Source organism: Pithys albifrons, chromosome 16 (assembly GCF_047495875.1).
Source record: "Pithys albifrons albifrons isolate INPA30051 chromosome 16, PitAlb_v1, whole genome shotgun sequence".
In the NCBI taxonomy this organism is placed as follows: domain Eukaryota; kingdom Metazoa; phylum Chordata; class Aves; order Passeriformes; family Thamnophilidae; genus Pithys; species Pithys albifrons.
Genome location: NC_092473.1, coordinates 13,934,550 through 14,004,344, shown reverse-complemented (window position 1 = coordinate 14,004,344; position 69,795 = coordinate 13,934,550). Strand labels below are relative to the sequence as shown.

General features: G+C 53.9%; 1 protein-coding gene across 3 annotated transcripts; it reads left to right on the top strand.

The window, feature by feature from the left end:
* Nucleotides 1-28,911: 28,911 nt before the first annotated feature.
* LOC139679300 (ATP-sensitive inward rectifier potassium channel 12) lies at nucleotides 28,912-59,189 on the top strand. 3 transcript variants are annotated; one of them, XM_071570908.1, is made up of 2 exons: nucleotides 28,912-29,737; nucleotides 57,164-59,189. In XM_071570908.1, exon 2 carries the CDS (start codon nucleotides 57,322-57,324, stop codon nucleotides 58,609-58,611), a length of 1,290 nt encoding a protein of 429 aa, XP_071427009.1. In that variant the 5' UTR covers nucleotides 28,912-29,737; nucleotides 57,164-57,321; the 3' UTR covers nucleotides 58,612-59,189. The 3 variants fall into 3 exon arrangements, with proteins under 3 accessions (XP_071427009.1, XP_071427011.1, XP_071427010.1); XM_071570910.1 differs by lacking the exon at nucleotides 28,912-29,737 and adding an exon at nucleotides 51,230-51,296; XM_071570909.1 differs by lacking the exon at nucleotides 28,912-29,737 and adding an exon at nucleotides 52,881-52,995.
* Nucleotides 59,190-69,795: the final 10,606 nt, after the last annotated feature.

Sequence of the window (69,795 nt, the reverse complement as noted above, 5' to 3'; positions counted from 1 at the left end):
GCCCATCCTGCAGATCTCAGCCCCCTTTCCTGGGGAATGGCATCCTGCTCTGGGTGTACGTGCCTGTCTCCTTGAAACCCTCTGCCTTCAATCCAATCAGATTTAATTGAATTGTGGTTTTGATCTCATCTGACAGTGGCAGAGATCTCGCTGATAATCACATTCCCATGGGGCTGGTGGGGAGGGAGGTGAGATGGGGTTTGTGTGCCTTTGCTGATGCCTCCTCAGCCTTATGAGGCACCAGAGAAGCCACAGAGCTGGGAGCTCCATCCAGCCTGGGCTCAGGCCACGTTTGGGGGTGGGTGAATTTACTGCGTGTCTCAGTGGGGACTGAACCAGACAGGTTGGGTTTGGTTTGGTTAAAAACAAGGCAATTTTCTTGGCAAAGCCCTAAAGTGGGGGCTGTTGGGAAACACCTCCAGCATCTCCCACTGCTGTCCCAGCACTGCTGGTACCAGCTTGGCCTCTCCTGACCTGGCTGGAGCCGTGCAGGGATGAGGGCTCAGCTCTCCACCACTTCTGCTATCGCTTCCAAACGTGTGCAGTGGTGGATGGCAGCAATTAGTTACAGGAATTAATGTGTCATTTACATGAATTCAACTGGAAGTGCAGCCCTGGGATGGGGGAATATTCCTCATAGAGCCCTGCTGCTCCCTGCTCCAGCAAGTGTTTAACAGGATGTTCATTGGTGTAATTTGGAGGTAACGAAGCAGGTGGGGAAGAGTGAGCCAGCAGCCTCCCCTCCATCCCCTGGTACTCAGCACTGGCCTGGGCACAGCAGAGAAGGCATCAGAGATCCTGGACAGGGCTCTGCTCTTTCACCTGAGGTGCTGAGAATTTTCTCCCAGGTTGGGGTGAAAACAATAATCCTTTGTCCCAACCTCAACCTCTTCACTGGGATGATGGAGGGACACTCGTGTCCCCCATTCCAGGTGTCAGTACAGTTTCCCTCAGGGCATGGTGGGGTGAGAAGATTGGGGTCCACAGTGCAATCCCAGTGTTGTGATGTCCTGTTGCCACTGCACGAGGCCATAAGCCTTGCACTGATTCTGCAGTTCCCAGGACTGAGGCTTGGTGAACCCACATTGTCTGAACTTTTCTTCACCTTCCACAGCCCGGTTTCACTTTGTTTAGATGTTGCAGCAGTTTTTCTCAGTGAGCAGGTGGCTGTGGGCAATTTATCTTATTGCTGTTTGTTTGATGCAGCCTGGGGTTCAATGCATCTCATCTCCTTGGATGCACTGACCAGACAGTCACAGAGTGGTGTGGGTTGAAAGGGACCTTAAAGATCATCCAGTTCCGCTCCCTGCCATGAGCAGGGACATCTTCCACAAGGCCAGGTTGCTCCAAGCCCCATCCAACCTGTCTTTGAACACTTCCAGGGATGGAGATGGAAGACACAGAATCACAGACAGAATCAGAGACTGTTCTGAGTTGGAAGGGACCCACAAGGATCATCGAGTCCAACTCTTAAGTCAATGGTCCACACAGGGGATTGAACTCGTGACCTTGGCATCATTGCAACAAAGTTTTAACCAACTGAGTCCTATGAACTGCCCGAGGAGGACAGAGGGATGTAGTTGTGGAGTGTAAATGAGAAAAGAGACTCATGCAAGGACCCTGCAGTGTCCTGACTTGGTGCAGAAGATAGCAACAAGCCAGGAGACCTGAGTATCTTGGCCAGAAGGATGAGAGGACACTGCCAAGTCAAGCAGCTGTCCAACAGAGCAACACTGACCCTGGAGGAGATAAGGGAGTCTGGAAAGGAGCAACGAGGCCAAGAAACTGAAGTGTAAGGTGACAGCTGGAAATAGAAAGGAACAAGTGATATTTGTGTCAGAGGTATCATGGGGAAGGCATGAAGGAATCCAGCCTTGAGATACCCAACTCCTTGTGCTCAAGCCTTTCCCATCAAAACTGACATAAACTCTCTTAATGGCTTGTCTGAGCTCACCACGAGAGCGGATGGAGCTGGGCATGGCAGCCGGGCACTTCCACTGGTCCACGGGTGGGGTTCACACCTCCACTGGTTTGGTTCAGATCACTAATGAGCTAATTAGTTGCTATGGAAATGTGATGTGGGAGAACTTTGGGGAGGAAAATTTATAGGTAATTTTTATTTGTTTGGGCCCTGTTCCTATAGCAACAAGGAGAACTTGTCACTGACTACCAGTTGGTTTCCATGGAGTTGGCTGCTAGTTCTGGGTTATTAATGCCTCCAAGCATGAAACGGTGCAACTTACCTTGTAGGACTTGTGGGTTGTCCTCCATCATCCACTTCACAGTTGCCCAAACTTGGGGCTTTGCTTCCTCAGTGGAATGAGCACATTCCCAGAAGTTGAGTCCAAGTGTTCATCAACAGATACAGAGCTAGAAGGATCGATTATTTTACCCCTCTCTTGAATTCCAGACATCGTGGAATGAATAATCCATCACTCCAGAGCTTGTTCTACTCACAGCATTGCCTGATTTTTAATTGGATTTTCTCTGGGTTCAGCTTCCAGATGCTTGGTGTTGTTCTGCCTTTCTCTGCTAAATTAAAAACTCTTTTAGCACCTGGCAGTTTTGTCGTAAAGGGACTTACTGTAATTAAGTCACTTTTCATCTCGCCGTGACTGGTTCTCCTGAACGAAGCCGTTTGTTTCCCTTCAGCCTCTCACCCTGACGTGTCACCCGTTTTTGGGCCCCTCCAAACAAAGGGATGCAATCTCTGCTTTCCAGAGCATTGGAGCTCTGTTGAGGGACCTCTCCAAACACCTTCAGAAGCTGAGCCTTGGAACCAGCCCAAACACTCCTGAACACTGAAGAGACTGGATTTGGGAGAGATGGATTTTGTGATAGGTTATAATTTCCCTCCCACCAGCAAACTCCTCAGCTTTCCATAGGTGATAATTACCCAGTAGGAGCTAAAATGTCTCTCCCCACTCCCCACTTATCAACCCCTTCTTCACTTTGAAGGCATCACCGTTTATTTCCAAAGTGTCCTGGCCAATTGCCTTGGCCAAGTGAGCTTGGGGTGCCTTGGCATCCTCTGTTGGTTTGGAAGATGGTGCAACACCTACCACCTCTGCCTGGGGAGAGCAACCTCACTCCAGCTTTGAAGGCAAATAAAGTGATCAGTGTGTGGATAAACCTTTAAAGATATTTGGCTGAGTGCACCACACAGTTGGAAGGGAGGCACAAAGCAAAGGGCAGCTCCTCAGAACCAGCCCTGCTTCAAATCCCTTGGCAAGCTCTGCTCCTGGCCCTGCAGCCCTGCATGCTGTGCCCACAGCTGCTCGGTCACCACCAGCAAGGGCAGCCTCAATGCCTCAAAAATGAGGGTGCAGAGGGGGGTAGAGGATAAGTCTGGGATGAAGGCTGGTGTGGGGATGGGAGGAAAGTCCTGAGCCACCCAGGTGGGATCTGGCTGGCAAAGCTGGACAAGCCAAACCTTCAGTCTGGAAGAAAGACTTCATCCAAGAGTTGCTGCATCCCATTAATGCCATTTGGTTTACAGATAAATTATGTAAGAAATTCCTCTGCAAACTCTGTTTGTTGTTCCATATGTTTCTTTCCAAAAGTGATACACATGGAAGGAGAGACTTGGGAAATTTTTTATTTAGGCAACTGGCAAGGTTGGCTTTAGCACAGAGACTGACTGTTGGATGGAGAGTGTCACCTAAAGGGAGCACAGGAACCCAGATCTGGGTTGGGAATCCAGACCAGAGAGCCAGGAGATGGGAGCAGCAGGTGCCCAGGAGGGGATGTGCTCGGGATGCACAGTGTGGCCCCTGCCTCGGGGCAGCTGCTGGGGTCTCCCTGCCCAGATCAGCATCTTGGCTATAGATAACAGTGATGTTCTTGGTGGTCATCTCCAAGCTGGCTGTGAGCTGTGACTCATGGGCTTCCTGTCCACAGCAACGCTATGGGCTGACTCATGGCTATGGGAGTGTTTCATCCTGACCCCACAGCCCTTTGATGTCACCAGACACCATCAGGTATTTGTGAACAAGAGATCTCCATTTCAGGGCTGTGAAAACTGGTGAACATCCTGCAAAGCCACGTGGCAAATGGTGGTTTGTCCAGACATTCATCTGCTTCTCCTCTTCCCCTTCCTTCACTTGTGGTTGGCATGAAATGCTTCCTGGCTTGGCTTGAGCTCTCCCAGGTAGGGCTTTGCTTCACTTGTGTTGTCACAGTCCCTTGCAAAATCAGCATTTTCCCTCTTATTGTCCCAGACTTTCTGAGCCTGGAGCAGCCATGGCTCTGCACCAGAACAGGTATGTGGCCTCATGGAGGTGTGGGAAGGCAGGTCATCCATCCAGAAACTGTTTGGAGCAGCATCTGAAGAGGTCTCTGAGCATGGAAAGTACCCAACACTTGGGTGGGGTGAGACCAACCTTTAGAAAACATCTGTGAGTCACAGAATCATGGAATGGTTTGGGTTGGAAGGACCTTAAAGATCACCTAGTTCCAACCCCCTCATCATGAGCAGGGAAGTCATGGCCCTGATGACAGTGGCGCTGTGCTGCTTTGCTCTGAACACCTGTCACCATCATGGCATGGGAGGGGAAAGGGCGACATGTGACATGCCACGAGGCAAGGCTGGTGCTACCTGAGAGCGCCATGCTGGATCCCTTGGGCATGTGATGGCTCTTGTCATGTCCCTGCAGGTCTCCTCTCCTCCAGCCCATGTCCATGCTCTGAGGGATGTGGTGTAGCCTCCTGGTAGGGGTGTGATGGGAAAGGGAGGCCACTGCAGCGTGGCTGGAGTGCTGTGGTGAGCACTGGAGATCCCGCCCAGCTCTGCGGTGAGCGTGGTGGGCGAGGACTCAGTGCTTGGTTTTATGACACATGAGCACATGCTTTTACTCTGAGTAACCTTCTCCTGCCCGAGCATGGAGCCTTCTGCTGTGCCCTGTGCCCTGGGCAGGTCAGTGGGAGAGCCTTGTGTTGTGTCCTGGAGTGTGGCAGCCGCATCTGGTACCATCCACGGGAGTTGGCAGGGGGAGGGTGGCCATGGAGTGGCTCCATGCTGGGATGGGCCTGGGTATCTCCTTGATATCCAGCAGCTCTGCCATGACAGCAACAGGCAGGTTTGTGTTGTTCTCCACAAAGGAGGTGAGACCTGTCTGGGTACAGTGTTGTCCCAGCCTCCTGCCTCAGGTTTCTGCTGTCCCCAGCCCTTTGCAATGCTTTCAGCCAGCCCTTTGGGAGGTTCTCTAGTGCTGAGATGTCCAGCTGAGCTTGTGGTGAAGCTTGGGGTCTTCCTCCACCACTTCCTCACCCCCTGATACTTACCCCAGGATTTGTCTGTGTCATAAGGGTCAAACAAGCTTTAGAACCGCAGAATGCTTTGATTGGAAAGGACCTTAAAGATCATCTTGTTCTAACCCCATGCCATGGGCAGGAACACCTTCTACTAGACCCGTTTGCTCAAAGCCCCATCCAACCTGGCCTTGAAGCCACATTTTCATGACCCACCCATTTTCCAGCCACATTGCTGGGTTTAAGCAGCCACAGCTTGGACTCAGAGTGTGCTGTGTCCCTGCAGAGCCCCGTCCTGGAGCAGCTCAGGAAGGAGGAGGCAGAAACATTTGTCCAAAAGCCTCGTGTGTGACCTCACAGCTTCAGTCTAAAACAAAACTGCAGCACATAAAGGTGTATTAGGATGTCAAATACTGGAGCTGCTTTGGAGCAAGTCTGGGTTGGGTTAGTCCTGGATGAGAAAGCCCTTTTACCCTTAGGATTGGCCATAGCACACCTGATATTGCACAAAGGACTTGCTGGCAGCCTCTTCCCCTCTCCAGCTGTGGCCAAGAGCGAGGTTGCCTGTGCCAAGGGGTGTATCTCCTGCAGCCTCCTGTCCACTCCCTGCCCACTGATGGCCTTGCCTCACTAGGAACATGTCTTTCCAGGTGAGCATGGGAAGGTGTTTCCTGTGGAGCCACTAACCAGTGGTTGAGCCAGCGTTGCTGGCTCGAATGCAGGTTCTCCTGCTTCCCCAGCCCTTTCCCTGCTCTTGATCCATCCACAGGGAAACATCTTCTCTGAGCTGCTGATGTTCCCTGGCTCCTCAGCTTTGCTTACAGAAGTGGAGACACCGTGGTCCCCTCTGAGCTCCCACGGCAGAAGAGGGTGGCAAGGGCTGGCTCCAAAGAGGTGAGGTCCTTCTCCATCAGTGCTTGGGAGGTAGGAGCAAGAGGAGAGCTCCAAGAGCCATCTCCAGGTTGTTGAGAGAGGAGATGGGTGAGTGTGAGTCCGTGTGGGTGAGTCGGGATGGGATGGCGAGTGCATGTGGCTGCTCCAGCCTTGCTTCACTTCCCACCAAGGTCCAGGAGGCTCCTTGGTTACCAGGATGGGGTATTTGGAGGCTCAAAGGAGTGATCTACAGCAGTTCATGTCTTCTGGAAGTGTCCTAGAGGCTCAGGAGATGAACCAGCCATCTCCCATAGGACCTGGCAGGGTTAGGAGGAGATCTGGGTGTCTTTTTCCAGGGCTGACCTCCTTGTCTGCCGCCCAATGGTGAAGGGAAGAGTGGATGTGGTGGCTTGGGGATTATCTTGGTGCTTGAAGGGACTCAGGGTGGTTTCCTGGTCTGTCTTGGGGTGCAGCAACATGCTCAAGTGCCCAAGTGGGGCTTTTCTTACCTGGCTGGGCAACAAGGTGAAAACAGGTGCTTTGTTTGGGGGAAGCTGTTTCTGCAAAGGCTTTTCCTTGCTCTGCCCTTCCGTGTCTCATCAACAGCTTTTCTGTGCCTGCTCCTGGGGACTGTTTGCAACACACTGGGCTGTCTTTGACAGGACTCTGGGCTTTTGACCATCACCAGGAAATTTTTACTCTGTGTATGGACAAGTCATGTTGTGTCTCCTGTAACCTGCAGGGCAGGTTGTCCCAGGGCTGGTGGCTCTCTGTGGATCCCAATCTCTGTGCCTGTGCCAGTGAGGTGCTCACAGTGTCAAGGGTTCAAGGGGTGCTGCCATGGGGATCTGACTGTGTTCCATCTCTAGGACACCATGCTCCATTCTGCTTTCTCCATCCTGTTTAAACTTTCGTCACCCAATCAGCTTCTGCAACAAAGCAAACATCCCCTGGTAATTAATCTGCACAGATGGGCTTTATTTGAGCAAGCTGGTGTGTACCAGCCACAGAGGATGGTGCAGGAGGGTGCTGGGCTGGGGGCACCTTGCCCTGCCTTACTCTGGGCTGGTCCCATGTCCAGGAGATTCCTGGGATCACCAGATCTTTTAACTGGTGTTTGGAGTTGAGGTGGTCCAAGGCATTTGGTTCTCCCAAGGGAGTTAAGTGAGAAAAGAGGTTTGGTGGTGGTGGAAATGGTGATGGAGGTGAGGAAGGAGGGAGGGAGGAGGTTCCCACTCCTCTCTGAGGTGCTTCTGACCTCGGGGGCTTTGTGATCAGAGCAGCTGGGTGTGAAAATGAAAAATGTTAAAAAGTTGTCAAAGTAAATGGGAATCTGCATTTCCCAAGAGAAAACCCTCCCTGTGGAAGCCCTCAAGTGCTTCGATTCAAAACTTGAATTGTTTTGTTTCGTTACCCCTGTAATTATCACCTTACTTTGTGCTGAACTGGCAAAGAGCTCCCGTTGCCCCAGAACCTCATTTTTTTGGTGGATCACTCTTAGCTGATGTTTTTTGCTGCAGTGGTGGCCACAGGGCTCACAGCCATCCCATTACACTGGGTCTGACTCATTGATTGCTCACTGCAAGCTGGACCCAGGAGCCCCCCCTGCCCCAGCCTCATCTGGGCAGTGCATTTTTGGGGACTAACTGGAAACACAGAGCTCTGTTCTGAGCCCTTTTGTGACTAAGCCCAGCCAGCCAGGAGGGAGAGAAACCCCTGCCCCCTCTCCATGTACTGGCTGTGGGTGACAGGTGCCACAGAGCTATCTGTGTAAACCATATCTAAGCCATATCTCTATAAACCAGAGCAGAGCAGTGCAGCACTTCCCAACCTCACAGACTTCCTCCTACCTGGCAGCCAGACCCAAACTCGAGCTGCCCTTCTCCCTGGCCTCCACTCTGCTGCGCTGCCAGGGCTGCTCTTGTTTTTAATAGAGCATTTCTAGATTACAGCAAGTGACAGGAGAGTGATTTGTGATGGGTCAGGTTTCCTGCCCTTTCTCTCATAGCCTTGGCTTATAAAAATATGCTCCCGCTGGGATTGCTTTGAGTCCATCTTTGCTGGCCTGTTCAAATCCCTCTTTATTATTTGTATTAGGAGGGCTTGGGAAAGCTTGCTGCCTCCTGGTACCAGGCCCAGCAAAGCCCCAGTCCTTGTTGTGGCCCCAGGAAGGCTGGTTTCCATTCCCAGGGAGATGAAGAGAGGTGCCCTGGGATATGCAGGCAGGAAAGGGTTCACGTCAACACCACCGGAGGTGAGAGCTCGGCCATCACAGCCCAGTTTCACAAAGACTCATCTCATATGTCCTGTGTGTGCTTTGCCTTTACTTTGAGGTCTTGATCTCACTGCCTTTATAAAAATCCCTGGCTCAAAAGGGAATCTGTTGGCTTTGGTGTGTGGGATGAGGCTGGTTTTGGTGGGGATTGATGTCTCAGTGGGCTGGGAGGCTCACACTCCATCTGTGGTGGGCATGGGGCCAGGGAGTCAGGAACTCACCTGGAACAAAGCCAGGGCTGACCTGCAGCACCAGGATCCCAGAGACATCAAATGAGCAATTAACTGAGGCTGATGAAAGCATCTGAGGGAAGAGTTTTCTGCAGAAAGCAGCAAAGATCGTGAATCTGCTGCTCCCACCACCCCGGCGTGCCGTGCTCTGCCTCCCTATGGCTTTTCCCTGCTTTGGGAGGTCTCAGAGGGCCTCACAACCTGGAGATTTTACTGAGGAATCAAGACTGGCTGTGCTTTCCTGGCAGGGAAACAGGAGGAGATGAAGCAGTTCACCCAAGTCTGTGCAGACCCTCAGCAGCAGATCCGAGTCCCAGCCTGGCTGCAAATCCTCCTGCTGATCTCTGCTGCACTGGAGAGCACCAGGGCATTTTTAGTGGTCCTATTCAGATTACTCAGTCATTTTCCTTTCCTTAGTTCCTCACCCCCTTGCTAGAATCGATTTCCTGTATTAGCTTAGGCTTTTTCTGTGGTGACAAAGCTACAAGAAGATCCTTTCCCTTTGCAGAACTTAAAGATCCAGCAGAGCATCCTTAGCACATGCGAGTGGATGTGACTCTATTTCCCAGTGCTAACAGTGCCAGTTCTTTTCTTTGAGAGCACTTGAAGCACTTACGCTCCAGCTTGTGAGAGCTATGGCACAAATCTCACTGTGAGCAGAACGTTCCCAGGACCTTCAGGAAGACAGAAGCACGGGAGAACAGGCAGAGGATGCCATCAGCCCCCCTGGGATGTGCAAGGGAAGGAGAAAGCACCTTGCAAGATGGGGGAGATGGGCTGAGCATCCATCCCAAACAGGTTGGATCTGTTGCTTGCTGGCTGCAGCCCTGCACCGAGCTGGAAGGAGCCCAGGCAGAGAAAATTGGCTGGCAGAGGATCCAGCGAGCAGCAAAGTGCTTGTTGCTCAGGCAGGAAATTGCTGTGTCTCCCAGAGCTGGGGACTCTGCTGAAGGTCCCCCTTGGCTGGGGATGATGTGGGCAGAGCTGTGGTACCAAGCCTGAGGGCTGCCTGACATGACCTGCAGAACCACAGCCCAAAAATATCACAGAAATGCAAGTTCTGGCTGTTGCCACCTACAAGGGGACAATGCTCCAGTGTCCCAGCATGGCACAACCCTGAGCTCATATCCTGGTGTCTCTGCCCAGGCTCCCAGCACAGGACATCATCCCTCTTGCTGGTGGCAGGACTCTGAGTGGCTGAGACACTTGTGCAACAGCAGGATCTGGCTTTGGGTCTGATTCTGACCTGGCAAAGCTCTACTAATGCAGCTCCTGGATTGGAGCCAGCAAAGCTGGGGTAGAATTTCACCTTTCTCCTCAGAGGGAGATGCTCAGACTCTTGGATATGCGCAGGAAACAGCTCTCGTCTGACATCGCTCTGACTCCCCAAGCCAAGAGGCAAAGTGGGCTGCTCTCCCTGCAGAAGCTGCAGGGTGGGATTGGCTTGTGGCACAAAACACAGTGCTCAGCCTCCCAGGAAACCTTCAGGAGGACAAACCTCTCATGTCACAGGTCTGACATGGGTGAATACATTGGGTTGTTTGTGGGGATTGAGGAAATGTATATAAGCCATGGAGGGTGGGCAGGCAGAGGAAAATGTTCAGGGTCTTGTTTGAGAGCTGAGAGCATCCTGCATCCCTCTGCTTTCCCTCTGAGCTGTTCCCAGCCCTGTGAACTTCTGCTGATCCAGCCAAAGACAAGCAGGGAAATTCGGTGGATTTTACAGAGAAATGGGGAAACTGAGGCATGGAGGTGTGCTGAAACTCATGCCAGGAGTTACTCTGCCTGGACTCCCTTGGCTTATGTGTCGCTCCATCTTATCCCCCATTCTCCAAACTAAGGAGGGCAGGGGCAGGGGACAGCCCCATCTTCATAAGGAAAATGGATAGCTTCATGTCCATAGCCTGGATATGCAGAAAAAACATTTGCAAGATGAAAAGGGGGGTAGGGGGGGGCTGGTTTCCAGGAGAGGCTCTTGGATGCTGAAGGGCACAGAACTGCCAAAAAATCCAATGGCTGTAGCAAATCAAGCAGGTTCAAAGATGCAGAGGTGGATGCTTTTCCAAAGGGTGGGAAGAGGATTTGATGTGGGGGGAAAATCTCTCTGGCAATTGTGCCATCCCTCTAGGAAACAGGGTGCCAGCCTGAAGGAAGTGGCCCCAAACCAGCCTCCACCTCCCTGATTAAGCAGGAGACAATAATAAAAGCACAGTGTCCCACCAAATATAATTAACAAGGGGGAAAAAAAGAGATTTTTCAAAGTTTGGGTTCTCAGCAGCGATGTTTTATTCATGGCCTGGCAGGGAAGTGCTGGCGGTGCCATTAATTACAGGAGCGCCGGGTGCTGTGCTTGCTCCGGCGAGCTCGGCTCGGCTTCATCATCCTGACACCCCGAGCAGGGAACTGGGGCAGCGTGGGGAGCCCTTGGGACCGCAGTGCCAGCTTGGGCTCACCGGCCAGCACGGGCCTCGCTTCTCCTCCCTGCAACCATCCGTGAGGCTGGAGGTCCTCGGCCATCCAGAGGGTCCTGCTGCCCCACGCCATACCCGGGGGATGAGCCCCACCTTGGGAAAGAGGCGGAGGTGGACGGAGGTGGGAGTGTGGATGGAGGTGTGTGTTTGGATGGAGGGTGGGTGTGTGGATGGAGGTGGGATTGTGGATGGAGATGGATGTTTAGATGGAGGGTGGGTGTGTGGATGGAGGTGGGAGTGTGGATGGAAGTGGGAGGGTGGATGGAAGTGGGAGGGTGGATGTGTGGATGGAGGTGGACGTGTGGATGGAGGTGGGTATGTGGATGGAGGGTGGGTGTGTGGATGGAGGGTGGGTGTGTGGATGGAGGTGGACATATGGATGGAGAGTGGATGTGGGGATGGAGGTGGATGTGGGGATGGATATGGGTGTGTGGATGGATATGGATGTGTGGATGGAGGTGGGAGTGCGGATGGAAGTGAACATATGGATGGAGAGTGGATGTGTGGCTGGAAGTGGACATTTGGATGGAGGTGGACATTTGGATGGAGTTGGGAGTGTGGATGGAAGTGGACATTTGGATGGAGGTGGACCTGTGCCAGGTGAGCAGCCTCAGCCAGGCACTGCCCTCCCACTGGCAGACGCCAAGATCTTGGCAGCACTGGTGAGGCAGCACAAGTTCACAGCTTGGTCAGAGGCCCGGATGAAAAGGGATGATACAAAAAACACATTCAAAGCACACCTAAAACACTGGTTGGAACCATCGCTGGGCTTTGTGCACCCCCAGGAGCAGCTCACTGACAGCTCACAGAACTGAGTATTTCCTGTTCTAGGAAATCTCCCCAGTAACTTTCCAGAGAGCAAATAAATAAAATATTTGGTGTTCAGAAAACTAAAGCAGGTGCAAGAACAACATGAGAGGGAAAAAGGATCTGGGGAGGGTGCCTGTGGGAGTTGGCTGCAGCTTCCAGAGATGGAAAGGAGGGGGACCAGCACAAATGGGGCCAGTCTGGGACAAACATGACCCTACAGCAGGATCCGGTGCTGGGGCAGCTCTGAGAAGGTGTCTTCAAAACACAAGGCACCACTTTATATCCCTGGAAATGTTCAAGGCCAAGTTGGATGGGGCTTGGGGCAACCTGGTCTAGTGGAACCCCCTGTCCATGTCAGGAGGTTGGAAGGAGATGAGCTTCAAGGTCCCTTTCAAACCAAACCATCGTGGGATTCAATGATAATATTGCCATGAAATAAATTTCTCAAAAAATCACTTTGAAATACAAAAGTGATGAAACAAGGCTGGAAACTGGGACAATGACTGGGGGGGTAGAGGAAGAGGGTGACCTGTGGCATCATTAGATCCGCTCCAGGGTTGTACCCAGGGGTGCTGGTGGCATCGCACAGAGAGCAGGGGCTTTTGTGTCTGCAGTGCCTGAAAAGGCAGGTGACAAAGCAAGAGAAGCTTTGAAAGGGCAGGAGCATCCTCAGAGGAGAGAATGCTGGATTAATGAGTGAAACAACCTCTGGCTGCCTGGCAAGGAGGGCCAGCCCTGGGGAGCGTCAGATGGTGGGTAGCCCGCGGTGCTGAGTGACGTCCTGGGGACACACCGGCCTCCCTGCTGTCACCTGGGATTCGGGGAGCTGGACTTGGTGACAGGGGACAGTCCTGCCCTGCTGTCCTGGAAGGCTGCTGCGACCCAGCGCTGCATTCACCCATCTCTTTTAATCAAGGTAATGCTCACTTGTGCCCGGGCCCAGGCGGTGTCACGGGGGAGGATTGATCGCCCGGCCATTCCTGGCACACCAAACCCCACTCTGGCGGCAGCCTCGGCTCAGATGGCCCCGCTCATCCTGCATGCAAACAGCACTTCATTTTTGGAGATGCAGTAAGGAAAGGGGCTGTCTGAGCACTCCTGCTCACATTCTTAGCCCCAAACCCCTCCTGGCTCTGCTGCCCCACAAGCAGGGTTCCACCAACCCCAAATCTCCGCTGCCCCAGGGAGGGATGGGCTCTGCTCTCAGTGAATCTCTAAGAGCTAAATAATGTGCCTAAAGAGTTTTATCTGGGAGCTCTCATCCTACACACAAGGGGGTTGTATCCCCCAAAGTGCAGCGGGACCCAAAGCCCCTGGGATTCTTAATCGAGGAACCAGCTTCAACTACCCAGGGGGGTGCAATTAGCTTAATTGGTGTGGGTATTGGAGGGAAGATGGTGTACTCTTCTCCAGCTGAGCCTAAAGAGAACAGAGGCATCCTCCTCACTGGCCTGGTGGTTATATATAGGAGGAAACAAGGAGGGTGAATTGGATGCTGGAGGAGGGCTGTGGGGTGTGGAATCAGGTGGGGGATGAGTTGTGCCTGTGCTGAGCCCCTCGGTGCCTCCCCCCATTCCCGCAGGGGGGTCTCGGTGCAGCATCGCCGGGGGAGGCGGCGTGGGACAGTCTGTCACCGCAGCAGGGCTGGGCTGGCTCCCAGGCACGGCAGCTCCATCTGCTCCTGCAGAAACCCTCCTGTTCCGCCTCCACAGCCAGCCAAAGGTAACTCGTAACCCTTGCTCGGAGCTGGCTCCATGCAAAGCCATGTGCTCTATAAAAAGCCACACTCCCTGGGAAGAGCCCCCCCTCTATTAGGATTTTTTTAGAGACACCTGATGATGAGCAAACCTCCCCTACAGTCTAGAGTGAATGCTCTTGGAAAGCAGATCTGGGAAGACAGGATCTGTAGGGAGAAAAGGGCTTATCCATGGGGGCAGAGGGGCAGGGACCTGCTCCTCGTGGACTGCACAGTGCAGGGTTAACCAGCAGCAGCACTTGCCTCATCCCTGAGCCCTTCATCTTGCTCTGAACGTGCCAGTCCCTGAAACTTTAATGCCTTTACACTGATGCTTTAATTATTAAGTGTGGAGGTAATGGAGAAGCCAAGCTGGGAGAGGTGACTGCCATGCAGGGGTGCAATCCAGCACCCCAGGCACGCAGGAGGCTGCAGTGTGGATCTGAGCATCCTGGGGCTGCTGTGCTGCTTGACACAGACATTACTTTGGCTCCAGTGTTAGTGCTCTTTGGAATTTCCCATGTCATATTCCTGCCCTGGAGGGAGCACAGAGGGTCTCGGTATCTCTTGTTCTCTGCCCGTGATGTGTTTGTCTTGTTAACTTTGCCAGAGGGTATTGATGTTCTCGAGGGGCTGAGGGAGGAGATGTCTGTGACCCCTCTGAATTAATGTCTGTAACTTGGTTGTCTGTAATCTGGGAGAGATCTGTGAGCTGTGAGGCTGCTCCAAGGCCGTTTCCCTAAGGGATGGACTGTGGGACTGAGGCAGAAGGGACTGAGCTCCTCTGCAGCAACGATTGGAGCCTGACGGTGCTGGGGAGGAGCCTCCCCCCAGCTACAAACTGGCACCGTGCTTGCCAAAAAATGTAAAGCTCTTTTGCTAACAGGGTAATTAATTAATTACAGCTCATTAGAGGAATTACAATCCCATTAGTACCTTTGGATCGTGGTGGGGGGGAGCTGATCTTCAGGGGATGCAAGCGAGGGCACTGCAGGCTGCTGAGAGCTGCTGATTGCACTGGGGAAACTGGGGTGCTTTGGGACTGATTTGTGGGGATGAGGGTCATGCTCTGACCTCTTGGGAAGCCCCAGATGATGGCTCACTTCTTCTGGGGAAGCACACATGGCAATTGCTCCTGTTTTCCCAAAACAGAAGTGCCAGCAATGGTGTGTCCCAGGCTGCTCCCAGGAGCTGGTGCTGGGTGTCAAACTCTGCTCCATCCTGCCATGCTCTGCCTACATCCCATTTTAGAGATGACTCATAAAACTGTGCCTTTGGTGGGGATGGATCAGGATAAGGGTCTGAGCCCACGTGGGACAGGTCATGGTGTCGTGGCATCACAGCTCTGCACTCTCTCTGGGAGCAAACCCTCCCTCCTGCCCTTCTTCTCCCCTCAAAATCCCATTAACTCTTCCTTTATTCTTTGCTTCATGTCGCTGTCACTCGCCGGCTGCTCGTTTCTTTGATCCCTTTAATTTATTATTTTTATTTCACAGACTCTTTTATTTATTTATTTATTTATTTAAAAGGACTCCTTTGTCAAGGCTGGGTGAGCAGGGACCTCACTGATTAAGTGCAGCAATGAGACGTGCTGCTCAACGCGTGCCAGCCTCGGGGTGTAGTGCTTGTCCTCTGAGAACTTGGGCTGTTTCCCTCCTCCTCCTCCTCCTCCTCCTCCCTGCTGGGACATGGAGGAGTGCTGGGGCCTGTCACAAGTCCAGATAAATTGCTCCAGACCTTAAGCCCTGCCTGGAACAAACACCAAGTTTCCTCAATTTCCGTTCCCCGAGCCTGATGCTCCGAATCTGGGCGTTTCTGTAATGCAGCAACACACCTCGTGAATAAAGATTAAGTTGATTAAAAAGGAAAACCCAGAGCAAGGCTGAATAAAAGTGATTTGCAGAGATTAGATGCTCTGGCACATCAGGAGTTCCCTAAAGGGCTGAGCTAACATGTTCAAACATAAGAGTTTTAAGCCCTCTTCCCTGTTTAGTAACTAATGGCTTTGGCTTGGGATGACTGACTCTCCCACTTGATAATTGTCCCTGTGGGACACAGTGACACTTCATGCACTGAAGGACCATCCTGGTTTAGAGACCAGCATTCCCTGTAACCTGTTCCCTGATTTCAGGGGGATGTGCTTTGGGCAGTAATTACACAAACACTGCCCTTCACAGTGGCCAGATGTGAGGGGAATGGTGCAAACAAGTCTTGTACCTCAGCAGGCACAGGCTCTTCCACCCCCCTGGATCCCAAAACTGGGGATAACTCTCCTGCATGACAGAGTCTAAGGAGGCAATAAAAATAAAATCAAAGTTCTCTTACTTGCAAAAGTGAGACTGAGAATGAAGCATCTCCATGTGATGCCCCAGCAGACAGGGTCATGTCCCAGGTATCTGGTGCAGCCAAGGAAAAGTACCCAACTCCTTTTGCCATGCTCCAAACTCTGTGGGCTGCCAGGATCACAACTTGAGCTTTCCATCTACTACTGGGAAAAACCCCCAGACTCTTTTTTTCCCCAGGGTATCTTCCCTGGATAGCCCTGGACCCAAAGCACCAGCCCTGCTTGTTGCACGCCTGAGGGAAGTGTTGGGAAAGTGCATATGCTGGGAAAGGGGCTCTGTATTATTTAATGAAGCAGCAGGGAAAGGAATGTGCATATGTAATCTAGAAAATCCTTTGTCTGGGATTTATAGGGGTAGATATCAGGGCAGAATCCAACTCACTCCATTTTAATGATGTCACCTCTGCCTTCATCAGAATTTACTATTGGTGCTCAGGTCTGCAGCAACGTTGCTGTTCTGGGCCAGGACTTTGTCTTGTTAAGTCCTGTTTGAAGAGTGAGACCATTCCTGCACCTGAGAGATTATAAAATAATTGACCTTTCATTTCTGGCCTGAAAATGAGATGTTTTTTACATTACAAACACCACCCCTCCTCCGTGTTTTCTTTCCTCTTAGAGATGTTGTCACTGAACTAAATCTGGTTGTGCCTAAGTGGGAAATCAGCCCCAAGGTGAGTCCTTGTGTGGGACCCCTGTGTGTCCTGACAGGTGGGGAAGCCCACCCTGAGGTGGACATGCCTGGAGAGGAGCACCCTCAGGAGCCAACTGCAGAGCAGGATGCCAGCAGCAGCTGGGGGTAGAAAATTGAGCTAATTTTAAGATTTCCGTGGTAGATTTCCAAACTGGATTATGCAATGTGATGACAGGGTCTAGACTCGATGATTCAGGGTCCTCTTCCCCTTCTCCTGTCCCTGTGTGACCCAGGAACTCTGACTCCTGCCGTAGTATTTTGTCGTGTGAGTCAAATTCCACGACGGGTAATTGCACTCGGTGTCTTCCAAACTCCTCGGGGAGCTTTGAGGCAGTTTCTGGAGCTGTCCCTGCCGAGGGAGTCTCGGGTGTCAGCGAGCTGCAGCCTGGAGGTGGCTGCATTGCAGGAGTGGGAGATGCTCGCAGGAGCTCCCGCCGGTGGGGCTGCTTCACTCTCTGCTTGCTCGTCAAGATGAAATGCCTGTTTAGCTCCGAGTTTCTCAACAGTGGTAGGAGAGGGGAGGTTTGGAGGGTGTAGTTGTGGCAGTTGTGCTCGGATGCTGGAGGATGCAGCCGCTGTCCTGGGAAGGTGGGAAAAGCTTTGAATCCAACTGGAAATGCGGCTGGTGGAGCAGCAACTCCCCCGTGCTCCACTCGCCTCTCCCTGCAGTCACAGCCATTCATCCCGAGCAATTGTATCCGAGCTGTGTTTCGGCAGGAATTACTGGCCCATCAATCCAGCTGCTGTTTCTTTCCCCCCGCGGCTTCAGAAGGCAGCGAGTCCGCAGCAACACAAACATTGAAATGCTGCGCCTGGGGGATTAGTGACTTGGCAATTAAAATGTTTGACCTACGTCTTGTGGAGCACCAGCAAGGTCAGATGGAGCTGTGCTTCTTCCCAAAACTTCTTCCCAAAGGAATTTTATTATTGTGGTGACTTCTATTTGAACAGACTGCTTGCTACTGAATACAAAGAGAAGGGCTCAGCACCGGGATCCATGGGGCTGGACCCCTCAGGAGGGATTTTGGGGGTGCTGGGAGCAGTTTCTGAGGGCAGGTTGGAAATCATCTCTACAGCACAAACACCCCTGAATATTTACAGGACTCTTGCCACAAACACGGCAGAGAACAAGCATCTCCTTTTGTTCCTGAGCCTGTACGTGCTGAGAATCCTCATCCGAACAAATGAGCGGGTTTTTCTTCCAGCAAATATCACAGATCTTTCTTTCTTTTTTCCTTTTTTTTTCCTTTTCCTTTTCACATGTTGTTCGTTCTGTTCTGCAAACAATGTCCTTTTCAAGGCAGGGCAGAAAACTCTGTCTGTCTTGAGGGCACGATGTGATGGCAGAGCTGCCGATGGCGCTTGGCAATGAGATTAAGCGGAAGTCGTTTATAAAGCTCCTCATCCCAAAGCAAGGGGAGGGGAGCGAAACCAAACCTCCCCCACTAACTGCTTGATTTGGATGGTCAGAACTCAGCTGGGGTTACAGGGACTGTAGTCAGAGGGTTCCTGGGCAACCCCAGCCTCAGATCTGGCACAAATCCTCCTTGAGTTTGAGTGGCAATGAGTGGCTGCAACAGGGCTGGAGGAGCACTGGCTTTGCTCCTTTGGACTGTGGGCTGTTGACTGTTCCCCCAAAATACACCTGTACACCTGGAGACCCCCAGCAGCCTGGGGAAGGTGTTTTGATGTATCATGGGCTGCATTTGTGCTGTAGCTGGGATCCCTTGTTGTGTCTGGGTCCAGCAGCTCTGCCTCTTGGCCTTACTCCTGGACAAGTGTCTCCCCTGAGCCTACCTGCTCCTGGCAGGGCTGCTGAGACACCAACCTACTGCCCATCCAAGGGAGTTTGGAGTTTCTACCTCCTGAAGCTGAGCAAGGGAGGCTCTTGGCATATTGAAATAAGTGTGGAGGTGGCTGCAGCCCTTGAGCTGTGATCACAAGGAAGGGCTGTGCAAAATCCTTGTGGCTGGGCTGGGGGTTGCTGCTGGCTCCAACATCAGGAAATCCCAGTGCTTCTTCCCCTACCTGTGCTCCAGGGTACTGTCTTGGAGCAGGAGAAGCCCAGGCCATTGTTGGTCCCAGCTGATGCTCAAACCAGAGCCCAAGAACCTCCCAGTAAAACCCTGACCTTGCTGGTTTACCTGTCCAACCCAAGAGCACGAATGTTTGCCAAGAGACTGAATAACAGGTTTCCCCAACAGCAACAACGTTGGATTTTGGCAGAACAACTGTTTGAAAGTGGAAACCAGCAGGTTTGCAGAAACCCCTGTGGTCTGTCATCCTGGATGGAAGTTGAGTCACTCACCCATCGTCTCCATTCTCAGGGCTCCCCATCCCTTCTGTTTTCAGGGGGGTGAGGCTCCTCAAAAGATGTGGGGCTGGGGTGAGAAGCTCCCAATTGCAGCTGTGGACTCACCTTAGTGAAGGTCATGGTTGGTGTCTGCAGTTATGCTGCCTGCCCTGCTCCTGCTTCCCTTGCCCCCCCAGGATCACTCCAGGTGGGGGTTGATAGCTTGTCTTTATTGAGTCGTGATGTCCTTGGAGTCCAGCAGCAAGAGCCTCTTGCAGAGCCATAAATGTCTCCAGGGCTACCAACCTGTGAGCCAGCAGGGAGTGGGAAATTGCTGAGTTTGGGTAAACTTGTCATTAGAGAGAAAATAGTTCTTCAGGTTTTTCTCTGAGTAATACACGACTTAAAATAAACCCTCAAAACAAACAAAAAACCCTCTTCAACAACATCCACCCCAGCAGGGCTCAGAAGAAAAAGAACATCTTTTTTTCATTCAACAAATTTTCCTGCAACCTCTCTCTGATTTTCTTTAGGAAATGAACTTCTGGCTAAACCTATTCAATCTCACAAAGCATTTCAATTTTGACAAGAGTGCATATTCTGGAGGAACGTGGTTTCATCAGAGTTTCTCCAGCCAACTCTAATCCCAAATGCCTCGCTGTGACTAAACCTCATTTCTATGTTAAGTACTTGAGCTTGCCTGTAAGGACCAGGTAAAAACTCAATCAGTCGAGTAGCCTCCCTGCAGCTGCCTTGTTAAACAGTGGGCTTTTAAAAGTTTTCTCCTTTTTATTTTAATGAAGAAGAAGTGGAAGATCCCCTGGGGAGAAGCACAGTTTGATCCCTGATAAACCAGCCCAAAAATTTACACTGGAAGCTCACTGACATCAAGGGACATGAAGGGGCTTGGGGGTCAGGGTTGTTGGGACTGGGCCCTGGGAAGGTTTTTGCTGCTTTGTCCTTTTTTATCCAGCATCCAGAAAGGAGGGAAAGAGAGGGGGGAAAAGGGAATTCTAGAGAGGTATCTTTGATGGGAAACTCAGTGCTGATATGGTCAGCAGTCCCCTCCTACTGGCTGCATCCTTAGGGAAGGACATCCATCCTTTCTGCTCTCTCATGGGCATACAGAGCTGGTGGGAGCCAAATTGCCAGCCCAGTGGGGCTGGATTTAAGGCTTGGGCTGCTGTAGCAGAGGGAGGAGTTTCCTGTCCTCCTGGGAACATGGATCCCACCCTCTCTGGGTACTACACCTCACCTATGCAATGCTCCTTGCTGTGCTGTCCCCGCATGAGGTGCATGTGCTACCCAAGCACAGCAGAGAGTCCCTTCTGAGAAAGACTGCAGGAATTTCTGCACAGCTCCAGTGGGAACCAGCCCTTCCCAGTCTTTGTAAGCCCTTGCACCGAAGCATCCTGGAGGAGCAGGTACCACCTGGTGGGCTCTGTCATGCAAGCCCCACATCCCCAGTGGGATTCCCTGGCTTGCCCCAGAGCGATGAGCACCCCAGAGAAAGGGGAAGAGCCTTTTCCCACCTTCTCGGGGCTCCCTGCCCGCGGCTGTGCCAGGAGCTCCGTGCCTGTGGCTGAGGCGTGGCTGTGCCCAGTGTGTGCCAGGAGCTCCGTGCCTGTGGCTGAGCCGCGGCTGTGCCAGGTGTGTGCCAGGAGCTCCGTGCCTGTGGCTGAGCCATGGCTGTGCCAGGTGTGTGCTGGGAGCTCTGTGCCTGTGGCTGAGCCACGGCTGTGCCAGGTGTGTGCTGGGAGCTCTGTGCCTGTGGCTGAGCTGCGGCTGTGCCAGGTGTGTGCCAGGAGCTCCGTGCCTGTGGCTGAGCCATGGCTGTGCCCGGTGTGTGCCGGGAGCTCCGTGCCTGTGGCTGAGCCGCGACTGTGCCTGGTGTGTGCCGGGAGCTCTGTGCCTGTGGCTGAGCCATGGCTGTGCCAGGTGTGTGCCAGGAGCTCTGTGCCTGTGGCTGAGCCGCAGCTGTGCCAGGTGTGTGCCAGGAGCTCCATGCCTGTGGCTGAGCCGCGGCTGTGCCCGGTGTGTGCCGGGAGCTCCGTGCCTGTGGCTGAGCCATGGCTGTGCCAGGTGTGTGCCAGGAGCTTCGTGCCTGTGGCTGAGCCGCGACTGTGCCAGGTGTGTGCCGGGAGCTCTGTGCCTGTGGCTGAGCCATGGCTGTGCCAGGTGTGTGCCAGGAGCTCTGTGCCTGTGGCTGAGCCGCAGCTGTGCCAGGTGTGTGCCAGGAGCTCCATGCCTGTGGCTGAGCCGCGGCTGTGCCCGGTGTGTGCCGGGAGCTGTGTGTGCCCAGCACCGGCACTGCAGAGCCTGGCACCCATCCCAAACTCACCCAGCGCCTGGGAATCACAGGGCACTGCACAAAATGGGGGACAGGAGCAACTGGGAGCATCACGGTGCTTCACCTCGGCTTTTGGAAATGTGAAGTTTTCAAGAATAATCAGAATACTCCAGAGATTTTTTTTTTTAATGCAGCTTTGGCTTTTCTGCTTTGGAAAATGTCTTTTAACTAATCTGTGATGAACAAATGAGTGTAACAACCTGGTGAGGAGCTGGTTCCTCTTGGATTGAAAAAAATGCTTTGATCCTCATGGAAAAAAAACTTTATAATTGTGTCTTTCAGTTAAAAACAATTTGTTCCCACCTGAATGTACAGGGGTTTTTTTTCAACAAGCCCAAGCACAGCTCAGCCCCTCATCTGCACAGCTCTGGGCATCACTGAACTTCTGTTTTTCAAGACCTCCCCTTTGAAACACCTGTCACAGGCAGCTGATCCCTTTTACCTTCCTAAAATCCAGCTGTTTCAGACTGCCCTCTTGGCTTCCCTGGCACAGCCCAGGTGTCTGGTGCAGATCTTGCCCATGCCTTTGAGTGGAGACTGAAAACTGGAATTTTTGTACTGGTTTTGACCATTTCTTCACTGTACAAAGTTTGAGCAGTTGCCTCTGGATCCTGCAGCTGCCCAGTGTCCCTTAGTGCTGTGTGCTTGGGGACAGGACTCGAGCAATCCTGAAGGTTTTACAAGTGTTGCTGTACCTGGATTTGAGGGCTGTGGCTGCCTGATGGACCTCTTTGCCCTTTCCCAAACCCTGAGAGCTGCCAGTGATGGGCAAATAGGCCCTGCCAAGAGCAGGAGAGTACAAATATTTGTGGCTATTTTCCTCTCTGCCAGCTGCAGTGACAGAGACCCAAATTCTCTGTCTGCCTCTATTTTCTGCCCAAGCCCTGGGCAGGGGGTGGCCTGGCAGGCTCAGCCTGGAGCTCCAGAGCTGATGGAGAAGCTGCTGGTGCTGATTCTGCAGGGATGAGTTTAACCTTGCTCTGTGCCCAGGACTGCCCTGGGTGGTGCAGCAGCACTGGGGCTGCTTTATTTAGCAGCGAGGGCTGGTGTGAAATGCCTCTTGTGAAAGACAGGGATGGGGTTTGGGTGGCTGCAGTGCTTAAGTGACATGTCAAAGAGGAGCAGGAGGCTGGGGCAGGTTGTGTCCTGTCTGCTCCCTGGGCCTCTTGCTGTCTGTGCCTCTGAGCAGCCTCCTGCTGATGTCTGAACCCGCCATGCTCGTGTGTCATCTGCTTTGGCAGAGAAGGGGATGCCCCATGGATGGGCAAGTCCCGCAAGGCTGGTGCTGGAAAGTAAAGTCAATAATGAGGCTTGAGACCACTCACTTGGGATTTTTCTTTGGCCAAAAACTGTGGGTAAATCCCCTGAAGATGTGAGCCTGGAGAGAGATCATTTAGGGGGGAATTAGTTTCTGCCAGCACAGCCCACAGGTTTTAGTTCACTGAGCAGCCTGGAAGGACTGCCAGGACTGACAGCTGAAGTGCTGAAGGTGCTCTCAGGTTCTCCATCCTATGTAGCCCCAGCCCAGCTGCTTTCACCCCCAGCTGTCTCCATCCATGGGTTCTCTCCAGCCTTTCACATTCAGTGGTCTCCAGGAGGCTGTTTGGGACAGAGGAAGGACCTCTTATGTCTCTGACAGTACTGAGAAATTTGGGGGCAAACCTGCCAGAGGGAAGACTGGGGTCTGAAATTTCCCCAGTGGTGGGACCTGAGGGCTGACAGAGTCTTCTGACTTGGTGTGGTGTCTCCACCACAGAAGGGACTGAAATTCCAGCCAGCTGTGGCTGGGCTGGAAGTGCTGGCTTTGCTGTGGAGGGCTGTTGGTTTTTCCAGGCTCTCCACAGGTTTGTACCCAGGTACCAAATCCTGGAGGACAAATAGTTTGGGGGCAGCAGTCACTTGTCATTTTGACCTTTTTTTCTGTCCTTTTTTTGGGTCCTTCTCCATATGCCAGGGTTCTTTCAGAGCCTCCTCTGGCAAAGCTGTGGAGAAGGGTCACCAAGGGGTTCTACAACCACGTAACAGGTCCATGCTGGAGAAAGCCCCTCCTGGCCCCCCAGGCCACCTCCTGTGCCTCTGTCCAGGAGGAGATCACTGTCTGACACGGCTGAACTGGATCCGACCCCAGGCCAGAGGTGCTTATGTAAGATATTTACTGTGTGCCCCAAGACCGCCTTGGGAAGAAGCCAACGTGCTGATTAGGTGACGTCTGCTCGGGAACGGGTGGATTTTGCCTCGGAGCATCTGCTGCCTGCTCTGGTGGTCTCGGAGCCGCTGCCCCGAGGCCGTTTATGTAAGAGGCCAGTTGGGCTCTTTGGCTGCAGCCAGACCTCTGTGTTGGGTGAGGTGCCTGTCTGACCTCTGAGCTGTCCAGCCTGCCTGGGCTCTGCTACGAGCAGCCACTGCTGCCTTTTCCTTCTCCCTTCCCAAAATTATCCACCCTTTGGATGAGGGAAAGGGGATCTGAGCATTGGTTGTGGAGTGTGGAGAGCTGAAAGGGGCTCTGTGGTTTCTCCTGGGTGTTGTGAGCATTGTGGGCAGCCCAAGGAACCTGCCCTTTGCTGTTTCTTTTGGAGCATCCCATGGTAAAAAGCCAAACCTGTGCTCATCCCAGCTGGCCTGGGCCATGGAGCTTATGCACAAAGTCTAGGAATTCCCATCTGGTGCCCCAAATCCTCCCCCCAAACACTGCAGGGCACGACAGCAGCAGACACGCTTCTTGCCTCCTGGTTTATCGTACATTTTCAGTGCAGGATCCCAGCAGAGTCTCTGGCCTGATCTCAAGGTGGTGGCATGATGAGGGGGCACAGTTTTCCCAATCTGGCTCTTGTTCTGCTCTTCAGCTGTGGATAAGGAGCAGGCTCCCACCCCTGGCCATGATGCAATGCACTGGCCAAGTTCTCCTCAGTGCTTGTCCTAGACATGGCTCGGACCTCTCTGCCTTCAGCGAGGAAGGGTCAGTGACTTTAACTCCTAAAAAAAGTATTGTAACCTCATGGAAAATCCTCTGGGATGGTGTAGGGGCATATTTTATGGAAGATATGGTTGTTTGGACCAGCACTGCTCGTGGTAGAGCAAGGCTCAGCCTCCCTGAGGTGAGATGTGTGCATGTGAAGGAGGAGAGAAGCGGAGGAAGAGTCAGAGGAAGATGCTGGGGAGTAACATTCCCTTGGGACCCTGCTGAAACAAGCTCTAATGGGTGAAATTAAGCTGAATAGAGTTGGAAAATTTCCTGAGATGTGTTAGAGTCTCCCAAGGGACACAGTGCTATCCCAGCAGCAGGGTCCCCAGGGCAAACATGGGGATGCAAAGGGTGGGAGCAAACTTGGCTGTGGGATCTGTGTCCCTGCCATGGGGCAGTGCCCGGGTTTGCAGAGAGGCTGAGCCCTTGGTGTGGCACCAGTGCTGGGATGCAATGGCTGGTGCTGCCAGTGTTCATGTTGTGGCTGGGGCAGGAATCCAGCTGGAAGCTGGATGGAGCAATCCTTTATTAGCAAAATCTGCAGAATTTCACTGGCTATAAGTGGCATTTCATTTTGTCAACTGGCAGAAATACAAATGTCTTTTTTTTCAAAGTGCTAACTATTCTGGGGGAGAAACAGCTCACCTGCTCCCTGGCTTTTCACGGAACTGATTATTGCTCCTGGATAATGGTTTCTCAGGCCCAAGCCTGCATTTGCTTTTCTTTCCTGGGTGAGCAGATGCAAAGGTGCTGAGCCCAAGGAGCCAGACCTGCTGGGATGGCGCTGCTCACACCCAGCCTATGGAGATCTGCTCTGCATCCCTGCACGTCAGTGGCCAATTCTTGCCCCCATCAGCACTTCCTGGTCACTGGGACCTCACTCGTGGTCTCATAAAAGCACCATGAGCACTGACCTCGGCCACCGTGCTCCTCCTGCCGGCAGTCCAGCTCCTCCCTTCCTCCCTCCTGGCCTGACTGAAGCGCAGCCACAAACCAGAGGTGCACAGGCATGTGCATTCTCCCTTTTCCAGTTAAATCTATGGCAGTGCCACAGCTCACTGCTCCTCATCTCCTGAGGTCAAGCTCCCTGAGCTATTCTGGTGGTGCTTCCTGCTTTCTGCTGGCACAGCCCTCAAGGTGCTCTGGGCATGGACGTTCGGTCTGAGCATCCGTCTCTCCATCATCCGATTGCTCCCGGACATCCTCAGCTGCTCTCCCAGGCTGAGATCCCTCCGTAATCCCTCATCCCTGTCACACAAGTATCTTTCCTCCTGCACTGGGCCAGCACCACTCTTTTATTCCTTGCCAGGCAGCCACACAACCCTCGTGAGCGCTCTGGGGGTGAGAGCGATGCCCACAAACCCATGCCATCCACCCATCCGCCCGCAGCATCCCCTGGCCCATTGTCTTCCCAAAACCCACCAGGACTTGGCCCTCTGCATCCCTGCACCGGCCAACACTGCGGCCTGGCAGAGCCGGCATCCCACGCCGATGGCAGTGCCAGCGCCCGGAGCAGATGGCGGCAGCCGCCCGGTGCCTTCCCCGCCCCGGTTCTGGGCCGGGAGCATGGTGGGCTTGGTGGGCAGGAGGGTGGTGACACGGGAGCCAGCTCGGCTGGAGTGGCAGGGCAAGGCGTGTTAATGGCAGAGCTCGTGGCTATTTTTAACCTGGATGGATGAGAGCTTATTTCCTGACTTGGCTGGCACGGCGCGGCGGCACGCATGGCTTCCGCTGCCCGTGTCCAGTGGGTGCTGGTTTGGGGCATCATGTGGCAATCCTGGGCCTGAAATGGTCTCTTCTAGGAGCAGAAGTAGGAAGGGAGTGGGCTGCCCCATGGGGATGACCAGCAACGCCATCCTGGGCTGGTGTGGTTTGAGCCTGAAGTGTCTCCCTGGCCTTTGGGGTGGATGCTGCACCATCAGCATTTGGACTTTCTTCTGAGTCCCAGTCATTACACTGTGACCTGCCATGGGGCTTCAAGCCTATTCCCCAAGCACTCCACCTTCCTCCTACTTCAGGACTCCTTGGGGCAAATGAGGGAGATTCCCATTGGAGCAAACCCCTGCCATGGGGGATTTGTGAACAACCTTGAGTCTTTTGGGGTTCAGAAAACCCAGGTTGCTTGAAATCCTACCCCCTCCAGCTGCTGAGTTTTAGGAGGGGCTGGAGGATGGTGGGCATGTCCCTGGGGCCGTGGGACAGGGTGTGGCACCAGGTCCAAGCAGTGCCATGGGGAGGACAGGTGACTTGGCACGTCTCCCCATCGCTGCTCCCCCCGCGGCTCCCCCTCGGCCTCTTTCTCCGGGAGCCCTGGCACTAATGCAGCGGGAGCGGGGGATTTATGGGCGGCAGTCCTCCAATCGGGCCATCCGTCTTGATTAAATTAGCCCTAATGGCTCTGTGCTGACTCGCTCCCAGCCCTGCGCAGCCGCGCCGAGGGCGTCGGAAAGGGGCTCGATGGAGACCCCGCCAGGGCGCACCCCTGGGCTCATCCCCTCGCCCTCCTTCCCTCCCTTCCACAGCTCCTAAGGGAGTGGCCACAACTGTCCTGGGGGAGGCTGGATCCTGCCTGGAGCTGTTCCCCAGCTGGGAGCCCACCAGGAACAGGGGAGTTCCCAGGGCTGCGTTCCTGCACCCACAGATGGGCACACTGGGGGCAAAGGGCTTCCCTCTGGCTCTCCCCAGCCCTGATGGGAAAATCATGGGAAACCTCTCTGCTCTCCAAGAGTAGAGGAAACCTGGGGCTTACCAGGGTGGAAATGCCAGGTTATTTGTTTGCATTTCCTGTAGCAAATTGAGGAGGGAGGGATAAGCCACCAGCATGGCCAGGTGATGGGCACACCATCCTCACCAGGTCTGGCTGCTCAGCTCCATCCTGCCCTCCCAGGTGCCCCCAGGGGCTGCAGCCCCCCAGGGTGCCCATGTCTCTTCCTGCACACAAGTCCCTAAATCTCCTACTTGCTGGAATTCACTGATGGCAGCCCCAGCAGAGCACCAAGTGGGGAAGCAGCCAATGAGAGAGGGCTGGGACTGGGGACCCTGAACCTGTTCCCCTCACCCCAAGAGGTGCCCCGGCCTGTGGACATTTGCCCAGCCCAGCTCTGCGGCCAATTTTTTGGCTACTGGGTACATTAATTGTACCTATTGCTAGAGGGAGCTTTGGACTTGCACTGCTAGCTGGGATTGGAGCAGGGAGGGATTTGGAAAGGTTTCCATGAGCATAGTGGGGTGGCAGGAGAGGAGCCCTCGGAGAGGAGAATGCCAGGGTACAAGGGGCTGCATGACAGGCAGGAGGGAGCTATGTTTTGGGGTCAGGTCACCCTTGTTCAAGACCATGGCCAGAGTGCCAGCTGCTGTCCCCTCTGATCTGCAAACCCCAGATCCCTGCTATTTGTCAGGGTTTGGACAGAACAAGGCCCTGCAGTGCCTTTCATCCCAGGATTTCAAATTGTTGGTTAAAATTCAGTGTTTGTGAGGTTGGTGGAATGGGGTGAGGTGGGACAAGCCAGTGTGGAGAGCGGAGTGGAGGCAGCAGTGTGAACACTGCCCTGAGATGCTCTGGAATTCGAGGTGTTTGAGAGCAGTGAGGGGACAATGTGTAATCACCATGCTGGAGAGGACGGGAGCTGGGGATGAGGAGTCACTGCTCCAGGATGCTGCCAGAGGGGAGAGGGAGGAATTACTGCTCCTAAACTTGTGATGGGAAACAAGGAAGAGTGAAGAGGAGGCTGGGAAGGGGTGGGAGGTGATGCAAAGGGGCAGGTGGGGAGGCAGCCTCTTCATGTGCTGGTTCTGGGAGCCTTTGTGGCTTTTCTGTGACCTGCTGGCTGCGTGACAGCCACGCCGAGCAGCGCCGAGCAGCGCTGTCGAGGTTGGAGGTCTCCTGGCGGTGATTTTTTTTTCTAACAAAGCCTGTGAATCCCCAAAAAAGGAACAGGCAGCAGCCCTGGGATCTCGCGGGTGACCGAGTGTGGAGGAAGTGTAGCAAAAATTACAGACGGTGGCTGGTTTGCATCTCCTTCTGGCTGGGAGCCAGCCGGGGTTGTGAGCCCACTGCAGCATCCTCTGCCTCCTGATCCCCTGCGCGGGGGGAAAAGGCTGCCCGAGCAAGGTTTCACTTTGACCCTCTCCAAAAAGGCCTCGCCATTGTAAGAACAGGCTGACCTGGAGACACCCAAAGCCTCCCAAACAGCTTAAAATAATGCTCATCACCAAGAAATAAACTTGGACTCTGGTCAATCTTTCGAAAAAATAAATAAAATAAAATTAATCCCTGCCTGCAATAAAAGAAGTGGCTTCAATTCCCAGACCTCCACACCCACAGCCCCTGCCCCTTAAACCAGCTGAAAGTGAAGCCTTCAGGGACCTGGTACCCGCCATCGATTTTTCGTGGAAGGTGCCCAGAAGGGACGGTGATGGACTGCGGGGCCACCACCCCCCGACCGCAGCCTCCGGAGCGGGGGAGCTGAGATGGATCCATCGGGGCAGGGTTGTTGCTTCGCTGTGGCTGTGGTTGTTGGAGCCAGGGCTGGGCTAGAAAAAGCAAGCGGAAGCCATCAAGGTGGAGGAGAGGAAACGAGGAAGAAGAAGAAGAAGAAGGGCCGAAGGGCTGGGGTGAAGCAGCCATTAGGAAAGTGCTGATGCAGAGGTTCCCTCGTGTCTACGGGCAGAGTTGGAGGAGTTGCTGTTCACGGACAAAGGCAGCAGGAGGGAGTGGAGCTTTGTAGAAGCCGGAGCCTGTCTCACTGGGTGTCTGTGTTTCATTCCCTGTCAAAAGCCTGGGAGCTGGGGGAAAAAAGCAGGGAAGCGGCGAGCTGCAGCGCTCGCTCAGGATCAGATAGCAAGAAAACCAATAGCGGCGAGAAAAAAAAAAAAAGAAAACCAACCCACATCAACCAACCAACCCACCCACCCTCCACGCTGAGGCTGGAACAGGCAGGTCCCTGCCAACTCCACAGCACGCAGCAAGCAGGGAAGAAGGGAAGAAGTCCACCCTCCCTGGGCAGGAGCGGAGTTGAGCCCGAAGGATATTTGATGACACTTTGGCAACGATGGGTCCCCCAGCATCTTCCACAGCCCATTTGAGGGTGAAGGCTCCGAAAGCACAGAGGGAGTTTGAAGCTAAATTCACCTGAGTCTGGATCTCTTGGTCTCTGGGATTTATCTATTTTTCTTTTTTATTCTCCAGGGAGAAACCAAACCAAGAAAAAAAAGCGTGGCTTTTTTTTAATCTCCCTCTTTCTTTTTTTTTTTTTTTAATTTTTTTTCCCTTTCTTTTGGAAGAAGATAACATTTTTTTTCCCTGTGGTTGGAATGGAGGGGTTGGATCTGTGCCTAAGAAGCAGCAGCCGAACGTCGGTCCTGGGAGGAACCCGAGTGGATGTGGGGTGCCCTGCCAGCTAACTGTCCAGGACCCGCAGCCCCACGCCCGGGGGGGCTGGATGCAGTGAGAGGTGAGTGCCGGCTCCGGTGCCCGCTGCCAGGGAGCCGAGGCGACGGCTCCGCCGCTCCTCCGGCTCCGTCTTAATCCCAAGTCAGAGGCAAAAACAGCAGTCTCATAGTGAGTCAATCACTTCCACCTATTGCAGCCCTAATGGAGAAATAAGACGGGGAAGTTTCGCAGCGGCAGCTTCGCGGGGAAAGTTCCCCCTCACCCCTGTCCCCGGAATGCCAGGTTGGGGGGGATGTTTTGCCAAGCTGGGTGCCGTCACCCTGCCGATGCCATGGGCCCCCTCCTTGCCCAGCCACCAGCGAAGGGTTTGCTGCTGCCTTTTGGGCAGCCTGTTCCTCACCAGGTTCCTGCTCCCCTCTTGCTTCCCCTGGGCCAGCTCGCTTCCTCACCCAAAAACTTTTGCACGCCGCTTGTTTTTGGAAATGCCCACGCGGGGTTGTGCCCCTCTGTGCCCACACATGTACACTCACGTGTGTGTGTGTGTGTGTGTGTGTGTGTGTGTGTGTGACACACACTCGCCTGACCCTCTTGTCCCCAACTCCCCGGGCCCCACCGGTGCGGGGACACGCTGGGGGTGAGCCCAAGGGCTGTGGGGCTCGGGGGGTGCTCCGAAGGCGAACTGCAAAGCGCAGGGAAAAAGCCAAGCGAGCCGAGCAGGGCAGCAGCAGCAGCAGCAGCATAATTGCATCACTGTAATAGTATCGGCGCTGAGCACGAGCCAGGCGAGTAAAATTGTCCAGAAAATGAGCTGTACTAAAGTGCCTCCAGTTTGCAGCACCTGCACGCCTTCGCTGGGTGCTCGAGGCCGCTCGTATTTTTAGAAGTCTCTCTTAATTATAGAGCAAAGAGTGTGAGAGGGAAAATGGTGTGTATTTAGAAGCATTCGTTCCCGGACGGTTTCGCAGTGAAAATGAGCACAAAATCACCAAATAGGGTTTTTTGTCTCCCCCACTGCACTTGTGATTTTGAACCACCTGTTTTGTTGTGGTGTCGGCAAACGAGGGCTGGATTTTTTCTTTCCTGTTCTTAGAAAGCGTGGCGATGACTTTGCCTGCAACAAAGATGGGAAACAATCCTGATGCCTTCTCTCTGCACCCCAAATCAAACCCAATTTCTGTGAGAACTCCCCACTCCCATCCCAGCAGTGACACTGGTAGGGACAAGGGATTCTCATGCCGGTGCAGGGTCTCCTGCAGGCACCAAAGAGCTGGGGATGTTTTATAGCTCACTGTGAAAAAAAATCCACAACAAACCCTGCAACAACTCGTTTTGCTTCTATAAATCTCCTTCCCTTCATCCCCTTCTCTGCAAAACTTTCTGGGGCCTTTTGTTTGGAACAGCAGGTGAAATTTCCTTTGTGTGAGCACAAAACAATGAAGCCACCAGAAAATAATGAAAACAAGATTAAAAAAGAAATTAAAAAATAAAAACCCCTCTCCTTGCCTGCTCTTTTCAGGCCTGGAATAACAGCGAGTGTTCCTGTCCATGTTGGATAGGCTTAATAAGGCTCCGTCTTTGCTGGGGAAGGCACCTTAAAGGCCACTTTATTTCTTGCCTCTGATCCAAAACACACTTTGAAATCCTGTGTTGCCTCTGCTGCTCTTTACCCAAAGGAGCTGCTTTACCTGTGAAGTCAAGGTGTTTTTTTTCTGAGCCCTGGAATGACCCCGGGGGATATGGCAAATCCCTCGGAACCAGCTGGGGTGGGATGTAGGTGTCCCCCCCTTTGCCATGGTGCTCTGTGGTGCTCCTTGATGTTCCCAGTGGGGTTCCCTCTGTCCCCGACACCGGGGTGGCTGCACCGGCAGAGCGGTGGAACCGTTCCCGCTGCAGATAAACTTCGGAGGAGCTGTCAGGGGAACTGCACGGGGATCCCAAACCCCGCATTTTCTCCCCATTTGTGTCAGGTTTCAGGGTGTGAGTGTGCCTGAGAGACAAGGGAACCTCACCCAACCTCTGTGCAAGGGGGAAAGAGGTCAGGTTGGCAGTTTTGGGGGTGCTGTCTGGAAGGAGTGGGAGCACTGTCAGGGATTGCCGGAGGGACAGATCTGTCCCCCTCTCCTGTCGCCGCTCGTGTGTGTGGCACACGGAGTGGCACCTTATGTAAGCAGCGATGGCAGCGCCGTGCCCTGGCTGTGCCATCCTGCTCTGCCCTGCGTGGCCTCTGCCACCTCCCTTATTCCCTTCTCTGGGGGTCCCCTGTGGGTGCAGGTGCTGTTGTACCACTGTGGGAAGGAGGATAATCCCCTTCCTTGTCCGGGAGTCACAGAGTAGTGAACGGCTCCAAGCTCAGGGGTTTCTCCAGGGTTCATGGTTGCCTCTTTCCTGGCACTGGCTCTGGGTTCCCCAGCCCTGGGAAGCTGGCACAAGACTCAGGCCACTTTTTAGGCTCTTATGCACCCCTTGGCTAAAGTCCATCCCAGTTTGGGTTCAACAGTGCAAAGGCGAGAGCTGCCTCTCATGGATGAGGAGGGAGAAATTGTCCTCCAAGCACTGGTTGGCAAAGGACCTGTGTCCCTGTCCCAGATCATGAGCCTGTCCCTCCATCCTCACTGGGTGTCCCAGTGCCCACTTGTCCACCTGCCCTGCACCTGGTGTGCCTGAAATGGAGGAAAGAATAGAAAAAAATGAGCATTAAGGGGCAGAGCACGGTGGTTGCCTCATTGCTCTGGCTCCACTCCAACTTCTGAGTATAGGGAGAAAGGTGGGAATGGGGTGGCAGGTGACTGGGGGTGACTGTGGGTCTGTCACCTCATTGGGTCATGCCCCTCTTTCATCATTCCTGGCTCGTTCCTATCTTGTTCCCTGGCTCTATGTCAGTCCTTCAGTCCCAGCTCGATCCTGGATCCCAGCTCGACCCCAGTTCCCAGCTCACTCCCTCATTCCCAGCTTGCAGCGAGGCAGGTCTGCCGGTGGGCGATGGATTCTTTGCAAAGCTCTTTCAGATTCCCCCGTTGGACTTTTGAAGCATCTGGTATCACTATCTCAGCGTCATTATGAATTAATTAGCATTAATTTCCTGTTCTGGTATCTCCCATTGCTGGGAGCCTTAGCCTGGGCTTTTTCTCCCCTTACACCCCTAAACAGAAACAGTCACATCCAGACTGCCTGGCAGAAAGCCAGAGAGAACCCACGTGGTTGGGGGGTTGGGGGCTCCCCATCCCTGTCCCCATCCTGCACTGTGTCAGGGGGTGCTGCCAGGATTTCAATGCTCTGTTAGCCAGGATAGGGTTGGTCCTGGGGGAGCCTTGGTGCTGCCAGCACTGCCTGCCCACTTGCCATGCCACTGGCATGGGACATGGATGTTTTGGGGATCGGAGATAACGGCTGTGCCATCCCTCACCTCCGTTTCCCTGTGGGCATGAAGGGCAGGTGATGCCCAGGCTGTCCCACAGGGGAAGGATATCCCCTCCAGCTCCGGGAAATCCTGATCCTGGCTCCCCAGCCTGTGCTAGCGGCACCAGAGGTGTTCTCCTCTGGGATGCTGTCCCAGGGATGCTATTGCCAAGGATGCTGTTCCTAGGAATGCTGATCCCAAGGAGGTTGATTGCAGGGATTCTGACCCCAGGAAGGCTGTCCTTAGGCATGCCGACCCTCTAGATATCTGACGATGGGAATACAGACATAGCAGGATGGGATGAGGCTGGGATCCTTTGCCCTGCCCACCTTCATCCTGCTCCATGAGTAACCCCCAGGGAGGCACAGCCCAGGAGTGGCCACCCGGCTCCCTCCCTGAGCTCACCTGCACGGGTGAGCCCTGGTGAGTGCAGAACGACTCAGAGGGATGTGAGTGCAGCACCTGCTGCCTCCCAGCCCCATCCCACCCCACCACCTGCTCCTCTCCCTGCCCCACAGCAACACAACCTTCCTGTCCCCCCACTGCTGCTCCCCTGCCACCACCATGTGCCCCATGGCAGGGCCACAGCAACCCCCAGGGCCAGTCCAAGCCCCCCGGAGCCCTCGGCACTGTGGGCTGAGTTGGTGGGGTCTCCCCCCACGCTCTGTGAGCCCCGAGGCTGAGGCGGGGTGGGGGTGGCAGCCCCGGGGGTGCGGGGGGATAACCCCGGTGTCCTACATCCCCGGAGCCCGGCTCGGGCTTACGTAACGGCCGTGCTGCAGTCTGCTCTGCTCAGCGCCAGTGCCACCGGCAGAGCTGCAGCGCCGAGCCCATCTCCCTGGATATTGGCTTTTTGGGGAGAGGGGGGAGGGAGGGGGACACCTGCGGAGCTACAGGAGCCTCAGCAAGCAGCCAGCACCTGGAGGGGGTGGTTGACAGGGCTGATTGGGCACATGGTGGGGGTGTCTGCCCCCAGCCCCATCTGTCAGTGACCTTGGGAGCCAAAGTTCCCCAGGGTGTCAGCACCGTGTGGAAGGAAGGGCTGGGGAGGGGGAGAGCAGTGAGGGACTTCCTGCCGTGGTCCTGGGAAAGGGGTCAGGTTAGAGACCCTGTTGCATCCTCTGCCAACCGTGCTCCTGTCTCTCTCTTGGAGAGATGGGGAAAGTGAGGCAGGAGGCTGTGGCATTCCATGGGGAACAGGTACCAGGGTCCCTCTGGATGGGGAAGGAATGGGAAATTACCAGCCCCTTGGATAATCCCTAGTTGGAGATGTCCTGGCCCAGCCTAGTCCCTTAACTCTGAGCCAGTGTACCAATCTGGGGCTGGTACACAGGCACAGGGACCTGCTGGGAGCAGAGGCCTGGCACTCAGGGCAGCATCCTGGCAGGGGAGCACAGCTCTGGAGTGTCCCACTCTGGCACGGCTCTGCTCCGGCACAGCTCTGCTCCGGCACGGCTCTGCTATGGCACAGCTCTGCTCCAGCATGGCTCTGCTCCGGCACAGCTCTGCTCCAGCACAGCTCTGGCTCCGGCACGGCTCTGCTCCGGCACAGCTCTGCTCCGGCATGGCTCTGCTCTGGTACAGATCTGCTCTGGCACAGCTCTGCTATGGCACAGCTCTGCTCTGGCACAGCTTTGTTCCGGCACGGCTCTGCTCTGGCACAGCTCTGCTATGGCATGGCTCTGCTCTGGCACAGCTCACTGAAGCAGGAGGAGGGTTTGTGTCCCAGTGGTCACTCAGTGTTGGGAGGACCTGGTGGGTCTCTGGCCCACCCTGAGGGTGCAGGGTCACCTGATGCCACCGGGAGCTGGGCTGTGCCTTCAGGGTACCTCAAGGCCAGTGCTGAGGTGGGGGCAATGCCACCACCCGTGGGTGCCACTGCCTGCAGGGATGTCTGGCAGGGCAGTATGGATGTCACTGCAGCCTGGTGGGAAAACCCAGTATGATCCCAGTGGAAAAAACATGGTGTCACCTATCAGTGAGAGCCAGGGCATCCTGCAGGGACCACATCACCAAGACCCCCTCTCGCTCTTCCCCCTTTGCCCCTCATTCCCAGACTCAGCTGGCATTTCTCACAGGACTTGGTGGGAAAGAGCCCAGGCACCCCCCCAGCATTCCACCGAGTCTGCTGCTCTCCTTGGACATCCTGTCCAGCCCCGCACCCTGAAGCCAGGGGGGAACCAAGGACACCAGTGAGCTCATCCCTCCTGCCCAGGCTGGGAAAATCATTGCATTGTGCTCACTGCAACAGGCTCAAAGGCCTTTGGTTCCCTTTTAGGACACGTCTGGAAAGGAGCCACTGAAACAAATGCCAGGAAAAATAACCCTTCGGTAGTGGCCACTTTCTTGGTGGGTTTGGAAGGATCTATATATGGATCTCTCACCTTGGGGAGCCCTTTGGGGCTGCTATGGATCGTGCTGCCCTTCATCTCCATCACAATCCCCCGGGGGTGGGACACCCAACTTGGTGGGATCTTGCTCCCCAGACAGGGTGGGATCTGGCACAAGGTTCTCAGCTGGGCTGAGAACACCCTCCAACTCGTTACACACACAGGCCAGCTAATCCCCATCTGACAGCGAGTCATCCTTCCCACCGTGCTGAAGGCTGGAATGACAACGTGGTTAAAGGGGCTGATGAATTAAGTGCATCTTATAAATACATCAGATATTAAAATTCCCAAATAATTACAGTGCAATGGATTATGTGTGGTGCTGAAAGGCAAGCAATTCAGCAGAGCAAAGGAATTACAGTGATAGAGGAGAGGCAGTGAAGCATAATTGCACCCAGCTCTGTTCTGATGGTGGGGTAGAGCTGGGGCTGCAGTGGGAGTGAGGCTGAGCAGCACCGGAGCTCTGCTGGCATCCAGAACTTGTCTGGGATGCTGCAGGGGTTGGGGAAAGTGAGTTGGACCTGCAGGGTTTGTGGAGGTGAGTGGAAGAGAGCTTTGCTCTGCTTCAGCCCTTGTTCTCCCCTGGAGGAAGGCACTCTGCTCCCAGGCTGGCTCTGGCCAGACGGATGTGCAGGCTTTGGCCATCACTCTCTCTGGCACCCGACTGCTCCCAGTGCTTCTGTGTGTGACCCCACAGTCAGTCCTTGAGCAGATCAAAGACAAGAGAATCTGATTTCCTTTTCTTTTTCCCTTTTTTCCTTTCACTTTTTCCCTTTCCTTTTTTCCCTTTCCCTTTCCATTTTCCTTTTCCTCTTTTCCTTTTCCTTTTCCTCTTCCTCTTCCTTTTCCTTTTCCTTTTCCTTTCCCTTTTCCTTTTCCTTTTCCTTTTCCTTTTCCTTTTTCTTTTCCTTTTCCTTTCCTTTGCCTTGCCTTGCCTTGCCTTTTTCCTTTCCCCCTTTCCTTCTTCTTTCTTCCCTCTTTCCTTTTCTCTTTCCCCTTTCTTTCCCACTTCCTTTCTTCCTCCCTCTCCTTTCCTATTTCTTTTCCTCTGTCTCTTCCCTCTCTCCTCTCTGTCTTTTCCTTTTCTTTTTTTTTTCTTCATTCTTTTCCTTATCTTTCTCCTTTTCCCCTTTCCCCTCGCTCTCAGGCTCCATGTTCCACAGGCAGTGTGGGAGGTCCCGGCAGAGGCTGCCAGGTCACCCTGTGCCCCAGGTGTCCTCACACAGGCCAGTCTGTCTCTCACACCCTCACTCCTCCGTGTTTCCTGGCACTGGTGGAACAGGGTGGGGTTTGTTGGTGCTTTCAGCCCCCCTGCCCTGGTGAGGAGGTGCCACCTGCCATGGCCCTCATAGTCAGCATCCCCAGCATGATTTGGCTGCAGAGCTGCCAGAGCAGAGGCTTTTCCCTAATGAGCTGGTGCCGGTTTGCTCACTAATGACATGGAGCGGTGCCATCTCCAGACAATTAAGTTGTGTTGTCCCAGGCTCTAATAAGGGCACGAAGAAAGCCAGGCATGGAATGCCGTGTGATGGCACGTGTGAGGGCATGGAGAGGGCTGTGTCCAGGCACCCACCAAAACCCTGTGAGGGCCACTGGCCTGTCCCACTGCCACCCATGGAGCTGCCTCCTCATCCTCCTCCTCGTCCTCCCCCTCCCCAAAAGGGCTGAGAGTCCCACAGGACACTGTCCCCATCGTGCCCCCCACACTTGGTGAGGACACAGGGCCATGTGACAGCCACCTTCGCTCATGCAATGGCATTTGTTCTCTAATTAGCAAAATCTGGCAATGCGCACTGTTGTCCCCGTCATTAATTATTATTAATTATTTGTTATGCAAATAGGGCTGAGTAGCACAGCGTTGAAGGCAACACAAACAAACACAGTCCCAGGCCCAGGCATTTATGTAACAGCAGAGAGTGGGCACTGCAGGAGCCCCCAGAGCCATCCCAGCCTCACACACTGTCCCCTGCACAGGGTCCCCTGCGAGCTGGGGACATGTCGATGGCATCAATGGCAATGGGCACTGCAGGACTGGTGCTGGAGGGAACTGCAGGAGTGAAGGATATGGGATGTAACAGGGAAAATGGGGCTTTTTAGGGGATAAGGGTGATGGGAGGAATGCAGGGGTGGAGGGCAGGTGTATTGGTGCTGAGTTGCTGAGGCAGGTGGTGCTGGCAGAGATGGGAAAGTGATCCCTGTGTGTTGTGGGTGCTGATGGTGCCCTGTCCCACCCCTTTTCCTGTGGTCCATCCCTAGGAATGTTGCCTGGGGAGAAGTCGGGATATTTCACCAAAGCTGTTACAGTAAGTGGCAGTTTCCTGTCTCCATCCTCTCTTGCTGGGGATGGATGGGGGTGGGACCCCGCTGTGCATTCACCCCTCCCACCCCTCTGCCTGGTGCTGATGGTCCCGAGACATTATTTTGGTGCTCCCCACCCTCACCTTCCCCTCCATCCAGGGCTTTCTTCTTCATCCATGACTCCCTTCCCCTTGCATGCCTCTGATCTCACCATCAACCCCAAAAGCAGCCACCCATCACATCTCTGTGTCAGGGACCAGTAACACCAGTGGCACTGTGCCACAGGAACACAGGCTGGCAGCAGCACAGCCCTACCTAAGCCCTGCCTGAGCAGTGGGAAAGGGAACTGAGAAAAAATGGAAATTAAAGAGAGGAAAGAATTAATAAGGATCCTGCCTCAACCACAATGGCTTTGTTTCAGGAGAGCTGATACCACACGCTGGCTAACACCACTCCTCAGAGGGTTTTGGGAAGCAGAGAGGTTTTGGCAGTGCCTGGGTGCAGTTTTGGTGTGTGGCAGATGCGAGTGTGTGTTGGAGCTGGGCTTGGTCCCTGCCCAGCCACTGATGTCCCCAGTGTCCTGTCACTGTCCCCAGCCAAGCACTGCACCATGAGGCAGCCGTTGTCATAAAGGAGAATCCTGGCAGAGAGGAGATCTGTTCTCACAAGGTGATGCCTGTCCTGCTGGGTGCCACTGTGGGGCCAAGCCCTGGAACATCAGACATCCTGCCTGGAGGGCTGCTGGCTCCTACTGTGTAGGGAATCATCCTATGGTATCTGCATAGTACACCCTGACTACACAGAGCACAGGACAACCCATGAGCTTGTGGCATTCCTGCCTCCATACCCCAAGCTCCATGTGGATCACCTGTGTGTCCCTCCCCAGCCCTGGTTATTTGCTTTTTGCACTTACTAGATCCCCAAATCACTATCCCATAAGACTTGCTGCTGCATTCCCTCCATCCTGGGGCATTTTCTCTTTAGAGGAATGTTTCTTTGGAGTATTCCCAGCAGGGATGGGAGAGGAGCAGCACTTTGCACAAGCTGTGCTCAGAGCTGCAGCAACGTCCCGACAAAGCTCCCCCATTATTCCCGTGCCTGATGTCCATGGGGAATTCATCCTCTTTTCTTCCTTCTCTGCTGCAGGAATCAGCTCTGGCTGCTGCCAGGGTTATCTCCATCCTCCAGCTTGCGGCACGCTCTGCTGGTTCCCCATCCCTCTGAGGGCTGGGGCTTGACCCTGGCCGGGCAGCACGTGCTCCTGTGGAGGAGGACGATGGCTTTATTTTCCCATCACCAATAATGGGTTTGGAGATAAAATCTGGAGGAAAACTGAGGGCTCATGGAGCTTCCCTGCCTGCTGCCTGGGCACTGAGGTGTGCTCACTGCCCCATCCTGAGCCCAGGCCTGGGCCAGTGGCTGCAGGCAGGGCTGGAGCCAGATGCCTGTTTCTAATAGCGCTCAGCTCCCGCCGTGAGCCGCGCTCATCCTCGCCCGCTCCAGACGATAACGGCGGGGATGCCGCCGCCGGACAGACCTCGCGGTACATGTCAAAAGCAGCTGAAGGTGAAAGGATCTTGCATCTGTGCATCAGTCCAGATTTGTGGGGCAAGAATGCTCTGAGGTGCACCTTGCCTGGGAGTCGTCCCCCCTGGGGGTTCCTGGGGCTGTGGGGGGCCGGAGGCGCAGGCGGAGCCCGGGACGCTCCATGGAGCGCAGCAGGAAGGAAGCGCTTGCCGAGGACACAGCCAGCACCGCATGCATCTCCTTACATATGTGCTATTTTCAGCTTGATGGGGAGCAGGCCAAGTTCTCCAACAGATTGAGTTTGGAGCTGAAATGCTCCTCTCCTCCTCCCTGCTGCCCAGCACCCACTGCCTGCGGGCACAGAGAGTCCAAGTGTGCCCAGGGCACTTCGTGCTGCCCTGCACAGTCCGTGTTCCCACTGGGCGATGCACGCACTGTCCCAGTGCTGCCACTCTCCAAACCCCCATCTTGTAGGAAGGCCACAGGATCTGATTCTGCTCAGGAGGACAGTAACTCCAGCTTCTCACTTCCTCATTTTGGACTGGTCCAGACACCAGCTCCAGCATCCTCACAAATCCATGTCCACTCTGGAACAGCAGCTTTGCCTTCCTTTGGCTTCACACAGTCATGCACATTCCCATCCACTCTCTCTTTGCTTTTTTTTCAAGGAGAAAGTGTCCCTCCTTCCTGCTCTCCCCAGATCCCCTCTCCTGTCACCTCCCCTCACCCCCAGCACTGTGACCCTTCCAGAAGTGCAGCTGTTTTTGCAGCCGTGTCCTCGCCCTGCTTGAAATGCAGGAAAGAAATCCATGTGCAACTTACTGTCTCGGCACCCTGTAATCAATTTGTCAGCCAAAAAGCACTTTTGTCAAACCCCCACAGGCAAACCGAGAGGGGATGGATTGGGGAGAGGCACCTGACACCACTCTCTCCTTTTTCCCCCCCTTTCTCCATCCAGGGTTTTGCTTCACAGGTGGGGCAAGCATTGGGTTTTTCTCTCCTGTTCTCTGCAGGTTTCAGCAACTGTCCAGAGAGAGTGAAAGGAATAAGGAAAACGTGGCAGGAGAGCAGTGAGTCTGGAGAAAATGTATTGCCAGAGGCTGGGTCTGTTCAACAAAGTGCAATTACACAACGGGAGAAGAAAGCTGTTAGGCTGGAGAGGGGTTTCCAGCCAGAACTAATGGAGCTCCAGGCTTGGTCACCTGGGATGGCCCCAAAAATGTCCCTGGTCCCTTTTGGGTGCTGGGGGGCACCAAATGGCTCCTTCTGTCCTGCACATGAGGTCTTACAGTGGGAGGTTGATATCACTGGTTTGCTCCTTCCTGAGAGCAACAAACAGGGCAGCAGCAGCTGCCTGGCCCAATCCTGGGAGCCCAAACCTTCCTTCAGGGCCACATTCCTGGAGGAGACATGGTCCTCTTCAATGCAGCTCTCTTGTTCTGGCTCTGGGACAGTGGGCTGTCCCTTTTTGGCCCCCTCTGCATCCCTTCATGGCAGGGGTGACACCACCCCTCATCCTCCAGGAAAAGGGTGGAGAAAGTTAAATTTGTCATTCCATATGGCCTCAGGACAGACAGGTTTCCCAGGGACAGGCAGATGGTGTTGGGGGGACAGGCTCTACTTTGAGTATGGGGACCTCTAATATGGGCACCGCAATCCAGGAATGTGGCTCTTCCCTCCCTGCTTTTCTCCCGGGTGCCACTTGCCCGAGCACAGGGCGAGCTGCTTTTGCCAGGCTGCGTCACACGAGCACCATGGGGAGTTTGCACAGTGCTGATCCATTCTCCATAACCTTTCCACTAATGAGGAAGCAAATGCCTGGGATGGCTGCAGTGCTGGAAACTTGGAGCTGTCACAGCCTGACAGCCCCATGACTGCCCCATCTTCCTTTCCCATGCCCCTAGTGATGTTTTGGGGTGCAAAGAGGAGCTGGGAATGAGATGCTCCATGGAAATCCTGTGTCCAGGCTGGTACCATTGAGTGGAAAAATGATGCACCATAAAGCAAAGTGCTCATTGAGCCTGGCCTAACGAGCAGGCGCTCGTTAACTCTGCATGAAGTGTTTGCAGGTCTCCAGCACAGAAAAAATCCCAAAAACCCACTTGCAAATGCCGCTCATCTAATTAGGGTATGAAGAAAGGCTCATCCATCCTTGTGTGTCCAGCGTGTCCTCATCTGAGCACGTGAAATTCAGGCCATCAAACACTCCCAGCCCTCGTCGCAGCGAGACGCTCCCGATCTGGAGACAGGTCCTTAAATCATCCCTGAGCTCTGGGGAAACTGCAGACAGCTCAAGAGCGGAAAATGAAAAGGCAAAATGTTGTTCCTGGAGCTCTTGCCCTGAATTATTTGCTCAGCTTTAATAATAAGTTACACGCAAGCAAACCTGAAGCCACTCAGGAGGTTTTCTGGGAAGAGCAAGTCCAGTGGGATCTGAGGTGCCTGGTGCCCAACTCATCCAGCACCCCTGAGCCTGGGAGCTGGTGAGCTCCAGAAAGATGGGCTGGGAAAAGAGAGAAAAATATAAACCATCCTTAATGCACTGTTGAGCAGTATCCAGATCCAGGAGCTGGGATTGGAGTTTTCCATTGATTTTTCTGGAGCTGGTGGGGACAGCAGTGGTGGGGATGATCCTGCTCTGTCCCCTGTCTGCTGGTCCTATCACTTCCATGGGTGACTACCTGCCAGGAATCATCAGGGAAGACTCTGGGCTGTTTCCCTGCCTTATTCTAGGCTAGTTTGACTAAATCTAGCTCTTTTAGGATGAATCACTCCAGCACTGCTGGTTGTGACCTGCTGGCCACTGTGCTTGCTGAGCTTCTGCAATTCCTCTTTTATTGATGAAAATGAGAACTTGCTTTTTCTGCCCTTTTGTCTGGGATCACAGATTGCAAATAATGATTGCCTTAACCACAGGCTATTTCCCAGCTTTCTGTGGATGGGACCGCTGGGTGTTCAGGGCTGGCAGCACCAGGAGCCAGGCCTGAGCTGTGCTAACATGGTTCAACAGGCATCTTAATTTAACTCTCTGTAATTTAACTCTCCTTAATTTAACTCTCCCCTTTCTCATCTTGATCTTTTTTAACTGTGCAGAGTGGATGAGGTCTTGCTATCTGTATCCTGCTCTGCTGAGCTGACATGGATCCCATTTTCTCTTCTGTGGGGTCACAGAGAGAACGAGGAGCTGCTTGCACCGAGTGCCTGTTGCCCAACACATCTCCCTGGATTTATTGGCTTCTGTTTGCTGCTTTTTCTTCTGTTTCCTTTCCATGAGGTTATTTATAGCCAGGCCAACTCTGTTCCCATCCTCTCCCCCCAGACTCCCCAGGTGTTGCCTTGAGGAGGCAGGGAGCTTGTTCCCAGTGAAGGATGCTGTCAGGGCTTAGCCCAAGGGCACAGGTATAAAACTTCCTGCAGGAACAATCTGCTGCAGAAATTATGCTGAACCAGCCAAATTGGATGGTTTCAGGGGATCAACCAGGACTGCACTGGGATGATCTCACCCGCCTGCTTCCAGCCTGATCCCATTGCTTGTGTAACTCAAACATGTTTTGCAAGGAAAATCCAACCTGACAATCTTTTACCCTCTGGACTGAACCAGGACCTGATTTTGGCATTTCTGGCAATAGCAAAGTATAATTTTTGCCCCCAGCTTCCCATAAGAGCCCCAAGGAGTTTGCTGACACCAATTGTGTCCCCTAAGACAGCAGAGGGTCTGGGCATGTGGTTAAAGGATGTGTAGGTGTGGCACTTGGGGACATGGATTAGTGGTGGACTTGGCAGTGCTGGGTTAATAGTTGTACTAGGTGTTCTTAGGGATCTTTCCAACCCTAATGATTCTGTGTGGTGCAGGAAGGCAGGGAGGTCTCCAGGAAACCAATGAGTGGCTCTGTATCTGTCTGGCTGCCAGTGAGACACAGCAAACTTCACTCCAAATGGAAAATGTGTTTTTAGGGTTAAAAAAAACCCCAAACCCACCATAACAACAACAACAAAAAATCAACAGCTGAGATGCCATCTGTGTCTGCAGCCTGGCACAGCAGGGACAAGCCACCCAAGCACCTATGCTGGAGAGCTGAGAGAGGTGGCACGAGCCTTTCTCCTCCCTTCCTCCCCTTTGGAGAGGAATGTCCTGTTTCTCTTGAGAACAACATATCTGCTTGGCATCTCTCTCTTTGGAAGCTTTGATTTCTTTTCCAACTGTGGCTCTCCAGCCTCAGCAGCATGTCTTGGATATTTTTTCTCCCCGCGGTCCCCCTCCTATTGATCCCAGGGGAAAGGCTGGTTGGAAACCTCTCCAGCAGCCCTGGCCAGAGGAGAGGGAGGGCTGGGGGCACTGAGTTGCCAGTTCACTTGTTTTCCTTAATGGGGCTTCAAAAAAGTGATGGGCTGATGAGTTTTGAGTCTCAGGGGGGCAATTTCCCTGGCAGCATCCAAGTTGTGTCACCTCTCTGCTTGGCTCTGTGACGACAGTGTTGATTTGAATTCTTCCAACTTAAGGCTGATTTAAATGATGGTGAAGTTGGGGGTTGGCGTGTGGGAGTAGAGCACTGAGCGCTATTCTTTTTCGGTTGTCATATGCCTCCATAAAGACTTCTGCCTTGGGGATTTGCATAGATCCCTGGTCCAGATTGTGCTACAAAACCCACCGGTGGTCTGCAAAGCTATGGCAACAGTGTCTGCACTGGCTCCTGAGGCAGATGAAGCTGGAAAGTTTAGGTGTGTTTGCAAGTCTTATGCCATGGTAGTTTCTTTTTGCATTGGGAGCTGCAGATGGGGCTTGGAGTGCAGCTGGGAGACCCCTCTCTGCTCCTGAACCACAGTGTTCCCCCTCCTCTACAGCCACATCCCCTGGGAATTGTCCAGCTGATTCTATTCTATTCTATTCTATTCTATTCTATTCTATTCTATTCTATTCTATTCCATTCCATTCCATTCCATTCCATTCCATTCTCCTCCAGCATGTTCTGCTTTCCTGAGCACTCCCAGCTTTGAACTCCAGACCACTCTAATCTGATGGCGAGATGGTGAAGTCAGAAAAAAGCTCCCCATTCTCAATGTTTTTGTGAAAAATAGGTGTTTGGGTAATGACCTCATGGGGAGGGAGGCTGCAGAGCCAGCCAGTCTCCTGGCAGTGAAACCGCAGGAGGCAAAGGAGTGGGATTGTGTAAACGTCCCAGTCACAGGGAAAGCTTAATTCAGTGGTTGTAATCACTGAGGACACGCACATCTGTAGGGAAACAGGCTCCCTTCCTCGTGCTGCTCCCAGAAGGGCTTGTTTGTTTAATTTTATCTCGCCGAGAAAATTATAAAAGGAAAAAAAAAGCAACCACCACTCTGTGGTTTTCTCAGCTGCAGCACAAACCCAGCGGAGCCCGGAGAGCGCCGGGAGCGAAGCCCTCGCCTGAGCCCAGGTATTTCCATGGGGAAGAGAGGCAGCAAGGGGCTGTGTGACCCCTGTGCTCTGCCAAGACCCCTTCGCCAGCCTGTGAGGGGCTGGGCTGGCTGTAGGAATCATCCGAGCTGGAGAAATCTGGACATCGTGCCCCCCACTCTGCTCTCCCCCTTCTCCCCCGTGCTGATGAACCCCACTGTCCAGGGCAGCTGTACCCAGAGAACAGGGAGGTGTTTACTCTGTGAGTGCCTGGAGAAGGATGATGGTCTCTCTGACTTGTCCCAGTGCCAGCAGTGCACTCTCTAACTGAGCAGAGTGGGCAAGGTTGGATTTGGGGGCAAAAAGTGGAGATCTTTGTGATGGCTGGTGCTTTGCAAGCTGCCAAGTGACCCCCGCCACGGTGCTGGCTGGACAACGAGGGAGCGCCTGTGCTCTGGTTTCATCTCATTTTCTCTGCTGTCATTAGTTTAAATTTCCGAGGGAGCCTGGGCTTGGCATCAGACGCTTGACATCCTTTAATTTAACAAATGTAAAAACGGGACCTTTTCCAAGCGGAGTGATTAGAAGCATCCCCGCTCCGCTCCGCGGTGTCGGGCGCTGGCCGGGCCGTCGCCGCTCTCTGTCACAGCCACCGCGCTCTGTCACAGCCACCGCGCTCCCCCGCGCCGGCGGGGCTGCGGCTGAGACCTCCCACACTCGTCACACGGGTGTGACAGCCCGTCATGCCCATCCCTGCCCGCCGCCCGGCGCCGTCGGGAGCTGCCGATGGTCCCGGCTGGCGAGGAGCAACAGGGGGGTGGTGGATGCAGGAGGGGAGCGTGTGGGGCTGAGGGACGGGGCCGTGCCCCCCGTGCCACCCCCGCGGAAATCCTGTCACCCCTTTGCCCCGACAAGGGCCTTCTCCGCCTCCGGGTTTGCGTATGATGGCGCGTGTCCCCCCTAAGCTGCTTAATGAGGGTTAAGAAGCTAACGGGCTTATTTCCAGCAATGATTTCCACAGCTCTGCAGGTGGCCCTGGAAGCGGCGCGGCCCCGCGAACATCCTGCCAGTGTTCCCACCAGCCAGCCTGGGGTGCCGTGAGCTTGTCAGTGCTCAGCCAGCTGCCTGAGTCAACCCGGGGGCTGTTTTCAGGGTGTTTGAACACCCTTTTACAAAGATCCAGGCTGTGGTTTATAGGGAGGGGAGTGGAGGAGGGGGTGGCATCCCTATGGATACATCACCCCCCGCCCTGGTCCCTCTCTCTCTGCCTCCAGAGCAGCTCTGCAGCATCCCTGGGCGGTCGCCTGGAGACGGCCACTGCGGGTTGCCACAGCGACAGAGCCTTCCCTCAGCATCCCTCCAACTCTGCAGCCTTGGCCGAAGTTGGGAGACAGAAAAATATCCCAGGGAAAGGACATCCCTTCCCCTGGGGTGGCAGCCACAGGGCTGGGGGAACTGAGGCACAGCTGGTGGATTTGGGGGCAGCTGCAAGGTGATGGAGGAGGGTCTGGAAGCTGCCTCTGTGTGTAACAGCGTAGAAAGTGGTGGAGGGCAGGGGGTGCCTGCAGGCGCTGGGTGTGGGAGTCAGCACTTTTAGGGGGGCAGGTGCTGGTGCAGCACCTCTGCATGAATCCTCCCAGCAGCAGCAGTTGATATTCACCATGGCAATGTCAGCTGTGCTCAGGTTGTCATCTGCCATGACATCCAGCACATGCTGGGAGGTGCTGTAGGGATGTGGGCACTCCTGGGGGATCAGCCACCCAGAACCCAGACAAAAATTTGGGGTCCACTACACAGGGTGGGGGGAACTGGCCACAAAGCCAGCAAGGTCCCTCGGAGATGGGGTCCCACAGAGCAGAGCAGTGGCACGAGGACCCCCGGGGACCTGCTGTGGTGAGGGAGAGGAGGGTGGAGCCCTTTGGGGTGACAGTGGCAGTGGTGCCCCCACCAGCCCCACCACGGAGGGCTGCCCCCCCATCCCAGGCCTATAATTACAGACGATGTCCGTGGAGGGCGAGGAGAGGTTACGTAACTTCAGCGTTTGGAAAATTCTTTCTGCTCCCTTATCGGCTTTATAAATATCTCGAACTGGGGCCAGGCCAGGCTGGGGGGAAGGTGATGACAGGGGCTGCAGCTGGTCCCCACGCTCGGGCCCATCCAGCCACCATGCCTCAGTTTCCCCCCCTCAATGCACAATTCCTGCTTCATCCCACTGCTGTGCAAATGGGAGAGCTCCTTGCTGTTGGTAGGGAGCACCAGTGTTTTTCCCATCCAACTGAAAAAGAGGGTGATTTTTCTTACTCCCCAGCAAAAGGCTTGAAGGAGGTTTGGAGTCATGATCCTGGCAAAGTCCTGCCTTGCCCTAACCTGGCCACATCCCCCAGGTTTGCATTTGTAGTGTCCTTCTGGCTGGTCTTTCATGTCCTAAAAATCCCTGGTTAGAGGCCGTGCAGTTCCTCCTTAGCTGCTGTGTTTTCCCAGCAGGATGCTCCCCCTGCTCCCCTGCTCTGCAGAGCACCATCCCAGCCCTGCCGCCCCCTGCCATGGGCACAGCCGAGCCAGGGGATGGTGGGATGCCGGTGCATCACTGGTGACCACTCCAGGGGGTCCAGGTTTGACGGGGCGGGGGGGGCTGGAGCAGGTCTGCTGGCTCACGTGCACTTCCCTTTCTGCCACTTGCAGAGCTGTGTCCCTGCGGGGATGTCGGAGGGCGGCCGGGGCCGTGTCGATAGGAGCACGCACGGCACACACAGCCAAGGGCGGCTGGGCCTGTGTTGTGTAACTCTCCGTGCAGCTCTTTGTGGGGGGCATGTCACCGTGCCCCATCCTCCCCAGTACCACCAGACCTGGCCGCTGCCCCAGCCCCAGGATCCCTTTGCTCTGTGCCCACCCGTTGCCACCACAGCCACCCAGCTGTGCCAGGATGCTGTGTGACATCTGACTTTACCCCTCTACGGGATGCTGGTGGGCAGGAGTGGGACCACAGGGGGTCTGCATTCTGCCATCACTGGCAGCAGCCTGCCACCATCTTCACCCCCCAAAACCTTTCCCTTGACAGCATTTTGGTTTGGCTTTCTGGTGCCCTTCTCCTTGTCACCCCATGTGTGCACGCACAGCAGTGCCTGGGCTCGCCAACGCCAGGCTTTGCAATTGCCTTGTTCATTGTAGGGTTGCCCAAGGACACATGTGGGGGTTGTTATTTTAGGGCTGGCCAAAAATGAAATAGGGATCCCTTCACTGCTGTTGTGATCCTGCAGTGTGTGCCTGAGTGAGCCATCCATCAGTGATCTGTGCTGTGCAAAGGAGCAGGGAGGGGGGAACACAAGCAGAAGTGCATCAAACCTTGATGGTTTAAAAATGACCTTTCAAATGCCTTAAATTTGCAGGTCTCTGCCTGCAGAGTCTGTGGTTGCTGAGTCCCTTAAGGAAGTGATGCACAACAGCACCCGAGGCTGGGGCACAGAAATAATGGGTTATTTTAGAGACCTTGGTGTCTGTCTGATGGGTACCCTCATGGCCACCTCCATTTGAACTGGGCTTCTCAAGTGAGGTGGGAGGCCTGGGAGGGACAGTGAGTGCCCTGGGTGGGGGCAGTGGGTACCCTGGGTGGTGGCAGTGAGTGCCCTAGGTGGTGGCAATGGGTGCCCTGGGTGGTGGCAGTGGGTGCCCTGGGTGGTGGCAATGGGTGCCCTGGGTGGTGGCAGTGGGTACCCTGGGTGGTGGCAGTGAGTGCCCTAGGTGGTGGCAGTGGGTGCCCTGGGCGGTGGCAGTGGGTGCCCTGGGCGGTGGCAGTGGGTGCTCTGGGTGGGGGCAGTGAGTGCCCTGGGTGGTGGCAGTGGGTACCCTGGGTGGGGGCAGTGAGTGCCCTGGGTGGTGGCAATGGGTGCCCTGGGTGGTGGCAGTGGGTGCCCTGGGTGGTGGCAGTGGGTGCCCTGGGTGGGGGCAGTGAGTGCCCTGGGTGGTGGCAGTGGGTACCCTGGGTGGGGGCAGTGAGTGCCCTGGGTGGTGGCAATGGGTGCCCTGGGTGGTGGCAGTGGGTGCCCTGGGTGGTGGCAGTGGGGTGTCCTGCAGGACCTCACCCCCAGGCTGTGGGGTACCAGCCTCGGTAGATGCTGACACTGGGCAGAGATTTGACTTCTTGCTGCAAAGGCTGGGCTCAGAGGGCACCCAGGGCTGGTACCCGCAGGCAGGGAATGAGGGAGGATTAATTGAGTCTCTGATCTCTGACGGCGAGAGGGGACAGGGAGCAACGAGCCCCCCCGGCATTACGCAATGCCTGTGCTAAATCTTCACTGCAACAGATGAAGTGGTCCCCAAAATACCCTGCCCTGCCTTTGCTGCCCTTGCAGCTACTTGGGTTTGGGGCCATGCCTGAAGTCTGGGGCTGTCCAGCTCAGGCACTGGGTGAAGAGCAGAAAGGGCAGAAATATGGGGCCAGAAACCTGGTACCTCCCAGAAAGGAGATCTCCAACCAGTCTCATCTTGAGCAGTGAGAGCACTAAAGGGAGCCCTTTGCAGGATTTAAAAGACATTGAAACTCATGAACTGGTGTGGGCAGAGTCATGAGCTGGAGGAAGACTGATAGAAGCAGAGCAGTGCAAAGGGCTTTTTTGAAGCTTCCAAGCAGCACCACATGTATGCCAGGGGAGTTTGACACTCCCAACAGAAAAGGAGGGGGATGTTTGTTCCTCTCCTGAGAAATGCTTGAAATGGAGTTTATGTCATGGCTGTCATTAAATGACAAGAACAAGGTGATTTTGCTTTGGAGCACCAACTACGTGGTCCCACAATGAGATCCCCCAGGTTTGAATGTGTCTCCTGCTTCTGGCTGGGTCCTTCACATCCCCAAAATCCCTGAAATCCCCTTCAAGCTGCTTCTATTGCAATCCCCTGGGACCACCAAGGCATCTTGGTCTTCCTACCACTCTCGCACTGCGATTTCCCTCCCTGCCCCTTGGAAATACCCCCAAAGGAGCATGTCTACCTTGCTGGCAGTGGCTCCCCATGGCTGCAGCCAAGGTGCCAGCTCCTGTACATGTAGGGAAGAAGCAAGGCTGTAATCTGAGCTCGGGAGAAATCAGCCAGGACAGTGGCAAAGTCCCCTCTCCATCGCTCGACTGCCGGCATCGGGCTCAGCATCCGCAGCTCTTGCTCTGATTGTGGGGTGAGTAGAGCCAGGAGGGCGGCTCTTCCCCAGCTTGGCATGTCCTTCCTCTCCAGCTCCTTCCTGCTGGGGTTGACAGTAAAGTTTAGAGCTCTGCTGACACCTTAACCCATAGTGATGCCAAAGGGCACTGGAAACATGGAGCTTCAGGGCTGGAACTGACAACTTTAGCCTGGCCTGGACATAGAGCCAGGAAAATTGCCTGGGATAGCAGAACACTGGTTGTATTTCTCACTAAGAGTTGAGCAATTGCTAATGCTTGGATGGAGTAGGAATAGTAGTGGATTTAAAGCCCAAAAAAGAGTGGAGGGTGCCAATGAGGTGTTGATGGCTCAGCTTTCCTTACATCCCATTTCGACTTGCTGGAAGGGACCTGTGTACCCTGAGCTGGTTCTTGTGGTCAACCTGCTCCTTTCCATGTTGATTCCCAGATGGAATTCCACCATGGGGAGAGCAGTGCTGAGTGCCTTGGCATTGCTCTCCCCCAGCTCACGGCTCTGGCTGGCAGTTCCATCACCCCCAACCTGCCATTGTTCCTTCAGGATAAATATTTCCTGCCCACTCATGTGATTTCTCTCGAGCAGGAGACATGGCTTCTGCAAGGGGGGGGTTGTGTTGGGGGAGAGCAAAGGAAAACCCACCTGGGTTTGGGGAAAGAGACTTTGATGGGAGCTGGATGAGCAGAAGGTGCAGGATTCGTCCTGCTGTGGGGCTGAATGAAGCTGAATAGGTCCAGATCCATCATCTTTGCCTCTGACCCTAAGGTGTGAGACAGCTCTTGAAATAATCCTTGCCTGTGATATCCCAGTGATGCTTCCAAGCACTGCCCCGGTGTTACCTCCAGGATAGGAGCCCCTCAGCCCTCTGGCCCTCAGCTCATCTCCATCTGCTTGGCGATAAAATCCACAGTGTGGTCAGGGAGCAGGACTTTCTTGGGGGTTTGCACAACCTGCTGGCACCCTGGGCAGAGCTGAGCTGGGTGGGATTTCACTTCAAAGCCCCAGGTGCCTCTCAGCCATGAATCCCACCTGGGGGGGCTCCTCCATCACTGGAGCCCCAACCACACCAGCTCTGGGAGGCTCCCAGGACACTGGTCACCGTGGCAGGACATGGGAGCGAGGACAGGGCATTGCCAGTGCAGAACTTCAATTCTGGGGGCCACAGGGCTGCTGGGAGCAGACCTCTGCCCTCCTGTGGGACAAATCCTGCAGGGTGCAGGGTCCAGAGCACCAGCAGGCTGGGAAAGCTCCCCTCCCCCTCACTAAATCCCTTCCCCAGCGCAGGACAGTAGGTTACGGGACTCGACCAGAGGTTGGATTTAAGGAGATTACAATTTCTCCCCCAGGATAATCTAGAAATTCAATTAAAACTCTCTGTCTCTCTCCCGGGCTGCAGCAGGGCCACGGGGCACCCTGTGCCCTGCAGCCATGGCCGGGGAGCGCTGGGGAGACCCCCCAGGGCACACACCAGGTAAGGGCTCACCCCCCTCCTCCGGGATCTGGCCAGAGAACCCCCTGCCTGGGGAGTGGCTGGGGCTCTGCCCCCTCCCAGGGTGATTTCCTGGGATATTAACACCCATCCTCTGAGCCAGGGCAGCTGAGGGGGCTGCGGAGAGGGGTTTGAGGGTACCCACAGATTTGGGACAGGCCAATCTGGCTGCATCCCCCGGGCTTTCGGGGCATCCTTCAGCAGTCCCTGCTGTGGGTGGTCCCTGCCAAGGCCTTCACCCTCCCCTCACCCTCATCCTTAACCCCAGCCATGTCCTGCTGTCCGGCCGTATGGATCGGAGCAGGTGGAAGAACAGCCAGTGTTTCCCAGGCGGGTGAGATGGGATTTCAGGACCTGCAGGGCTGGCTGCAGGTTGGGTTGACTGTGGGTTCTGCAGAGTTTCCCGACGCCTCTGGCAGAGCAGCTGGGCAGGGAGGGCATCTCCTGGGAGCAGTGGGGGCAGCAGGGGTGGGTGTACAGCCCTGGGGTCCTGTGGCTGCAGGGTGTGGGTGCAGGAGCGGGGCCAGGTGCTGGAGCTGGAGGCAGCCAGAGCAGAATGCTCAGACCCCTCATCATGCCATGGAGTTGGGGATCAATCATGCACTCAGTGCAGCCTCTGAAAGGATCTTTCCCAGGATCTCCCTGATTCAGGGCACATTTTTCAGGAGTTTTAGGGTGCTTAAGCACAAGCCTGTCAGTCTGCAGAGGCCACCTGGCCCCAGCAGGGATGAACACTGCACATGGCCCTTTTTACTCCTCCCATGCCCGTGGCATCCACACGTGGCTCAGGGGGACAAGGATGAGCCAGCCTCTCTCCAGGCACCCCATCACCTCTGGTATTCCCACCAAGGCCCTTCCTTACCCCATGTGCTTCACTTTGCCTTCTGCATGTGCTTTCAAATCTCACAGTGATTTCTCAGGGATTAGGGGTGCGTGTGGGAATCCAGGAGAAAAATGTGTGCTCGTGGCTGTTTTCTACCTGTGTCCCTGCCAAAACAGAGCAGGTTTTTCTCATTAGGGAAGCAGCCTCTTGCCTCTTGCCTGTCCTCCTGGCAGTGGAGGGAAAATGAGGCCATTTATTCTCTAGACACATCGTGACCTGGCTGTGCCTCGTGCTGACCCTTAAGTGTATTGGAAGTGGTCAAAGATGGGCCATTGGAGGAGAGAATTATTCAGGTATTGGGGCTACCCCAGCATAGCTCAGAGACCCCAGCTCCACTGCTGTCCCCTCCCTTTGTGGGTGCTCAGTGCCACGTCACTCTCTTGGGATGGGATGGGCAGGGGAGATTTGGGCACCCTGGGCTGTGCCACAGCCCCACGCTGGGAGTGGAGCTCCCTCCTGGCCTCTGCCATTGCTGTCCTGCTTGCTGGGACTTGAAGGGCATTGCTGTGGGAGATGGCAGTGTTATCTCCCAGTGCAGGGCAGTGTTATCTCCCAGCACAGGGCAGGCAGCAGCCCCGAGTGTGACCTCCCCATATCAACCCCTCCCAGATGGTCACCTCTCCTGCCCCCACAGCCAGGGGACCTGCATCCCCAAACTCAGCTCCTCTTAGTCCCCACTGGGGCGATTCCACCTGAACACAGCCTGGTTCTCTGCATAATTCCATGAGAAAATCCACACTGGGAGGATGCAAGAGGCAGAGGCAGCCCTGAGGGCCCCAAAAAGCATCCCCTCCAAAGGTATGGGGAAAGGTGTGATGATAAATCGCATTGACACATTCAGCCAGCTCTAACTAATGACTTCCCTGGCACTCAACACATTTTCCCAGCGTGCTGGCTGTTCCAAATATTGTTGTAACATTTAACATCCCTTTAAAAAAATATAAAATAAATAAAATTAACTGTGCAGTTGGCAGATTGCTGGAGACACTTGGATTCTCTGTGGGAAACCACTCTGCGGTGGCAGTTGAGTTGCTGCAGTTTCGTGGCAGGAGTTGTTGCCTCTGTTGTCAGCTCATTAGCTGGGGCAGTCCGTGGCGTCGCTGCCTTTGGAGCCGTGGGGAGCCAGAGGCCGTTCATTCCCGAAACTAATATTATGAGCCTGTTTTGTTTCCTGCATGTTAACACTCTTAGAGCTGCACAGAACGTGTGGTGCGAGCGGCAGGGGATGGTCCCCGTCCTGCCCGACACCCAGCATGGGTTTGTCTGCACTGAAACTGGGCTGGAAATGGGATTAATGGGGAGTGATTATTAGGGGAAGTTTTGATTTTGTTCCTGTGAGGTAAAATTGTGGTGGTCAGGGGGGTGAAACCCCTGGGAAGGAGGCAGGGAGGGGGATGTAACCTCCTGTAACATCCCCACCAGCCCCCTGGGGCAGTGCTGGTTGTGGGGAGATGCCAGGGTGGTGCTGGACAATGCACTCCTGACACAAAGAGGTGTAAGGTGTCCATGGGGACATGGTCCCCAGCTGGTCCCCTGTCACAGCCTGTCCAGCCATGAGTTTCCATGTGTTTGCATGAGCCTCTCCCAGTCTGAGCCTCCAGCAGTGGCAGCGTGGGGCTCCAGCCTTGACATCTAAACCAAACCAGAAATTCAGCTTTCAACCAACTTGAGAAAGTGTATTTCCAAACAATACCGCACTAAATGCAGCACGAGCCGCAGGCGGCCGCCTGCTCCGGCACAGCCACTCTGCTGCCTTTATTTGGCTGCCGTCTCCCCATGATGTCTGGGATGGGAGGGTTGTCCCCCCAGGAGCTCCAGTGCTTCGGGAAGGACTCAGTCCCATGGCCTCAGTGAATGTGGCATCTGACATGGGACGTGGGCTGTATCACAAAAGCTGCCCTGTACCCAAAACAGTGTCAGACCCCTGGATCTGTCCTGGCATTGCCCTGCAGCAGAGGGGTCCCTGAAACCCTGTGTGACATGGAGGAGGCGGAGGAAAGGGAAGGAAGGAAGGAAGGAAGGAAGGAAGGAAGGAAGGAAGGAAGGAAGGAAGGAAGGAAGGAAGGAAGGAAGGAAGGAAGGAAGGAAGGAAGGAAGGAAGGAAGGAAGGAAGGAAGGAAGGAAGGAAGGAAGGAAGGAAGGAAGGAAGGAAGGAAGGAAGGAAGGAAGGAAGGAAGGAAGGAAGGAAGGAAGGAAGGAAGGAAGGAAGGAAGGAAGGAAGGAAGGAAGGAAGGAAGGAAGGAAGGAAGGAAGGAAGGAAGGAAGGAAGGAAGGAAGGAAGGAAGGAAGGAAGGAAGGAAGGAAGGAAGGAAGGAAGGGAGGAAGGGAGGGAGGGAGGGAGGGAGGGAGGAAGGGAGGAAGGGAGGAAGGGAGGAAGGGAGGAAGGGAGGGAGGGAGGGAGGGAGGGAGGGAGGGAGGGAGGGAGGGAGGGAGGGAAGGAAGGAAGGAAGGAAGGAAGGAAGGAAGGAAGGAAGGAAGGAAGGAAGGAAGGAAGGAAGGAAGGAAGGAAGGAAGGAAGGAAGGAAGGAAGGAAGGAAGGAAGGAAGGAAGGAAGGAAGGAAGGAAGGAAGGAAGGAAGGAAGGAAGGAAGGAAGGAAGGAAGGAAGGAAGGAAGGAAGGAAGGAAGGAAGGAAGGAAGGAAGGAAGGAAGGAAGGAAGGAAGGAAGGAAGGAAGGAAGGAAGGAAGGAAGGAAGGAAGGAAGGAAGGAAGGAAGGAAGGAAGGAAGGAAGGAAGGAAGGAAGGAAGGAAGGAAGGAAGGAAGGAAGGAAGGAGTGATAGGAAAAAGGAAGCAGGCAGGGGGAGCAGTGGTGGTGACTGGGGAGCACAAGGGTCCACCCAGGTAAGGGCAGTGCTGCTGCCTCTGCAGTCACCCGGGCATGTCTCCCCTTCCAGCGCAGTTAATCCAGACCCAGCTAATCCTCTCACAGGTCACTGGGAGCTCATTGCATTTTGTTCACTTCTCAAATGCATCTAGAATTAATTAAAAAAAACCCAACTCTAAATTCATCCTGTGGCAAAAGTATTCAGTGTATTCCCTGGGACGAGCTGGAGGGGTGATGGAGGAGCAGCCTTTTCTGGCCCCAAATGGTCAACTGTCATTAAAAAAAAAAAAAAGAGGAGAGAAATTAATGGATGTAGCTGGGATGATCAGGAGGAAGACTTGGGATGGGAGGCCAGGTTGGAGTTGGGCAGTGTGAACCTGCAGCTGGCCTGACAGGTCAGCTCTTCAAGGCCACTTTGGTTCCATTTGATTTCCAGGGGACTATAAAGTTGTAAATATTCATCATGAATACTGTTTGTGCCTATTTTATTATTTCCTGTGTCTCTAAGGAGAGAAAGGATCTCATGCTGATGGCCCCAGCCATGTGTGAGCAATCCCTTGGTCTGTGAGATGCCAACAAATAACTGTGGCATTTGAAAAATCAGCTTTGTGTATAAAAAATGGTTGTGCCCAGATTGCAGCAGGTGGAAATGTGTTGTTTGGTGTAAGGTGATGGCACACATGGGTTTGTGTCCTGAACCTGGGAGGTTTGGGCTGTGCTTGTGGTATTGGGTTTCCGAAGGGATTGCTGTTTCCCAGGCTGGATTTGGGAAGCATTTCAGCAAAAGGCAGTCCAGGGTATCATTGTGAGCCAGGCTGAGGCAGCCCCAGGCAGGCTGTGCCTGGCAATGCTCCCTGGTGCTGGGCACTGTGTAATGGAAAGGGTGTGCTTGTCCCAGCATGTCTCCAGGCACTGGAGCTGATTGCAGGAATCGACTGCATCGACCAGGCTGGCGGATCCGGCACAGCACGTACAGCCCGGCGGGTTCACCTCTGCCTCCAGGCAGGAGCTGCTGCCTCTGTGCTGTGAGGACGGGGTGGTGTGGGGGGCTCTGCACCCAATCCCCCACCACGCTGCTGCCCTGTGCAGGTCTCAGTGCCAGCAAGGTGGTTCCATCCCCAGAGAACCATCCCATGTCACTCAGTAATAGGGCGTGTGGCGACAGGGAGTGGTTCAGGGAGCATTCCCACAGTGCCATCTCTTTGGGGTGCTTGGGATGTGCCACATGGCTTCTCCATGATCCTGTCTACTCCCTGACACAACCCCACAAGGGGCTGGGGGGTCCAGCAGCCTGGCAGGGTGATGCTGGTGCCCCCCCACCACAGGCTCACTGGCATTGAGGAACCCACCCAGCTTGGGCCACCTCTCCCATGTCCATGTCACCTCTCTCCCATCAAAGCTGAGTGTAGACCCTTGACCCTGCAGCTGAGCCCTCTAGAAGGGACCAAAACAGCTCCCTGTTCCCCAGTGGCAGTTGTTCTTTCATAAGGCTTGGCCAGCAAAACCCATCTGTGACCGTAGATGGCTCCATGTCCCAGTGGATACGTTGGGAAAGCTGCTCCTCAGGACATCTGCCTCAAGTGAGTGCCTTCCTGGGGCCTTCTCCAACTGGCTGCACAGGAGGACAGAGGTTAAATCCACATCTCCCTGTGCTTTCCCTTGACCCCAGAAAAGCTGGCGCTGAGAGGTCGGGCGCTGGGCTGGGCACTGATCCATCTGGCACGGGCAATGTGAACCAAAGCAGCCACTTCCAGATGTACCTTTATTGATATCTGTGTCCTAAGGAGAACAGCTCGGCCTTTCCACTTGCCTCTCCAGCTGCAGAGTTCATGAGAAAAGCAAAGTAGAGAAATTCCAGTGCTATCCAAGGTTTTTCATCCACTGGCTTTGGTGAGCGTCCCCACAAATGCTGCATCATCCCAGCAAGGTTTCCTCACTCACTTTGCAGTATGAAAGAACACACTCTAAGACCTGCTTCCTTCCTCCTGTGCATTTTTTGGGAGCAGCCTGGCCATAGAAGGAAGAGTTAGGGCAGTGGAGGGGTTGTCATTCAACATGCAGCCCATCAGGCCCATGGCCAAACAGCCCCTCAGGTCCCACTGCCATGAGAGGTAACAGTTGTGTCTTTGTTTTCTCATTGCAGAGCCTCTCACGGGATCCGTGTGGTGACGTGGCAGCCAAGACGTGGAAGTTTGGGACTTCCCTTCCACCACAACAGAATCTGGGGGGTGGGCAGGGGTGGGTCAGGGGGACACTGGGAATTGCAAGACCCTTCACCTTCACTGTGGGCTTGGCTCAGGGATGACCACGGGCAGAGTCAACCCTTACAGCATTGTGTCCTCCGAGGAAGACGGGCTGAGGTTGACCACCATGCCAGGTATCAACGGCTTTGGCAACGGGAAAATACACACCAGGAGGAAATGCAGGAACAGGTTTGTAAAGAAGAATGGTCAGTGCAACGTGGAGTTCACCAACATGGATGACAAGCCACAGAGGTACATTGCAGACATGTTCACCACGTGCGTTGACATCCGCTGGAGGTATATGCTCTTGCTCTTTTCCTTGGCATTTCTGGTGTCCTGGTTATTGTTTGGGCTGATTTTCTGGCTAATTGCACTCATTCATGGAGACCTAGAAAACCCAGGTGGAGATGATACCTTCAAGCCTTGTGTTCTGCAGGTCAATGGCTTTGTGGCTGCTTTTCTGTTCTCCATTGAGACCCAAACGACTATTGGTTACGGCTTCCGCTGCGTGACGGAGGAGTGTCCGCTCGCGGTCTTCATGGTGGTGGTTCAGTCCATCGTGGGGTGTATAATTGACTCTTTCATGATTGGTGCAATAATGGCAAAAATGGCCAGGCCCAAAAAACGGGCCCAGACATTACTTTTCAGCCATAATGCAGTAGTGGCAATGAGAGATGGAAAACTTTGCCTGATGTGGAGAGTTGGGAACCTCCGGAAAAGCCACATAGTAGAAGCCCATGTACGAGCTCAGCTAATTAAGCCCAGGATCACAGAGGAAGGGGAGTACATACCCCTCGACCAAATAGACATCGACGTGGGGTTTGATAAAGGCTTGGACCGTATTTTCTTGGTGTCCCCCATCACCATTCTCCATGAGATCAATGAAGACAGCCCCTTGTTTGGGATCAGCCGCCAGGACTTGGAGACAGATGACTTTGAGATCGTCGTCATCCTGGAAGGCATGGTAGAAGCCACAGCCATGACGACGCAAGCTCGGAGCTCCTACCTGGCCAGTGAGATCCTCTGGGGCCACCGTTTCGAGCCTGTCTTGTTCGAGGAGAAAAACCAGTACAAAGTAGACTATTCCCACTTCCACAAAACCTACGAGGTCCCGTCCACACCCCGGTGCAGCGCCAAGGACTTGGTGGAGAACAAATTCCTGCTGCCCAGCACCAACTCCTTCTGCTACGAGAATGAGCTGGCCTTCATGAGCCGTGATGAGGAAGAGGAAGACGATGACAGCCGGGGTTTGGAGGACATCAGCCCGGACAACAGGCACGAGTTCGACAGGCTGCAAGCCACAATAGCTTTGGATCAACGGTCGTACAGGAGGGAGTCGGAAATATGACTCTTGGCCCTTCCACTGACTTTTCCAAGGGTATTTTTTTTCCTCCTCTAATCTCTTCCCCTAAAACCCGCTCCAATTATGCAGAACAATGCAAGTGCCATAGGAATGCTTGAGAAATTAGTCTCGTTCATAGTTTTCAGTTTCATCGCAATAACCACTGAGCGGTCTGCAGGAGGGGACGGTGGCAGCACACGGCGCGAGTCCCGCGCCCGGCGCCCGTGGCGGGGCCAGTGGCTCTGGGGGATGGATGGATGGACGGACAGACGGATGGATGAAGACAGGAGGGTCTGTGGGGCACGAGCAGGCGCTCGCCCCACGCAGCCCCGTGTGGGGCTTTGCTCTCCCTGCGGGGAAAATGCCAGCGTTGTCTTGGAGCAGAGCACTGCGAGATCCAAAAAAAGAGGAAATATCAGGAAACAGATCTTACTCTCTCTCTTTCTAAATCTTTTTTTTTTCCCTTTTATTTTTTAACTGAGCAGGAACAACAAAAGAATTGCTCCTTCAGCAGGCGGTCTGGTTCAGTTGCACAAGAACAACACTTGAAATAACATGCAACGTTAACGTACTTCTTTTTAATTTGGGAAAAAAACAGGGGAGGGAGGTGAGAGGGTTTTTAATTTTTTCACCGAACCGTTTGGGAGACTGTTTACCAAAATAATAATAATAATTATTATTATAATTATAACAATAATAATAATAATAATATTAAATCTGAAAGAAGTCATTCAGTATTTTTTAAAAAGGAACTAATGAATGAAGAAGCCACCGGCGTCCTTTGAGGGGGTGACATGTTGGGCAGATGCAAGAGCTAGAAGTCAAGATTGCATCCAGTTCTGGGGTGTTTATTTTCCACTGGCATAGCTTCTTAGGCAGAAAACAGATGTAAGTGACTGGAGGTGTGTGGCAGTGAAAGAGAGTAGAGGAATTACTGGCAAAGGTGATAAGGATAAGCAGGACTGTGACAGAAAAAAGCATTGTAAACACAGGGATTAGCCAGTATATGGAAATACTGATTTTCAGGGTGGAAACGGGGTCTGGAGCATCAGCTGCTGAAGTGTTGGGTCTCCCCCAGCATCTCCGATGGGGAATTCATAAATTTCATCATGACAGGGACAAAATCATGAGAAGCACAAAAAGGAGAGTGGAAAGCTCTGAAAACTGTGTATTTTCCCACCTTTCAAACCAATTTGGTATTTTTCTTCCTTGAAGAATATTTTCAAACATGGAAATCAATGTGAAAGTCCTCTTGTAGGGTTGCACTTCTTCTAGCACAGGAGTTGTCTCTGCGCCAGGCTGGGGTTTATGAATTCCCAAATCACCAGAGTCTTGCTTCAGAAGCAGATGTTTTTCCCAAACCAAGAGATGCCAGTCGAGGAAATCACCCCGTCTTGAGCTTCAACCCATCCCCGTGTCCCAGCCTCAAGGTGGATTGTGCCTTAGAGATGCAAACTCATCCCGCACCCCAGCCCTCCCCCACAGCACCCCCTCTGCATCCCCCACCAGGGCACTTCTTCACTCTGCAGCACCCACATCCCATCATCCACCGTGTTTCAGGCTGTCCTTGGTGACCAGCTGGCTTAGCTTTTGCTCTGGCACAAGGCAGGCCACCCCATGCAAGGGAAGCCTTTGCTCCTGCCCTGCTCCCACTGTTGCACAGAGGGAAGGAGTCGGGAACATGCAGGTTGTGGGTCCCTTCCCCTGGCCGTGCTGCTCATTGGTGCTCTGGGAGCCAAACATTGGCTCCCTGCTCCCTGTGGCCATGGGAAAAGCTTTGTAGCCATGGGCATCCCTCATCTGCCCCGGGCATGGAGCCTGCAGCACCCAGCCCTGGGGAGAAGGGCTCGGGAGTGGGGTCCTCCCAGCTCCAATGGGCTCCCGGTGCTTTCCTCCCCACAGCCACGTCCTGGAGCCATAACTTGCTGTGGTGTGTCCAAACATGGGTGGCAGAGGCAGGATTTGTCCTGTGTGCCCATCCCCATCTTCTTCTTGCCAAGGGCTTTAGGGAGCAGCTGCCCCAGTGTGTCCCACTGCCCTGTGCCACCAAGCACCGTGTTGGGCACTGGGACTTCATCCCTGCAGAGATTCTTCCCACCATCACCATCACCATCACCCCACTCTGCCAACTGAGGAGCTGCATTAATTTTGGATGCCCCTAAAAACCAGCCACTGAGAGAAAACATCCCCAGGGGCAGTGCCAGGAGGCAGCTTTTTTGGCACCGAGTGCCCCAAATGGGTTGTCCCCAAAAGTGGGGACATGTAGGGACGTGCCATTGAGCTCCAGCCATGCCATTTATGTTTCTAAGGCAGTGGAGGTGGATGCCATCCCATCACCCATCCCTTTGCTCCCTGGGGGGATGGTTTTGCCCCCCGCTTTTTGCATCATAACATCTGGGGGGTGGGAAGGATGGAGGGGGGGGGCAGAGAGATTTTGTGTGAGCACTACTTATTTATTTTTTTAAAAAAATGCTTTTAAGTGGTTTTAGGTTCTTTTGAATAAATAATGATTATTACAAAAAAAATTTAAAAAAAGGTGCACATCTTGCTGCTGTAGAGTTCTCAGAGGGTTAAAATCTTTATAAATATATATATATCACAGTAAATATTTGTATAAAAAAAGATAAATAGAGATGTCTTTAAGTAAATTATTGCTTTTAAAGAAACTTCTATGATTGTACAGTGTTACCTGGGAGAATAGAATAATATATACAGATGTATTTTTAAACTGCTATGTAGGAGGATGTGAACTGGGACAGGGAGTGCCCGAGGCTGACACAGTGAGGGGGTGTTGGACCCTCCCTGGACACTGTTCACTCACCCCTGCCCCAAACCCTGCTAGTGAGGGTCTAGCTCTGGTGAGACGTGGTAAATATACTGTATAGTCCTTGTCCTGGCCATGGACCACGCTGGTACATAGTGTATAAATATTATTTTTGCCTACCTGTGAGTGCTCTGAGCTACTGGTCTTTTTTCCTGCCATCAGGGAGCATCAGGAAGGCTGCCCAGCCATAGTTTTAATCACATAAATTGTCAAAGGAAGGGGTAAAGAAAGAAAAACAAGGTGAAAGAAGCCAGAAAGTAGTGTTTGTTTGGCACTTTACTTCCCTGGAAAGGCTGGGAAGGCACCGGGATGCTCTCGGGGTGTGGGTTTTGGTGTCGGTCATGCCAGGGATGGAGCAGATCCCTGTGGAAAGGGGGTTGGAGAGGAGAAATGTCCCTCCCAAAAGAGCTGCCGGCCATTTCCTGGAGCAAGTCAGCTCCATCCTGGGAGCTAACTCTGGTGTTGCACTTGATCCTTGGAGGATGGCAGGAGTCCGGGAAAGGGAAGAGCTGCTAATCCTCTTGGCCAGCATCCCATGGGGATTGCATCCCATAGGGATTGCCCTCAGCCGGGGCTTGGGTCCCCTGCTTGGGGACCAGGGGCTGGACCCGCTCCTGCTCCCTCTGGGCTTCATCCCACAAAGATGCACCAGCAAGTGCAGAAATCCCAAAATCCACCTCTGGGCAGAGCATCCTGTGCCCTGCCAGGCGCAGGGACCCCCCTGGGCAGGGCAGGGGGTGCCAGGGCTGGGGCTGCCAGGACCAGCCTTAGCTTCTCATGACCAGGTTTAGTGCACTTAGTCTTTTAGGGCTGGGATAATCACTTAGTGCTCAACCTTCCGTGATTCGGTGCCTGCTTGACCTTCAAACCTTTTGTAGGAGATGATTTCAGAGCCACCTTTTCTATCTTTAATAAGGCAGAACAAATATGTTTATTTTTAAACCCTCCTGCTCTTTCCTTTCCTCTCGTGCTGACAACCAAAAGAGTCCCCTGTGTGTGTCCCCCCTCCCATTTCATGCACACTGAAATGACTGTGTGACATCTGGGTGTGGCACTCTGGCCCATCCTGCTCTCCCACCCCCCAGGTCAGGAATTCTGCCATGGGGGTTGTTACAGGGCAGGATCTGGTTGTGTTATGAGCAGGGATGGGATGTGGGATGGTGCCTGACTCTATGCCACCCATCACCTCACCCACCAGCTGTGCACATCAGTCCTGCTGCCCACTCCCAGGGCCCCACCTTCCCTCCATCCCCTCTCAGACACACCCCAGTGCTCCCCCAGGCACGTGGTGTGGGGGCCAAGACCCAGCACCAGTTCACACAGGCAGGTTGGCAACTGGGAGCACTGGTTTCCCAGGGGTAAAATGCTGAGTCTGTTCACTGGGGCAATGGTGGTAGAGAAGCTGAGGGATGCAATTAAGTATCTGTACCTTTTCCACCTCTGGTGTTTCTCTGTCTCATTGCACATATATTTGAGATATATGTGACAATGTATATATATATTTGTAAAATGTATTTCAGATGACAAAACTGGCCAATTTTATGTTATTTTAAATATATTATATATATTATATATAAGAGTCTCCAAAAGATATAAATAGACTAGAGAAAATAATATAAATATGTAATAAATGTATTTTGATCTATTTAAAATATCTCGCGTCATGCTGTATATTTTAAAGATCATAGGGAAGTGTCTGTCTGTAGCCAACTTCCAACGTGGTTCCAAGTCTGTCAGTTGTCACACATACAGGATATTTGTAAAGCAAACTTTGAGCAAGGTGGGGGCCAGAGGGACAAACAGAGAGAGTTGATTTTTTTAAGAGGCTTTGAACAAATATCCATCCTTCTGCCTCTGGTTAGGAGCAGAAACCACCCACCTGAATTTTCCTTGTTATCCTGCAGGAAGGATGAGTCTCCTCCCTGCATGGGAAGGGGTGCAAGGATGATGGGCCACACCGGGGGCTCTGTAGGGCACCCCTCCCACCCAGCCCCATCCATGGGTACCACTTGCTCCGCTGTGTTGTTCCAATGGGATTTGTGCAGGGGACCGGATCAGCTCAGCCATGCAGGGAGCCCGGAGATGGGAAAGTGTGTCTGGAGACCAGGCAGAGCGAGCCCAGTCATCTGAGACTGACCCAACAAATCTCTCCAGAGCGACCTTGGTCCCCCTTGGGCTCCAGGAGGATTTATTTCCTTCGGGCATTGCCTCCTGCGGGACCTCAGGGGACAGCACACCATGTCCAAGTGACAGTTTAAATGTCTTTAATGGTACGTCACGGCTGAAGGAAAGCAGAGAGAGTGTGTGGGATGCTATTTACAGAGAGGTTAATGGCCTGGTGGACACAGAGCCCCTGGATTTGCCATCCTGGATTTTCCTCCTGGCTTTTACACCTGGCTGCTGCAGGGAACGGGGCTCGTGTACAGAAATAACCTGGAGAAATTGTTCCTCACCATTTCTCAGGCTGGTCATGGGGTTGAATCCAGGTCAGGTGACCAGTGGCTGATGGTTTCCACCCACAACTGATGGTGAGTTGAGTCCCATCAGCTCCATCCCTTTCCCCATAAGGAAGTTTTTTACTCATTAAAAAAATCCCTTCCAGCCACTCACTCTAATCACCACAGAGAGGGCCGGGGCTAAGCAAGATTTAAGAGCAAAGCCCATTTAATTTAGCAAAGGGGGAGACTGAGGGGTGACTTGATTGCAGCATTTGTCAGGGAGGATACTCCGGTACAAAGAGGTAACTTAATCTACCAGAGAAAGGCATAATAACCACCTCTTCCTGGAAGCTGAAGCCAGACAAATCTATCTTGGAAATAAGGAGCGATCTCTTAATAATGATTAGCTATTAGAACAAGCCACCAGCCTCTGTCTCTTAATGCCTTTAAATCTGGACCAGATGCTTTTCTGGAAGCTTTTGTCTTGCTGAGGAGAGGAGTGGGGGTTCTTGGGAAAGGTAAGGGCCTGTTACGGGCAGGCAGGAGAGGAGATGAGAAAAACTCTACTCCCAAATGCAGGGTGGATCTTGGAAAGGAAAATGCCAGGGAGGACGTGGGGGATGCTCTGGCAGGGCCCTGCCAGCCTCTCTCCTGGGGACATGCCCCAGCCCGTGCAGCAGCTTCCCACGGCTCTGGTGCCTCCGCTCCCAGGGATTGCTGTGCCATGTGGCACCGGCTCCTCGTGCAGCAGTTTGCACTACAAACCTCACCGCTTCATTTGTGGAAGCATTTAATGATTCAGGAGCCAGCAGCTCCCTGGGGATGGTTCCCACTGCCTCCAGAATTCCTCCCTCAGTGGCTGGTTGTAGCAGAAATCCCCAGGGAGCTGAGCTGACGCTGGCACCACAGGAAATGTGCTACTGGGTGCTTGGTCCTTGTTTTATATCCAATCCAACCATCCTCACCTTTGGGGGTCAGAGCTGAACTAAGGGGTGGGAGCAGCAGAGATGAAAAGGCAGCAGAGATGGGAAGGCAGCAGGTGGCTCTGAGGAGAAGGATCTCACCTACACCTCACAGGCACAGCTGGGGTGGTTTTGGCAGGGATTATAACCAATGGCATGAGGTTGGGGCTGTCTCTTAGCTGGCAACCTCTGCAAGATGTGTATGAATGCTAAACCCCTCACTGAACTCAGCATTGCCCCAGCCCTCACTGACTGCCCTCCTGCCTCTTTTCCTTTGGCTTCAGGGCATCAGAGCATCTCTCTGTGCCCTTGCAGAGGCTTTTGGCCTCCCCAAAATCAAGGTGTCTTTTCATGGGCTTGGATGGGTCTGGCTCAAATGCACTGAAATAAAGGTGAGCCAGTCCCTCATGAAGAGGTAGAGAATAGGCAGAGGGGCTGGGAGCTCTGGATTCATTCCCACCAGATCCCCTAATTTCAGAGGGATAAAGGCAGGAACTTTGCCCTGGTCCTGCTGGAGATGCTGCTCCTCCATCCAGCCTAGATTCATCCTCTCTCCTGGCTACTCCAAGAACCTAAGACCCTACAAGCCCCTCCAAATTGGTCTCCACCCCACCTGAATTGCCCCAGTGCCATTCCAGGTGGCCGGGAGCACCTTGGATACCACAGGGCGATATCCAGGGATGCTCTGGGTACCACAGGGTGAGACCCAGGGATGCTCCAGGTACCACAGGGCGATACCCAGGGATGCTCTGGGTACCACAGGGTGATACCCAGGGATGCTGGGTTGTCTCTGGGGGTAACCATAGTAACAGAGCAGCATCTCTGCTCTCCTGCTGGCAATTTGCTTTTTCAGCCTGCATTAAGGTGGACCCTCTCCAAGTCCTTTCTCCCCCTCTGCCTGCCTGGAATGGCAATGCCAAGAGCTCTCCCACCAAGGGGCCAGCCCTCCCACCCCATCCCATGCCAGGTTTCATCCCTCTGTATAACAGGATACTGCCAGGGAAGCTGCCCCAGCACCCTGTGGGGAGTCTGGGAAGGCAGTGGCTGGAGTTTCTCCTTAACAGAGATTTATCATTGTGAGTGGGACAAAATTAGGGGTTTCCTTACACTTGTTGTTAAAAGGTCACTGTCAAGGTTAAAAACCTTAAATATTTTACATTTTTTAATTATAAAATGCCTCTATTAGCAGTAACACGCCGACTTATTAATATGGATTGGATCTTTCAGTGCTGAATGTAATTATCACCCGTTAAGTACTTTGTTCACCTTTCACATTTCTCCTCACTCGGGGAAGGCAAACACATGAGTCAGCGTCCCTTTTCCTGTCATTTTTAGGCAGTTTTCAGTGACAAGCTGTTGTGAATCAGCACAACACTGCAAAGTTCAGGTCACAAACACACACCACGATGCTGCTCTCGGGGGAAAACGCTGATTTTCAGGAGGAGGTGAAGGACACCCCCATATCCTGACTGTGGGCTTTGAGGATAAAATCCAAATTAATAAATTTGGAATCAAATTGGGCTTGATGGTGCTGATTTAAGGGAAAACGCACAGAAGGGTTTCCAGTGGGATGTTAGGGTTGTGGATAGAGTTGGAAGAGACGTGTCCAAGGCAGCAAATTAACTCCCCTTCCCAGCCAGTCAATGCGCTCTCTCTCTCTCCTCTTCTTCTGCAGCTGGCGCATTTATTTTGGCAATACCTCATTAGCGTGTAATTAAGCCTTCCCCTCTTTGCCTGACGACCCCAAGCATCACTCCAGTCCCCCAGGCGGGGGTGTTTGTCGCTATCCCTTTCCAGGCTCCCTGCTCAGGGGGCGGAGGTTGCCAGACCCCCGGGATGGCCTGAGCGGGGGGATGTCCCTAAAAGCCGGTTTGGGGGGGCTGCCATGCCCGCCCGGGGGGTTCGCTGTCCGTCTGGGTTCGCGGCTGACTCAGCCCCAGATGGCAGCTGCGAGCGCTTATGTAAGGCGTGTTTGGGAGGGGGCCGGGGACGCGGTGCGCGGCGAGGAGGTGGGCGCGGGGGCGAGGGAGGGAACAGAGCTAAAGATAAGCCTGGCAGCTCTGACAGAGCTTTGCCAGGCCCCGCGGGAGCCGGCAGGGGAAAGGCTGCTGGGGAGCGGGCACCGAGCTCGCAGCCACTGCGGCGGCAGCATCGTCCCGTCCCCATCCCATTCCCATCCCGTCCCCATCCCGTCCCTACCCCGCTGCCAGGGGTTGTCCCCTCCCTGGCACCCGCCACACCTCGCCCTTTCCACATTCCCTTCCCTGCAGCCTCTGCTCCACCTCCCACAAACAGACCCCGAGCCACCCCTTTTCCTTACAACAGGGGGTTTGGGGTTATTTTTCCTACAACAGTTTTCCCCCCTGGTGTTTCATGATTCGGGTGCAGCAGGGAAGTATTTTGGTATCAGGACTGAACCCAACTGTGTAGAGACCCCCCACATCCTTCACCTCCATTGCTCCCTCTCTTCCTCCCTCTCTCCCTCCCTCTCTCCCTTCTGTTTTGCTGGTGACCAGCACCAGAGCTTGTGATGGGAACAGAAAACTGATGTTATTTCTCTTAAAGGGATGCTTGGGGTGACCTTTGACCTCTGTAGAAGTCTTCCTCTTTTGCTCAGTTTACGATTTCAGAGTAAACACAAAGATGACCCTTGTTTTGTGGGAGTTTTATTTTAATGCTCTGGAGATTTGCTAAATAAAAATTAATCTAATGCAAAGGATGGGTGTGATGGTTCTTCTCAGCTGGGGCAGCTGCAGCATTTGGGGCAGGTAATTAATAACCTGAGCCCCTGACTGGGTGGGTGTTGCATGTCCCTCAGTACTGGAGTAATCCATGAAATCCCCAGGGATGGTTCTTTGGCTAGAACCTCCTTCCAGAGGAGCCTTGCCCAACCCCAGCAGGGCTGATCATGGATTTCAGTCCCAAAGCCCTTCTTTGCCTGCATTAGGCCAAACATACGGGGACATGGCAACGCCAAGAAGCCTCAGAAGACACTTGAGAGCCCTGGAGCAAGACAGATCTCTTATCCCTGGAGGGATTCCTGGATGGCTGAGGGCTGGAGAAGGCCCCTGGTGAGCGGGACATCATCTGCTGGGCGCTCCATACGGCAGCACCGCGGTGACACCGGGTGTGGGGGCGATGGCAGGAACAGCTCCGTGTCGGCAGCAGGAACTCTGCGGGCTGGGACCAGGCTCAGATGGTGGCGGGAAGTCCACAGCTCCTGATAATTAGGAGGAAAATTAAATAAAGCCCAGTGCAGAAGACAATGCTGGGGGGAGAAGCTCAGGCCTGGGCTCCTGCCAGCGATGGATTTGCAGAGCGCTGCCGCCCACACAGGATGGGAACAGAGAGGGGTGTTGTCCCCACAAGGTCAGGGTGACAAGGCTGTGGTGGCAGCAGTGACAAGTGGCATGCAGAGGGCTGGTGGTGGCTGTGGTGGTGGCAGTGGGGTTGGGTGGCTGCCAAGCCAGGTGTTGGGGTCTGGGTGCCCCCTCATGTGCAGGTCTCTGTGTGCTGTCCCCCCTGCCACCAGGGCAGGTCTCCATCCCACAGCTCCCAGTGCAGAGAGGACTGGATTTATAGGGAGCAAGAATCCAAGGATTACGCTGCCGGAGTCTGACCAGCCAAAAATTGTTAAAAATCAGAATATCCGTAGCTCAAATCCAGCTTAAAAGTCAAACCAATCATCCAAACCATCTGCCTCGCCATTGAAGATAATACTACTTTTATTGTTTCCTTAAGCTGCTAAGCAGCTTTTCAGGAAGAAAAACCCTCTCTGTGGGATGGCACGGTGGCCCTGCCCAGTGGTGGCCAGGTCCTGCTGGGATGGGGAAGCAGGGCAGGGTGTGATGGCAGGGAGGGTGCAGAGCAGGGATGGGAGAGCATGGACTGGAGCTGGGAATTGGTGCAATTCTCCACAGCAGGGTGGGGATACCTCAGGCCTGGCTGCCATTGCCTCCCCTGGAACTCCACTGATGAAGCAGGGATGGCAGTCCCAGCTCTCCTCCAAGACATCCCAAAACTTTCTGGAGGCTCTGGCAGCTGAGGGTGGTGTGTGACAGCCTGTAACAGGAGCTGCCCTGGCTGCTGCCCACCTGACCTTCTCCCAGGGGTATTATTAGCCTGTGGAGAGCAGCCAGCCCCAGCTTTCCATCTGCAAGTCCTCACTGGCTGTGGGTCCAAGAGAGGAGCTGGGCACGATCCTTCCTTTTTCCCCAGGGAGATCATAGAATCACAGAATGGTTTGGATTGGAAGGGACCTTAAATATCATCTCATTTCAATGCCCTGCCATGGGCAGGGACATCTTCTACTAGCCCAGGTTGCTCCAAGCTCCATCCAACCTGGCCTTGGACACTTCCAGGGATGGGGCAGCCACAGCTTCTCTGGGCAACCTGTGCCAGGGTCTCACCACTCTCACAGGGAAGAATTTCTTCCCAATATCCCATCCAACCCTGCCCTCTGGCAGTGGGAAGCCATTGCCCCTCGTCTTGTCACTCCATGCCCTTTTCCCAAGTGCCTCTCCAGCTCTCCACACTAAGCCACTCTCCAAGGTCTGTTCACCAAGACCTGGAAGATGTTCATTCCCAGAAGAGAGAACAGCCTGTTGTGCTTCTTCCAGATCTTCTTCGTACCATTCCCTTGAAGAAGCTGCCATGCAGTTCACCCTCTTCTAAACCATCATCCCTCTCCCAAGACCTCCCTCCAGCAGCCTTTGAGGTGATATGAGCTGATGTCTCTATTCCCATCTAAAGCTTCTCCAGGTGACAAAAGCATCATCTATCTTGCCCTTAACTGAGATCCTGGCAGGTAAACATCCCCTTCATCCATGTTATTTCCAAAAAGGACATGTATGAGTGTGAAAGGCCAGGATGGACAGGTCTTGGGGCCGTCTGGTCTAGTGGCCATGGCAGGGGGTTGGAACAAGATGAGCTTTAAGGTTCCTTCCAGCCCAAACCATTCCAGGAT

Bases quoted from the DNA above. Each gene is read 5' to 3' on its own strand.
- LOC139679300 (XM_071570908.1), top strand. From the start codon at position 57,322: ATGACCACGGGCAGAGTCAACCCTTACAGCATTGTGTCCTCCGAGGAA.